Here is a 72,089-nt window from a genome sequence, read left to right as displayed (position 1 = left end):
TCTTTAATTTGAGGAGATTTTGACACACAGGAGCTGACAAAAAAGACTCAAGAAATTCACCAACAGAGGGTGCTAATGTACTGAAACAGCGGCAAAATCCTACTTGCAAGGCATCTAGCTATGATGTCGCAGTTCTGGAATCTCCAAAGGTGCGAGGGCGTGTGATTCAAACCGCAAAGAAGAGATTCAGGATTGTATTTAGTGATCAAACTGCTGTATACTATCTAATGACTTTGTAATGACCAGTCATGCCATGGATTAAAGAGGTTGTGAAGGTCTAAAGACGTTTCAATCTTTGCTCCCTTACCTTTAAATGTCGACATACTCGCATTGATTTCCAGTTGTTGTTGATGCACAGTAACACTCTATGCCAAATGACCACAGTGCAGTTTGGCATGTTTTTTTTTTTTTTTCCCAGAAATAATATTTTAAAGTTTTATCAGAATGTGCTTATTGGAATTTTTAACGGCAGCATTACACAGCTTTGTACTTGTTGCATGTGTCCAAATTACAGGGGAACAGTCAGTGTGTAAGTCTTTTCTCTTTTCATTGTGATTTGTCTTATATACTGTAGATATCATTGTTTTTGCAAAAGTTTAGTTTCGCTTCTGACAGCAAAGAAGCAAAATGTAAATTTGGAAAAGATGTATCATCTTCATGCCATTTCCGTTTCCGGAAAAGATTGGAAGTCAGTTTCAGTCGCAGGAATTAGCTGAAGCCCAGAAGAGGCAGCAATCATGTTGTTTAATTTCATATTAGATTAGCCAGGCTGGAGGTAGTTTCTCGACGAGCCCTGTGGTCCATGTGTCCAGAGATGGTGAAGATATTCAAAATCCTGTCCGCGAACCTTCGCCCATGCCGCGTTCTCTCCAGCAGGATGACCACAAGAGAGTAAATTCCAACGCCAAGAACAGCAGCCCCTCCTCCAGTCAGCAACACCACACCGGATATGTACATATCATTAAGTGCTTGGCCAGGTTTGGGCATATGGTTCACTAGGGCCACATGCAGTAGAACCCCTCCACAAATGAGCAGGGACATCCCGGCGATGAAAACCACAAGGAAATCTGACAATCCTCCACTTTTTAGCATGTCAATCTGCTGTCGGCTTCGAATGCAATTCATGTCCTGTACGGCCGAGCTGAGCAGTTGTTTGAGCAAAACCCCCAAGGCGAGCAGGCAAAGGGCCGTGCCGGCACCCAGACGCCATTCGCTTGAGACGCTGGTGGTGGTGGAGAGGAGGCCAACACCTCCCAGCCCGCAGCCCACGATCAGAAATACAGCGATGGTATAGCACAGCAGAGACTTTCCTGGTTCTCGGAACCACCACAGCTCCACTTGTTCCTCGAGGATGCCGTGCTGAATTTGAATTGGGTCAGCCGGACCATGGAGACCCATTTCAGGACCCCTCAGGGGGGGAACCTCGTCCAGTTCAGGCATTCTGATGTAACTCCCAGTCTGATGAATAAGGCCGCCACCACCACAGAGGAAAAAGAATCCACTTAAGAATCCTTTCAAGCCATGTCACCTTCACTGACAGCTATAGCCGCTGGGAGTTGCAAGTCCAGGTGTTTTAGCGGAAGGTCACTTCGGATGTTAAATTGGAGGTCTCCTAGGTCATGTGAGGCTTTTCCATGATAATCGGATGCAGTGCTGTGTATGTATAAGAGCACTTGCCAGAGTATTGTTGTTCTAGCCACAGCAGACCTTGAGAGTCAATTCAGGTCCCTTTGACCAAGACGGAGAAAAGAATGGATCCACGTTCACCTTCATACGTGCTGGAATAGAAATGTTCATCAGGCAGCAGGCATCACCTAAAAGAAAATGCAGACTGGTTTTATATATTGACATTCTAACCCTTTGGTTGAAGGTATTCTGAGACATCAAATGATCTTATTTGTGCAAACCGTTGGAAAAGTAACTCAGAGTTGCATGTATTTGTAAACTTCTACAGGATGACATTTTTGCTTCGCTTTAATCAAGTCGAAATTTGATAAAAGGCTCATTGAGAGTCGGCGCACATTTGCGACATTAAAAATGCATCCAATTAATTTTGAATGTGCAGAGTTACCTTCTATTTACAACTAAACAATTTGCTTGTTTTTAAAAACAACATTTTTGGTTTAATTATGTCTATGCTAAATTGAGTTTGCTACGCACACACTGCAACATCAGCTGACTCGAGAACGTACACACACACACGCACACACACACACACACACACACAGACACACACAAGATTCCATCATTTCGTGTGCATTTGAACAAAACAAGCTACATGCATATTAAAACATATTCACTTCTGATACTTATGATTTATCGGTATTTAAAATGAGAGCCGTGCAACAGCCATGAAAGTCATAGTAGTCAATTCAATTGTCATATCTACTGTAAAAGTCTATAATGGTTTTCTGTGCTGTATAAACAGCAATATAGTCTTCAGCATATTGCGTTCATGGATGTTTATAGCATTCAGAATTCACAAACTATTGCAGAGGGACCGGCAACAACTAAACACACACACACACACACACACACACAAAATAATATACAGGCATTGTACATACGTAAATGGAATGTTAGAAATGTTTCTAATGAAAGCTTGCTTGCCTTTTTTTGCCTATCAAGTGATATCGTAACTGTAAACCGGAGGTTGAACACGTCCCTTTTTGGCACAAACATTGTTTTATTTTACAACACACAGTGCATGGTGAGCAGACGCTAACTCTGTCCACAGCCCCTAACACTAACCCTTACCCCTTATCAGCCTGTCCTGTTATCACTGTATTGACTTTTATTTGAAGATTACTAAAATGTACATCAATGGGCCAACATTAAAACAACAGTTTTTCAACCATTCCTGGCTCTCTGTGATGCTCATTTCTTTCAATCATGCCACAGTATCATTTACCTCCCATGGTTTCAAACATGATCACAGATCCCATTGGAGAGTGAGTGTAAAGCTTTAGAGCATGCACACACGCTAACGAACATCCTCAAGGTTACGGCTGTCAGCAGCTTGCTTTTAAAAGCCTGGAAGCAGCTTCATTTCTATCAAAGTCAGCAATGTGTGGCACAAGCTCACACATCCCAACAAAAGCTGACAGAAGTTACACGTGTCCTCCCATTCTGTGGATGAAAACACAATTCAGCAAAATCAAATCTTAACACCCTGTATCCATACAAGCATATCAACTCATTTGAGATGATTTTAGGGGTAATGTGATTCATGATTTTAACATTAAAATTGAATTCTGTGATTTGGATATCCTGTGGATTCATGGTGACTTTGTTTGTTAATATCAACATTGTTCACCTTGTACAGAGATAGCAGCGACATAGGAAGTGGGCAGGGTGTGACATGACAAGAAAGGTAATTTCAGTAGAAAAGTGGGATAGCAATTCACATGCTGTGCCTGATGAGTAAGTGTTGCAAGTTGCACATGTTGTACTGTGTATCAAGATCCATCTTTTTCCATCATTTTCTACTACCCTTATCCTCTTCATTTGGGGTTTGCTGTAGCCTGTCCTAGCAGACTGTGGGCATAAGATAGAGTGCGCTTGTTACATGCTAATCGCAGGGCATAAATGGGCCACCTATTCACACTCACATTCAAACCTCTCGACAAATTTGAGTCTTTAGTTGCTGCATGTACCGGATGTTTGTGAAAGACTCCTATAACAGTTCAACCTCTCAAATGTGATTGCATTATGCCGCCGTATTAAAACAAAACGATATGAATGAATATGGGCCAGTGGGAGCGCTTAATCCCCTGATTCACACACTAAGAGCACACAGGAAGATTTTCTTTTATTGTGCATTGGTTTTAAGGCTACGTGGAATTAATCCCAACTGGTCTGAGCACAGTGTCAGGTGCCGCTAGAAAACCACATCATTGAGTCAGGTTTGTTCATGTCATATTCATCAACCTCGACTATACAGCACCAGGCTGTAGGTAATTGAGCCATCAATCAGGACTTATTCTATTTCTTAATAAGGTTGAGCTCCACATACTTGTTGGCACATACTGATTTGGCACACAAGGATTCATATAAATCAGATTTCATTTAGATTTGTCCACATTTTACAATGTTTTTTGTTGTTTTAATTTTGTTTTGTGGAAATTCCTGTAGAATTCTTAGCAGCCTTTTTTTTAGGGTTGTTCCCCACTCCATTACATTTCAACAAGAATTTGTTCTATTTTATATGATTTTAACTATTCATAGATTAGAGTTCCTGCAGGGCAAGTCATCAAAGCAAACACACTATATGACTAAGAAGTTGTGTCATGATAATCATCTAAAAATTCCTTGCTGCACATATATATATTTCATGTAACCCCCAACCGATACACCTGACTCAAGTAACCATGATTGAAACAGGCTGGATAGGGGCTCTCAAGGACTGGATTTGGGCACTCTTGATGTACCTTGCCTAGTGATGTACTTGATGCCTACGTGTCAAAGTTCAGTCCACGAGGGCCGCTATCCCGTACGCTTTTAAAATGTGTTTCCCAAACACACCCGATTCACATGATTAGGATGATTCTCAAGCTCCTGCAAAGCTTACTGATGAGCTACTCATTTGAATCAAGTGTTTTGGGGAGAGAAACCTCGAAAGGATCCAGCCCTCGAGGACCTAACACATACACATAGGTGTCGAACTCCAGCCTTCAAGGGCCACTATCCTGCATGTTTGCCAGTTTTTTTCTCACCAACACACCAAATGATTAGCTTATTAGCAAGCTCTGGAGGAGTTTAAAAATGATCACGATCATTTGAGTCAGATGTTTTTGAGAGAGCGGGTTCCAAAACATGCAGGATACTGGCCCTCGAGGCTTTGAGTTTGACACCTGTGGAATCGATTATACAAATAAATCAAAATAATCTCATAGAGAATATATTTTGGGGTCATTGCTTTTGAGCTTTGGGGCCAGCAGAGAAGGATTTGCAACTACTGTTTTTGATTTCAATTGACATTTCCTTCATTCCTTAATATTAACAATATTATCAAAATGAAATGGTGCTTTAACCAGTCGAATTCTGGGATGGACAAATAATTATTTTTGCTGTACTGTACATCTGTTTAACAGGGTAAAATAGGGTATCTTGCTAAATAACCAAATTCAGGGGTGTACAGGAGGTCTTCATCTATTGCATGCAGGTCATGCGGGAAAGATGGATGATGCTAATCCAAATTGGACCATTAGATGTCTGATCCCCGTGGCCATTGCAATAGCGAGTGGGGACAACTAACAAAAAATACAAAGAAGGCACTCAAGATAGTCACTATATAATGAAAAAAGTGGAAACCATAACAACTCAAGCACACTGACATTGAATTGTCACAATGTTATGACCTCAGAACATCTAAGCATTTCATAGAGTCTGAAAAAAATAAACCAGCAACCTATCCAAACATACATATTTTCTATTTTTATATTGAAGGTTCTAACCCCATTAGCACCTGGAATATAACAGCAAGATGCAACAAGAAACAAGCAGCAATAATGTTAGGTCAATAAAAAGTTAATGGGAGGATGGAAGCTCGCAGGAAAAGAAATAAGTTATTCATTGAAAAGTGACGATTGAACATGGAGATTTTCGTTTAAATCTGATGCTATTCATGACAAATATTCAAAATGAGTTTCTTTGTGACGGGAATTGTTAGCCTGGACACTCGGGTTAGCAGCAGAAAATGAAATGACTGGGAAGCTGCTGACAGTCTAAACATCCTTTGTTATGCAAATGACTTTACTGTAGAGTTATGATGAAAAACTGAAAGGATAATCATAAACCTCAAACATAAATCCCAATTTGTATCTCTCATTGTCTGCCTCTTGGAAGTGCTTAGCCTTACAAGGCCATAAGAGGAGCATTAAAACATACATACATAAAAAATAAATAAATACCACCATACTGCAATCCAATTACCTGGCTTTAGAACTTCAGTATTCCCTCCTGTTATGTTGCCCCTGAATTCATCCCAATGGCCATTAGTGTCTTATATTATTGTTGATTCTTTGTTCCTTCAAGATTGGCTGTCTGGCAATATGCTAATCAGATTAGCGGTCAGCAAAATAGGTTAAATGGTAACAGGAATACCCAGAGGCACTAAAAGAAGTACAGTAGACTCATTTTGTTAAATCTGCTGATGTGGAGCATTAACGCAAAGAGATTAAAAAATATGGAAAATAAGGATGCTGTTTTATATAAACAGGAAAAATAATGTTTCATTTAGTTTTTTCTAACAGGAAAGAACATATTGTTCTTTACTCGGAGGTGAGAGGACAATTACAGAAGCCGAGCACACTTTGTCACCTTGAGAACAGATGTCTTTTTTGGCATTAAACCCATCTTGTGATACTTGACTCAAACGTTCCCTCTATATTTAGAATGCTGTCAATGTTCACATTCTCGACTCATATTCTACATATTGCCAAATACAGAAAAATACTTCCAATAGTTTTGGAGGGAAAAGAATCTCCTGCTCTGTATGTTTCATCATAGGGCCTGGAACTGGGCTGAAGGGGAGTGCACGGGAGCCCAGGTGATGTGTTACTGTGGTGGCAAAGCAATACACTCCTCGGTTTCTTTCTGCTTCCCCTTTTTTTTACACTCACACAGCCTCATCTCCTCTAGTCAGGCATTGATTCTCTTGGCGTCCCTGCAGGCTAGGCGAGGGGTCAGGGTTGGCTCCATCTGTCTATGTGATGGACACTGGTGCCAAGTGCTACAGGGAGTGGAGAGAGAGCTTGTGTGGCATGGAAGGATAACGGCTGTTTGAAGATCCTGACTCAGGACAGTGCTGGGATTTTGGTGTCCTTCCTGGGCTTTTCAATGAGACTGGCTACTGCTTTTTTTTATTTATTTCTCTATTTTTCGAACAACAATCACAAGGCACAGCAGAGGCTGCCATCCGGCCACAAGGTGCAAGAAAGTAACTCCGGTCATATCAACTCTTAGGAAGAATTTAAAGCCCCTTTTCCACTCTATGGTACCCACTAACATCTCTAATTGTCTTGCTGTTGAAACATTGCCTTTGGCATGTACTGTACTGTACAGAATCAGATAACATGACTTACTTAACTGTTGGGTTAACCTGGGTTCCAAGAAAGAAAATGAACCCAATAGTTACCAACTCAATAGTTAAGCAGGTCATAGTTTAGTAACAACAAGTAACAAGTGGTCCATCTTACCAAAACATATCCACCTAGTTTCCAGAATTGTGATTCTAAAGATGGTTTCCCAAGATAGTTGCGGTCAGCTTACTTTTCGGAGAGCGGAGTTGAGCCAAAATAAGGACAAATTTGCTGGATCGTCCTTTTTGTGCATTATTTCTGTGATGAACAGGATGGAAGCCCAAAAGTGTTAAAATTACATAAAAAACATTTTGAAATGAATAAAATTTTGATGACTAACAAAAATGTATTTAATCTGCCAATATATTGTAAAACAAGGTGATACTAGAATGGAACATATTTAATTCATGATTATTTTGAAAAAATGAAACTTTTTCATAGAAAATATGTGGTTTTATCCATTTAAAAAAAAGACTGTTTTTTTAGTTGTTGTTTTTTTCTCCCCATGGGGACCAATTTGATAGAAGGAATGTAGAGTGGCAGTCTCTTGATGTTGTTTCAAATTTTAATTTCAGTAAAAATGCAGTTTTGACTCCTTCATTCACACCACTGGGATAGACTCCAGCGTGTTGCAATCCTCGTGAGGATTAGCACTTAAACCCAATCAGACATTTCACTTTCTGGTTAGAAATATCAGTACCAACTCATATTTTAAAAGACAATAAATTGCCAATGTGTCAAATGTAATTTATATGCATATATCTCACTCTGGAAAGTGGAAAAAAAATGCCATGACCTCGGTCCTTTAATTTTATCTTTCTTTCCGCAATGGTCTTTTTATTATAGAATGGCATTTTTCAGCACAATGACTTCTCTGGCCTTTTCCACAATGGCCTTTTTATTTCATAATAGCGTTTTTTCCAAAGAATAGCTTGGACTGTCAATCAAAGTTAGTGGGTTGGACCTTTGAGTGTCAGCATTAGCATTTGGTTAGCATGGATTCTTGAATGTTGAGTGAACCTCCAGAAACCACCTCATCAAAACTATCCTACTGCTGCTATCCTCTCTCAGGCTGAGGCCCAATCTTACAATCCAAAGTTTTACAACTTCACAAGTAACTCTGAAACTGCCTTCTCTCCCGCAGCCATTTTCATCATTATTGGTAACTCTCCACGCTTGAATTGATACTGCAAGTGTTGCTGCTCATGTCTGTGCAAAGAGGTCAGCCAATCACTTAACTGACTTCACCTCATGTGATTTGATTGACAAGACAAGTTATTCCCCTGCAAAATAACAGTATGCAATAAAAAGGCCATTGTTGAAAAGGAAATTATGGAATAAGCATTTAATGTACTATGTAAAAAAAAAATCTTTTTTTTTTCTTTTTAAAAAATCTTGGACATTTTTTCCATCCATTTTATAAAGCTGCTTATCCTAACAAGGGTCGCAGGCTTGCTGGTGCTTATCCCAGCTGATTTCGGGCAGTAGGCAGGGGACACCCTGAAATGGTTGTCAGCTAATCACAGGCCACAGAGGGACGAACAGCCATTCACGCACCCAATCACACCTAAGGACAATTTAAGTGTGTCCTATACACCTGCCATGCATGTTTTTGGAGTGTGGGAGGAAGCCCGAGTGCCTGGAGAGAACCCACATGGGCTTGGGGAGAACATGCAAACTCCACACAAGAAGGCCAGAGCCAGCTGGAATTTCAACTCAGAACCCATAACTGTGAGGTGGACGCGCTAGCCACTCTTCCACTGGAAATTCATTTATTTATTTATTTTTAAGATTTTTCAAAAAGTATGACATTTTTAAAATAACCATTATAAAATATATTTCATATTTAACAGTCACGTTATTTTTCAAAATTGTATGACGGTTTTTCAAAAGTGTTGTTTTTACGTATTGAATTTTGACACTTTCAAGTTTCCATACAGTATCAGCTGTGTGGAATTTTTAAACTGTGATGAATATCGTTGATTATGACACAATGTGTGAATGATGTAATCTAAATTATTATTAAGACTTTTTGGACGAGTCGACGTTTTTATTTCAGTGAGAACAGTATGTAGAAGGTCCTTTTCCAAGTGCACAAATTGAAGTACAATTCTTCAATGTTTGGTGAGGAAAAACTAGACGGACCTGATTAAACTCTCTGGAATATATTCTTACAAATGGTAAGTCATGACCCCCTCATTTTATGCTATTTTCTGTGTTATTCTGGATAAATAGGCACACATTCCCTGTGACTTCAAAAATATGAAAAATGTCTTCCCAGAAGCAAGGAAATTAATTAAACAACAAAACTAACATTTGCTTGTAATGTGTAGTGCTTATTGTCAAACATTAGATTAGCTGCATGCTGACTGGAGATGCATGACATCCTCATGCATCAGAGCCATGCCGTGTTAAAAAGCTTCTGGATGTAAACATGAAGTCCGTTATCATGGATGTCAATGGAGGCTTTAAACAGATCCATCCTATTTCATGCTCCCGCGTACTCCCTGGCCCCTATAAAATGGTTTAATTCCACTTTTTCTGCATGAGCTCATGTTTCAGTTTATAGCAGAGCATCACCTCAATCAGTCCAAGACCTCCACACATTCTCATCTTCATTTGTTTCCTGTGCTTATCTTGTCCGCCCTCCACACCTTTCATTCTTCTTTCAGCGTTACTCCTTACCCCCTCTGTTGCACCAGCAGTGCTCCTCATCTCGCTAACTTCTTATCTCTCCTGCCTGTTGAGGAGTTGTGCTATTGCAAGGAGAGACCTGTCTTCCTGTGCTTGAAGGTAATTCAGCATGACGCAAAGCCCTTTTGGCATTATACACGCACATAAAACACACACAGTGTGCTACGGCAATTTTAGTGTTGCATTACATTGTTTTTCCTGCAGCATTCTAGTATCGTGGTAATCAAACATGATTAACGAGAAAACACTCACAATCTGTTAGGTACAAAAAAAGTCACTTTTTAAAAAAAATATATAAATCTAGCTTTCTCCTTCATAAGCAGTAGTGTGGCCTTGCCTAGTGAGGTATTTCTTTAATCTACTGTAACTCAGCTCTTCTTCACACCCACTTCCAGACATCTTTCGTCTCATTTCCACAAAGCTTCGGAGCAGTAAACTGGGAGCTGACTTGTGTCTTACTGCAGCCTTTGCTGCAATATCCGCATCAGCTATGTAAATAGCGTGACATCATAACGGCGTGACACAGTGTAACTCACCCATGACAACAAAGAACAAAGAAACACAACATGACCACAAAGCAAAGAGAACAATAGCCGGCATCCTGTAAGTTAGCAGCTATTAGTTGAGTGGGCCAGTGGGCTAGTGGGCTAGTGGTCTCGTGACCAGCGTTGAGTCCATCCAATCCTCCACACCCCACAATAAAGACCCTTTATGTAAAGTTATCTCGACCTCTCGTGCTCCTTGTTTGGTGTTGCTGTGTGATGATCCCCATATTATAAGAACACATCAGGAAAAATTAACTGTGTATTAAACATATTTTTCAGCCTGCAGGTGACAAGACACTTTAGCGCATTGACTAACAGGCGAACGCTTCAGTGGACACGCCCAAGCAGTCCGAGGAAGCTTCCTTTTTAATGATTTTGGAGCAATATTTCAAGAATATTGGCAGTTTTTGGGTTTTTTTTGCATGTTTGTCAACAATACTTCTCTCCGGGTTTTGTCACAATTATCCAATATGCCACTTTTTACCTCTGAACCCACAAGAGGAGGCATTTAAAAAAATAATGCCTATTGGGAATAAAATTACATTTTCCCCAGGAGAGAAACAGATGGGTGCAGGCATTTTAAAATGTGATCTGATTAGCGTTTTAATTTTGCAGCTGTGCATGACCAAGTAAAGGGAGCAGCTGTCCGCAGGGGTTTCACAGCCACCCCTCCAACGTGGTGACCAATGAGTTTTAAATTCTGAGCCTTATGTGTGTCACTGAAATCAAGTCCTCACCAAATTGAAAATGGAAATTGTGGATTATTTGGCAGAGGCAGATAGTGCTCAGCTGTTTCATTTTGCTCTGACCGAAGCAGCAAAGCAATTGTGTTTGGTAGCATAGGTTTTCTATTTTTTTGTGGATTCGCTGTCAAAATTTGAGCAGTGTATCAAAATACCTGATTTACACTGTTCCATTTTATTAGATCCATTGTTTCCATGTCAACTGTAATATTCTGGTACCCAATGGGTACCTACGGGTTCAATGGCTATATGGTGACTTTGTATTTGAGAAGGGTGGCAATGACTAAAAACACTGTGACACCACTGTGATATAAAGAAGTGTACTTTTATTTTTTAATCTACATTTCCGCACCTGGTTCATTTGCCAATACTTATTACAGCTCTTGAATTTTCATCGTAGACTGTGTTATTTCTTAGGTTAGTCTATGTTAGGAGTACAGAATGGTTTGATTTGTGATTTCAACCCAGGACCTAGCTACTTGCTCCGTATTCGGTGTCTGGTATAGCACCACAGGGAAATAGTCTTAACAAAGTGTCCTGATTACTATTTGGTTCGAACTCTGTCCTCTGAATTAAGCAAAATCTGCCTGTTTCCAATCACGGCTCAGCTTGCAAACATCACATGACCAGACTCAGTTGGTTTTATTCTGTGACAAAATGGCTGCCACAGTGAGATGGAAAACAACAGGTTGATTTGGCCATTTTATTCTTATCCCACAAATATCAAAATAAATCAGAATGTTGGCAGTGCATGGAACACTCTACTGTTATAAAGACATTTTGGGGCTTGACTAACCCTTTAAATAAAATAATATAAAGAGGCTAAATTACAAATACAGTATACTATAAATTTATAGGCCCAGGAGTGGTTATGGCAGGCTACTACAAGATGGCTCATGGTTGCCCTAATGCAAGACCCTGAAATGGCTCAACACTCTCACTAGACACTCCCATATTCAATTGTTACCATTATTTGCAAGTTTTAACATGTATTTTCAAAAACAATTAATGCATTTTGTGTTAAATCATGAAAATGACTTTGCATCATTCTGTCTATTTACTCATCATAAAATTAAGCAATGTAATTTTCTACCACATCAGAAATGGCTGAATGGAAATGATTTTGCTTGCACTGTGGGTGGACATGTGTTACAGCCATGAACAAAGCTAGATCAAAAATGTCAAATATGTCAAAATACAACTGTGCAAAGTGATGGGACTGTTTATACCTGTTAACTAGGACAATAGATACCTCTCTTAGAGATACTTTAGATTCAGCCCTTGTCTCTTTTACACTCGCTGTTTCCAGTCACAAATATAAACACCTAACCAAGCGCCACCAATAAGAGCCCAGCCGCTTCATATGGGAATTTCTAGAATCAATCACCAGTACTGTTTTCCTCCAGCCCTTTCATCTAGTGCTTTGTGGCCACCGGAGGCTCCTCACTAATGAAGACTATCACATGCCGTTTTCAGCCTGACTTGCTTTCACGCCATAGACCAAATTTCATAAGATGATGATAAGTTTTCTTTTTTTTTTGTTTGAGCATAGTGACATTGACATTTCCGATGCATGAACTGTGTAGATGTGCTATTGACCTATACTGCATGAACACATTGACTTTAGGTTTCACGTTTGGGCACATTATTGACCAGTTCCTATCAGAATTACTTCCACTTTTAGTGGTTTATAGCAGTTCCATAATGCAGTAAAACGGTCCTCAGTGTATGTACAGCACGTGAGGAAGTACTCATCTGTGCCCTATAGTAGTGGACCATCCCACAAGTGCAAAGGTTAGATTTTGATGCAGTCTCAACATGTTTTATTTTCTTGAAATGTATGAAAACAAATCATGCAACAGGGTTAAAAAAATACTATAGCATTAACATAACTGAAAAACAAATTAAAAAACAAAAACACTAAAACATATTTTGTATACATCTAAATAGGCTAATATAACATTGTTTCAAAAACATAAGATTCATCTAATTGATAGCCTACATGAATGATATGTCAAATTATGTTCCGCCACCCCTTTTACCTAAAACTTAAAATAAAAGAAGTAATTTGTTTGTCAAACAATAAGTGTCCATGTTCGTCATTTGTCTTTCCATAATACAGTTGTATGCTTTCAGATGCATATTTGTTCAAATAAAATTCCCATTAAAAATGGAACAAAGATATATATATATATATATATATATATATATATATATATATATATATATATATATATATATATATATATATATATATATATATATATATATATATATATATGTATGTTTGCGTGTGTGTGTAAACTTTATACAAGTTGTCAAAATAATAATAATAATAATATCATCCTCTTTCTTACTGTGCACTCAGCTGACGCGTGTGCTGCGCTGGTCAAAACGTCCTTTCTATTCGAATTCCAGGTGTGTCTGAGGTCGTGAAGCGGCAGCAGGAGTCGGTACATGCATCCGTGCCTGTGTAAAACACCGAGTCTAATAGAAGCTCTAATTTCTGTCCCCGCGTTCTGTGCTGCTTCCTGGTCTGCACCAGCAACGGGTGGACTTCCCCCGGTCTGCTGCAGGAGTGGCAAAGCGAGGCGGCACGGGACGCGTGTGGGAGGGGACTCGGTCGGTAGATCGACCTCTGCACCGACGCGAGTTCTCGGTGGAGGAGAGAAGCCTGTGTCTAGGGATCGCACTGCACTTGTTCTCTGTGATAATCAATTTAATCAGCAGGCTATGTGCACGAGAAAACATTGCTCGCGGTCATCAGTTGCTATTTGATAGCATTATAACACTTAAACGCAATGGACCTTATTGTTCAAGCATTTGTTTTCTATTACTTACATTGCACATTGTCATTTGGAATGTCAATTAGTGACGGCAAACGGGTTATTTGACATGAGGGCCATTTAGAATTGGAGGACATTTGACGTCCCACCCATCACATTTTAAATCATCTACATACAAAATACTAAGACATGCCGTTTCTGAGTAAATTTATCCGTCTTGAGACAAAATCTTAAAAAGGAAAAAAAAAAATCTAAGAGAATATAATTATTTCCAATACACTAAATAAATCTGGGGCACCCCCTAAAATGTTATTTTCTCTTATCCCACACCCTGTAATGAGCAAATTTAATCTCGATTAAAACTGTTCAAATTGATTTTTTTATTCATTATTTGTTTCATTACTGTCTCTTGTAACTGTTAGAACATTTGTTTCAATAAACATAATATTTCAAATAATAATCATTATTCATGGAACGTGTGTCCCACAACATGCATGCAACTCTTTTACCATAACCTTTTTGGCATGGTAGAAGAAGAAGAAAACAGTGAATCCTATGATACGCTGGACTTGACATCATCAAACAGTTTTCCAAAAGAATAGCTAGAGCAAAGGTATGTCCTCTCTTCAATTATCCATATTTTTAAAAAATAGTTAGCCTTACTTGAATGTCTCACTCTACATCATGCAGTCATATTATGCATATTTTCGGAATTTGACAATGATTTTTCAAATGTTTTCTTTCTTATTTACATAAGTAAGATTGTACTCTTGGTCAAGCAGTAATAGCTAGCTAATCAGAAAAAAAGGGTAATATTTGCACTGATCTGCAACCGTGTTACTGTAATTAGAGTAAATGTATTTATTTATTTATGAAATCATGTAATAAAAAGCGTAGCAATGATCTGTCAGTTGTAAAAAATTAAGTCTATGATGGTTGATTACCTATTACTGATGAATATGTAGCAGAGGAAAAAATCTGAAAAGTGAAGGATGACTTTTGAAACCAAAATGTCCACCAATTCTGGAATGACCCATCTAAAATCTTGAAAAAACACTCGTAATTCTATTTTGTTTTTCTGTTGTTTGAAAAAATGACAGAGTTGCAGATTAATAAATGAAAGAAAGTATTGTCAAGAAATATTGACAAGCTTATTTGGTAAACATAGAATGTGAATCAAAATAAAATATGATTTATAATTGAAATTCTTCTAAGCAGGCAGCTTCTGCCAGGTAACAGCTTTGCACATGTGACACTATTTTCTCAGTCACTTTTATGAGTTGGATGATATTGTATGATTTGTGAATTTTCAAGGGCTGCAGATTTTCAAGAGTTAATATGTTGAATTTTCTGACCTCTTAATGGGTACGAGACCATTTGGGTAGTGCACAGTTACTTGATTAAATTTGAGTGGGCTGTCAGTTCTTGTTTCTATCAGAAGAATTCCGATCTGTTTTCTGTGGCCTATCTCCTGAATCAATCCCAATGTCATATTTTTATCTGGAAGGGGATAATTATCTGACAGTGTCGATTAAAACTGAGCATTATTGACTGTGTAAAGTCATGCTGTTTGATACAACTCTTGTATTGACAGTCATTCCATTTTCCAACTAATGCATTTTCAGCGACCATGCAATATGTGCTGAATTGCTCGTCTCAAGATTGATGAATGATATTCATACCATTTTAGTACCTTACATGATTTCCAAGCAAATGCTAAACATTTCAATAATATTCATTATATATGTGTTCAGTTATTGTAGAATAAACATAGACAAATCAATCGACCAATTAGGACTGAAAAAGAAAGAGTAAATTCTCAGGCTTGCTCTCTGTCGACCATAACTCTCACCTTCATGAGGTGAAGGTATGTGACCTTCATGAGGACAAGTGCTGTAGAAAAATGACTGGATTGATGAATGGATCAGCCAAATATCGACTAGACTTACCAACGACCACGGTGTAAGAGATAATACAGATGAATAAACAAACATCTTGCAAATACGGGATGTCAGTATATGAGTAATTTGTTTTTTAGTCTGGATCAAATTTAATATTGTCTCATCAGCAGGCTACCTCTTTGATTGTTTCTTCGCATTCAATACTTCCATCTCCAACAGGGCCACGTTCCAAATTTAGATCAAGTGTTTCATTCACAGCTAATCGTTTACTCATTGAAGTGTTACCGCAGGATGCCACGTGCGTAGACAAGTATTATTTATAGAACAAAACCTGAAGAGCTTGTGAGTGCGATTGTGTTGATTGGATGCAATATGTGAGAGATAAGTGTTAAGATCACTCATTTAACTCTCCATGTGTTCCAGTTTTGAGAGAAGAATGTAGCGTATGCAGTCAATTTCAGTCTTGAGTTTATCCCACCCTACATTGTGGGGAAAAAATTGATTTTAGGCACTTTAACAATCATTTTCTATATGATAACATGACTCCATGTGTCAGACACCCTTTAAGTTTGTATCTTGATTTGTGTGATTATTTATGATGGCTGTATGAGATTGATGGACAAGTATGTATTAACTTCATGTATCATATTAAAACATTGCTTTTCAAACAAAAATGTCTGATATTCATTTTAAGCTCTGCATTACAGAATGGATAAATGGATGAATGGTATGCATTGCTCCACAAAGGAGGTCAAAACAAAACAATGGGTACACAATATTGCACATTTGACAATTCACACAATTTAATTTTAGATGCAAGGTGAGAATAGAAATAGATTCTTGTGGGGATCAGTGCTAAACAACTTGTTCCCTTCATGCTTCATGCACGTATTGATTTTTGTGGCATTTGCGTACTGTGAATGAAGAAATTCTGGTCTAGTTCATTTAATTCATATTTACCCTGAGTCCTTTTTAAAATGTGTGCTATTTTAATGATGTCCCAGACTCCAGTTATCTGTTTCTAATAGTGACTTTGTAACAAGGACCACAACATATCCTGTGCAGAAAAAGTGATGAAATGATAGTATCACAGATATCAAGTTCTGATAGCCCACCGAGTACAATCACAGAACCTGAAATTAGATATATTTTTATTGACCTTTCACCGCAAAGAAAACTTGTGTTGGACATTGCAATGTTTTATCGGTGAAAAACTATTAAATAAGAAAAGGTCTGCCATGCGCAGTGATTCATTCTGACCACTTATTTGTCTCATGACAGACAGCTCCACCTCAGTTGGTACGTGTTGACCGTGATGTGTGGCTATGAGGAAGCAAGACCGAGATACTGTGATTTAGAAGCAGGGCCATTGTTCGTTACAGAAAAGTCAATAGCAACTGTCTTTTCTGACCAGGTGCAAACACATTCTTATGTGTGCGCAAGATATTTAAAATGTAAACCCCCAAAGTCAAACATAATAGTGTGAAACAGCAGCCATCCTAAACTATATTTGACAAGTAGAGGAGCTACGCTTTAGGCTTATTACACTTTTAGAAGTTTAATTATTTTTCCCAAAACAATGTGGTTATGAATGTTCAACCTCAGTGGCCTTCAGCAGGGTACACTACAAACATTTTTAACATTTTAGCCAACATTATTTCAAGTATGAAAGCAAGATAGAGTTGACCACATACAAAGGTTTCTGTAATAGGAAATATGTAAAAGGTTTAACATTTTTTATTTCTTTCTGAGGTTTTTTTCTGAGGTTTTGACTGGATACACAACTCACTATACCTGATATTGGTAAGGATAAAATTTCATAGATGTGCTTTGCTGAGCGGTGCAGAATTCTCAAATCCATCCCAATTATTAGCATATGTACCCAGCTTTAGTCTGGGTTTGGGGGGTATAGAAAATTCATAGGAAATGTACTGACTAGATATTCTAAACTGCAACACAATAAAAATAAAATAAAGCTACATTCGACTGCCTTTCACAACAGCACAGGTCGAAGTGACTTGTTTTTCATCGTGTTCCTGCTCTGAGACACCGTTCTTTTCTCTGGGCACTCCCTCCGGCAGCAGAGCTCCATCTGTGTTTATTACACCTCAAGCTCCATTCCCACAAAGAGGGAGCACTCTTTTGAACAGATGTACGGCAATCTGTTCATTCTGGTTGTGACACTGTAAAGGGGTTGAGAAATATGTACATTTACCCTTCTCAAACCTGACAGGTTTGAATGACACTTTAGTTGCAGCGGCTCGGGGGAGCAGTGGATAGCACTTCCAAAGTCAGCTGGGATAGGCAGCAGCAAGCCTGCGACTCTTGTGAGGATAAGCGGCGCTAGAAAATGAATCAAATGGATGGATCTTTAGTTGCAGATAAACCTGAACTTTTGGATTATTAGTTGGAGGGATGCATCAACATATTTTGGGCATACTGTAAGGGTCCATCCAGTGAATTATAGAACAGGCAAAAATCACTTCTCTTTCCGAACTAAATTTTTGCAAAAAACTAATCTTCAAATGCATTAATTTTACAAATTAGCCTACCAATTTGTCGGCATAAAAACTTGGGTATAGCTTGCTTGTTTGAAAACGAGACTCCAGCTAACTCATCCGTCATTCAGTGCAAAATGAGACCCATGATCAAATGAAAAAGAAATGTACTCTGGGGTGTTCAGATACATTCTAATTAGAGGGGCCACAAAATAGTCTAGCAACATAACAGCTGCTGCACTCCAAGCAAATTTGTATTCATGAATGTACAAATGCAAACGCACGCATGCATACACGAAGAGGCACGCACATACAGGCACACACACACACACACACGCACACACACATACAGCACACTACTATGACACGTGGACACAATCTCATCGCAAAATAAGGGGAAGCTACACTCAAGATATTTTCTCCTAAACACTCATTCATGACAATATTTATTATGCCTTAAAATGATGTAGCTTCAAGCTAACCCTCCAATAATAACAGCACCCAGAAAAAAAATGTGCCTATAGAAATGTATTTATTTATTTTTCTTATTTCATAAATCTAATCTTGTCCTAGAATGACAAATGAATAATAAGAACAGAACACTTCTGCTTCTGTACTTTACTAACACAGTGAGATGATGACAATGTATGTTTGTGTCATTGGAAACTCAAAAGTTGTTTGTTTTGCACGTCCTACCTTTAGGCAGTGTTCATTTGAAAATGCTATTGATTCTGTCTGAGCATGAGCATGCATGGTTATATAGTGTGTGCGGCAAAGGTAGAGAACAGCAGTGACACGTCAATAAGGTCCTGATTTCACCAATTCTCTGATGAAAACACCAGCTACTACCTAGCCTCCATAACACACAACCCTATGCAAAACAGTACAAAAAACATTGTTGCAAAGCATCGGACTTGTCTAAAACCTGTGATGAATGGGACAAGCTTGGGACAATATTGATGCAGAGTATTGAGCTGGTCTGCACAACCATGTTTCATTGCTGAAAGAGGCTGATTTAATGGACTTCATGATGCCATAATCAATTTGAACATTATCAAGGATACTTTTGTCCTCATTTTCACCCCTTTTGTTCACTTTTTGCATAATGCTTAGTTATGGAATGCATTCACTTGCTTGTAATATATTATCACTCAGAAGGTTAGGAACAGGCCAATTAGAATTGCAGAAAATTTTACAATGAATGTTTGCAGCTCGTGACCCTTGTGAGGATAAGCGGTTATGATGGATGGGTGGATGGATGGCCGGCTGGCTGGCTGGATGGATGGATGGATGGATGGATTCAACTACAACTGTCTACAACTCACTGAGCAGTGAAAACAAAGGAGAACAAGGAAAAAGTATTACGGGTAATTTAGAAAGGCTTGTGCAAATGTGATTGATGATTAGATGATTCAGCGAGATAGTCCAAGCGCTCTTTGCCATTCTTTTTCAAAGCATGACAGCTTGCATCCAAAGCAAATTGCTTTGACAGATGACAGAAAATGACACCATAATTACCATATCTCTGATTACTGCTCTTTTCATGAAAATGAGAAATAAAGAAAAACAACAGTCTCAACCTCCAACCGGCTCTCATTTATTTAAAGAGGAAGCCCCCACTAGCCTAAACCATGGCATTCTGAATAATATTGTGTTTGTGGAACATGAATTAAGCAGAAAAAGGCATCTGTTTTTATCAAGGTAGAATATCATATACTGGCTCTCATTTATTTAAAGAGGACACCCCCACTAGTCTAAACCGTGGCATTCTGAATAATATTGTGTTTATGGAATATGGAAAAGTCACCTGTTTTTATCAGGTTGGAATGTCATATTCAAGATTCAAGAGTTTTATCGTCATATGCATAGCAATACTACGCAATGGATTTCTTATTCCGTTCACTTCCCAGAGCAGACTATATTCCACAATCGAGGATATAATAAAGGAGGCAATAAAACAAAAACAAACAAAAAAAACTGTATCAGAGAAATGAGGGCAGTAATAATGAACTACTTATAAATGAATAGACTTACACACAAAGCATATTATGGTGTAGATAGAGTGGAAGAAACTGTACACAAATGAGGATGAGACTGAAAAATATCATGTAGGGCAAAAGATTATGTATTTAGCAGCTTTCCTGCACAGTGCACGATTCGTAAGGTGCATTTGTGCTTGTGGTAACGTGACTGATGATGAGACAGATTAGTGCGTGAGGGATATGTTCGTAATCCGGATGGCCTGTGGGTCGAAGCTGTTTGCCAGCCTGGCAGTCCTGGCCCTCGGGCTCCTGTAGCGTCTGCCTGATGGCAGCAGTTCAAACAGGTTGTCTTGTGGGTGAGTATTGTCCCTGATGAGGTTATGTGTCCTCCTCAGAACTCTAGTGTTGTAAATTTCCTGCAAAATGTCTTTACTCTCCTCAGAAAGTATAGTCTCTGTTGTGACTTCTTGATGATCTGTTGAGTGTTGAGGGACCAGGTGAGATCCTCGCCGATGTAGGTGCCAAGGAATTTGAAGGCTTTTACCCTCTGTACCTCTGTCCCATTGATGACTCGTGGGGATTTGCACGGTTCCATCTGCCGCTTTAGGTCAATGGTCAGTTCTTTGGTTTTGTCTGTGTTGAGGTGGAGATTATTGCTGAGACACCAGACCACAAGGTCTGCCACCTTTTTCCTATATTTTGTCTCGAGCCCACCGATGACTGTACTGTAGTGTCATCTGCATATTTAATTATGCTGGTGTTGTTTTGAGAGGCGACACAATCATAGGTGAAGAGTGTGTAAAGCAAGGGGCTCTGGAGTGTCCTTGTGTTTACAGTTCTGATGCTAGATAAGCGGTTGTGGACTCCTGTTGTGACTACTTGAGAAAGTTCAGCACCCAGTTGCAGAGGTGGGGTGCCAGACCAAGTGTAAGGAGTTTATCTGTCAGTTTGTCAGAAATGACTGTATTGAATGCTGAGCTGTAATCAACAAAGAGCATTCTAAAATATGTGTCTTTGCCCTCTAAATGCGTGAGCGCTGTGTGGATGGCGGCGTTGACTGCATCATCCGTGGACCGGTTTTTATGATATGCACACTGTAGAAGGTCCACGGTGTCTGGGATGTTCTTTTTGATATGAGACACAACAATCCTCTCAAAGCACTTCATTGTGATTGGGTGAGCGCTATGGGATGGTAGTCATTCAGGCAGGTCACTGTGCGTTGCCTGGGGACAGGCACTATTGTGGTGGAATTGAAGCAGGAGGGGACAGAGGCTTGTGCAAGGGACTGGTTAATGAGGTCTGCAAACACATCAGCTTGTTCTGACAAGCAAACCCTGAGTGCACAGCCGGGGATGTTATCTGGACCGGCTACGGGTTCGTTCTCCTCAGAACCTTGCGCACATCTCTTGGTGTCACCATGAGAGGAGGGTCCCGTGCACACTCCATGCCCACATCCTTCTCTGCTGATCAGGATTCTAAGCATCAAAGCGGGCGACGAACTCATTCAGCTCATCTGGCTTGGCTGGATGTGTCGGCGCTGCTCCTCCGTCGATAGTTTGTGATGTGTTGAAGTCCTTCCCACATCCGTCGAGGGTCAGTGGTGGAGTAATCATCCAGCTTCTGCCTGCACTGTCTCTTGGCCTCTCTGATGCCTCTATTCAGATCATATCTGGCCTTTTTGTAGTCCTCAGCAGTACCTGAAACAAAAGCAGATGCACATGCACAGTTTATCCAGGGAATATTTTGCATATATATATATATATATATATATATATATATATATATATATATATATATATATATATATATATATATATATATATATATATATATATATATATATATATATATATATGTTCATTTCAGGTTTTGGATAAGACAACAAAGATGAGTAAAAATGAGTGAATGGTATTGGTGGAATCATGTACAGTATTTAGACTACCATTTTAGTCAAACCAAACAAAGGTTGTGCAATGTCAAGTTGTGCCTTTGTCATTTATCTTTGAAGGCTGAAATGCATAGTTAGCTTCAATGAAGGCACCACTTTGACCTTGAAACTGATTATCACTATTTCACTCATTTTCTTATGGCGTAAACATATTAGAAAATATCCGTGAATTTTCTTTATTACATAATCTGGTTTGCTGTTGAGCTATATTGAAGCCCAACTGACACTGGGTGAGAGAAATGTATTGCCAATCATATGGGGCAAATACAAAAAAAGTTTTTCTCTTTTTTTTTTTAAGTGAACGCAATGAAGTCACTACACCGGTGGTAAGAATAGGACAGCTAAATTCTCATAATGATGCGTTGATGCACAATAGGTGAAGATTTGAAAACATCTTCAATAGAAAAAGCAGAAGAAGCTCAAAGGAGGTTCACCGAGATAGAGAAACACAATTTTCTGCCTGGTAATCATGAAGATAGGAAAAGAGAAGATAAATGACCGGACAACGTGTCAGTGAAGAAGGTAATTATTTAGAGGGGTGGACTGCAGGTGGGAGATAAAGGATGAAGAGCAGTGGCCATTGAGAGAACGACAGACTGAAACAATGATGCACATGACATGACGGGAGGTGCAAAACAATATGAATGGACCAAAGAGATGAAAAGTGATTAATGGAGGTCCAGGTAGAGTAAGGGTGTTCAACTAAATAAAATACAAAACAATCACATCATTGATCTCATTCATTACTCCCCAAAATAATACCACACATGACCCTGGTGTTGGTCATGTTTTATACTCAGTCCTTTAAGAAGTCTACCAAAAAAATTTATTAGGTATTCGGGGTGTGTAGAGCGATTTTTTTTTTCAAACAAAATGAATAAAATTAATGAGCTTCATGAGGTAGTTAGTCCAGCACAGAAAGCATTAGTGTGGCCTGATGGACTAATTAGCTGCTGCTGTTGTAATATAATTAGTAAAGCAGCTACTGAAGGAATATGAGGTCCTGAAAAAGCAGATAGTTAGATAATGGGAACTCAGGTTAACTCCTCAAGAGGTTTAAGAGAGAGAGAGACAGAAGTGTTGCTGTTTATGGAACTGATCTCAAACCCACAGCCTGTGGGCCATTTTTATTTTTTTATTTTTTTTCAAGAGGATATTTAGTGGCTTTTTATTTTGACATTGAAGTTACCTTTTTACTGTGCTCTTGCTTTGGGCACAGCATTTAGTGTGAATGTTTTTTTTTATTTAAATAACGTATTGACTTACCAGCTCAAGCTCGTGATAGTTTTTGGCAAAATGTAATTCCGATGTGAGATTATGTGGAAGATTGCTGTCACCCATTCCTAGTTTTTTTTTTTTTTTCAAAACCTGCCATGAAGAGAAAGGTTGGCTATGAGAACAACCACTTTCAAGAAAAACTGGCAAGTAAAAATTTGCACAGCTTTTTGTGCCAGGGTCAGTCTACTTTTTGGAGGAATCCGACTAACAATTGGTGGTTCTAACCCCATTGATAAAGCAAAAAAAAAAATCTCTAACTCTGGTAAGGCACACCTGTGAAGCGTGTGCCTTTCACGTAATTGGGCTGAGACCTAATTGTGTTTTGCAGAAGTCAGGTTAATCTATCTATCTATCTATCTATCTATCTATCTATCTATCTATCTATCTTATTTCTTTTTCACAGTTACGAGAAATATCTGCATTAAAATGATTGTTAAAAGATGTTTTGATCCGAACAAATTACTCCAAATAACTTAATTTGCAATTCAAAACATTCTTTTCAATTCCAAGTAGACAAAGCTTGACTTAAACAGTTCCACTGAAGATAGGTAGTCTTCTAATAGTGTTCATAAGCAAAGGGCTAAGTTATAGATGCAAAACATAATTGTTAAAATTCAAATTAACTACACTTGTTGTTTATAAAAATGGACAGGGAAGCCTCCAACCTCTTTTCCGCCTGTTCTGTTCTTTTTCTCCAGCACCCCCTCCACATTTCATTTCCTTCAAAAGGAGCTACTTAGACCAAATCCTCTCACCATTTCCAGCACTGATGTGAGTTGATGTCGCATTTCCCTTAGATATTTGATGAATGTCCTTTCCTCTGTCAGAGAAAGCTGGCAACCGTTCAATGCACTGCTTAATTTGCTTCTTCACTTCTAATCAGTGTCAGCATTTATATATTTTAAAAAAAGGGAACTGAGCATGGCAAAAAATATGAGGATGTGAATTTGCATATAACATTTAAAAGAACAAACAAACATGTACATCTTTGCATCGAATAATCTTCAATGACCAACCCCCCTTGCTATAAGCTTCATTTTTAGATAATGTATCAACTTCCAGGATTTTGCAACATATTTGACATTTAATTTGATAGGCCTGAAAATAATCTGTTTTCATTATTCTGTTACAGTATTTTCATTTCATCTACAAATATTATATGTTGCTCTATCATGTCAATTTTTGTTCAAAATGTAACCATCACATTTTGAGCTACTTCAATGTATTATGTATCATCATAAAGTGTGTAATAGATAGATAGATAGATAGATAGATAGATAGATAGATAGATAGATAGATAGATAGATAGATAGATAGATAGATAGATAGATAGATAGATAGATAGATAGATAGATAGATAGATAGATAGATAGATAGATAGATAGATGTTTGTACTTTAAGTACTGTAACATTGTCAGCATCTTAAAAAGGGAAAAACAATATTTTGAATTCACAATATTATGTTTTTTCAAGACTGTCGGTCTGATAGGTCAAATACCTGTAGTTAAATACTATAAGGGATACAACACACATCTGACATTCCCTAACCTTTCCCACAAGCTCAAAGTAGTTAATCAATTTTATATTTAATCAGTTGCCAGAAGAAGCCTGTCACTTTTTATGATGACAGTTGATTGAGAATTGACTACACTAGCGTAATCAAGTAGACGAGCTTAATTAAGGAAAATGACAAAAAATGTTCATTTGTTATTCTTTTGAATATTCCTCAGAGTGCAACTCTGACCTACCTTACAAGACTTGCTGAGGAAAAATACAAATCATAAATATTGACTGACAAAAACAGTGAAAATGACTCTCTTGGGGATTAGTCACTTTCTACTTTGAAGAGGATAAGCCACTGACAGAATGAAAATCTGTCTCCAACAAGCGTACTCAGGAAAAGTGGTTTACTTCTGTCTGCCTCGTATTAAAACATTTTACAGTCATAACCTTTTCCACATGTATGCAACATGGGAGAAATATTATGCTTCCTCATAAAATATCTGATACAATGAAGACATTCTGAAAGATTCTCAACCATAACTATACAATTTCAAGGAGAAAAACAGCAATTATATTTTACTTTTCCTGTAAAAAAAAAAAAATCTCATCCACATCTAAAGGCATCATGTTGTTGATGCTCTTGTTGGTTGTCAGTGCTCCTCTTGAAAATGTTTGATAGAAGTATTTTTTTTCACTTAAATTTCTGAGTAATTTCTGAGTTATCGTATTACTCCAGCCATTTCACTAGCATTCAATGCATCATTGCCTAAATTGCAAGCCATCTCCTTTTGACTGAAAACCTTCTTCTTCCTACAACATAAAATTACATGACTCACTTATCTGTGTGAATGTGAAATAATAGAATAGAATAGAATAGAATAGAATAGAATAGAATAGAATAGAATAGAATAGAATAGAAACATTTAAAATGATGAGGAAACTTTAAAATGTTTATGATAATCTGATCAAATCATTCCAAATAGGCTCACGAGCCATGGTAGTGAAATGAAAGGATTTTCAGATAATTACACAATCGTTTTCGTGAAAATATTATTTTCACACGGATTAAATTACGTTTTTATTTTTTAAAATTTGAATGTATGCCTGGTTAATATTTTTTTCCAGTTAAGGTTCCTCTAGGAACGTTTGTTATTCACGGTTTTCCACAGACGATCCTTTTTTGTAGTACCACGTACACAAGCCTGTTCCCACGTGAACTGTAGTTGACGGTTTATGTGTGAACCTAGACCACCACCGCTGCCCTTCATAACTGGGACTATTTGGTCATTTATCTGGATCATATGGTGATTGCAAGTAAGATCATGGAGTTAAGGGAGGAAGACGAGATGTTCAGCGACGATTCCGAAGACGAAAACAGCGAACTGTCAGACAATGCGGTGAGTACGAAACACAGACAGTAATCTGCTAATCGTTAGCAAATAGTTAGCAGTTGGTCACGCTGCGAGATTTTTTGTTCTTAATTAGAATGGTAAAAATGCATCACCCGTTTGATCCCTCTTAAGAAAACGCTAGTTTTGTCCTGCAGCACGTATTGCGCTCTCAAAGTGTCTTATTTTTAACGCAGTTTAAGATTTATCTGGCCAGTGTTAAATTCGTCGTAGGACAACATTTTTTACTCTGTGCGTTTGGGTTCATATGTTTACGTGTGTGCTTTTATTGAATCACATTCGGAATTATTTTTTACATCTCGTTTTTGTTGTTTGTTTAGCTCCAAGAAGCTTTCGCTAAAGGCTTATTGAAGCCTGGAATGAACGTGGTGGTGGATAAATCCAAAAAGTTCGTCAACGATGCGGTGAGTACATTTACGCGCCGATCAATTTGTTTGATAATTTTGATTATGAACTATGCACATGACTGATCCTTGTAACTTTATTGTTTAGGGAGGCCTGAAACTCTGTTTGGCTGATTTGAAGAAAGACCTTCCCTGGGTGGAGAGATTGGACCTCACCAACCTGCCCGTTGAGGATGTTCTCTCTAAGATGAAAGGGGATGTGCAAAATGGGAGCAATGGAGAAGTCAATGCAGATGATGATTTCCAAAGGGAGATGTTTTTGTGAGTGTCATTTTTTTTTTAATCAATTGGCTGATGATCAATCCATGGTGTACCACTCTCGTCTTGTGTCAGCTATGCAAGTGCACATACCCAACACTCAGCACAGGACATAGTATTAAAAAAAAAAAAAAAAGAGACGAACTCTCATTTTTTTAAATTTAGCTTTTCACCTCGCATAGTCCAAAAAGAACTAATTCAGAGTTATTAATTTGCCCACACTGTAAAGAGTTTAAATTCAAGTAAATAACAAAGATGGTAAGATAGAGAATATAACCACAGTTTTTACATTGAACACAGTAAGAGTGTTGATGGAAGTGTGAAATGTAAACAATCCATATAGTTTACTGTTTTTCTTATTGAAGTGACGTGTTAATGGAAAACAAGCAGTTTGTTTAACTCAATGTCGTCCTCATACTACTCCTACTATTACTACAACAATACTATGAGTATGTACATTTTGAGCCAGTAGCCCTTGTCACATTCTGTGACACTGAAAATGTAGTGCATGTTGTTGTTTTTTGTTTTTTTTAAACAATACTTAGTATTGTACACTTTACACGTTCACATTAGCATACACTACACAAGAGTAGCTCTGTCCAAAATGAGCTGCTCATTAGTATTGTGAACAGTCAACAGAAGTCCTTTTCCCAGCCTGCACTATAGCTCTATAATTTTCGGTTTAGTGAAGAGAATACAGAAGGAAATCATGTCAATATTTGTACCTATCACTTGATGATCTGAATTATCAATCAAGATTTGAATGGGAGAAAAATATGTGTCGCTTTCAGGGTGGTCTCATTTAATTTTGCTGTACATGTGTGAAAGGCTGTCTTACACGCCAATATGCTTGCATAAGATATCATCGATTCACTGTTGTTTTCACAGCTACCGTCAGGCACAAGCAACAGTTCTTGAGGCGCTGCCGCTCTTGAAAAAGAACAACATTTCCACCAAGAGGCCTGATGACTACTTTGCTGAGATGGCCAAGTCTGATCAACAGATGCAAAAGGTACTTTCATTACTCGACTCTCAAATTGCCATGGGTAATCATGTCTTTTGTTACCTTCAACCATTCAAAGTTGGACTCCCAATGAACAAATATGAACTCATAATCTTAATCGGGATCCACATTTATGTACACATTTCATTCTGTAGTTTCCTTTGAAATAGAGTCTCTGTACTGTTTAAGCGTTGCTGCAGCATTCGGACATTATTATTTTGTACAACGTAGTTGCACTGCTTTTGCACTGAGCTGGTCCAGATACAATATGAAGATAAGACTTGAGTGTGTTTTGCAGTTGTACATGCTCTGCTTTTTTTGTTCGGGGCTAAACTGCAATTTTGTCCTCCAGCTCAGGTCCATTTTAAAGGCTCAAGTCAAGTTTCTGAAGATGGCATTGTGGTGAATATTTGTGTAGGATGAATTAAGCAGCAAAATCCACCCATTTTTTAAATCTATCTCGGGTAGATATTTTGTTACTTGCTGTCGACCGAAAATGACATCACTGTAGCGCAGAGCTCAGGTGATGACGAATCAAGCCGCATCTTTTCGACTTGACATGACAAAGCTCAGTTAACAAGTGAGAATTCGGAGACTTTAAGCACTGTGATGTCAATTTCAGTTGGCATGTGCCAAAATGGCCGCTACCTGAGATGTATATAAACGAGTGGACTTTTCTGCTTAATTCATATTCCGCAAAAGCGATAATAATAATAATGCTGTGTTTCAACAAGTTTGGGGGGGCATAGAAAATATTTTAAGGAAAACATTTGACGTCACTTTTTGACCCCTTTTAAGAATTTTTGAGAATTTACTATACATGGCGTGCTTTATTGCATTGCCTAAAGTGACTTTGATTAATATTTTGCCACATTGATTGACTTGGCCACTGACTCTTGAACTCGATCAAGCTTCACAGTATAAGTGTGCACCCTCATCTTTTCCTGTCTATTCCATTTTACAGATCAGGAAGAAGCTGCTTGCAAAACAGGCGGTAATGGAGAGGTCAGAGAAGGCAAAGAAGTTACGGGAGCAAAGGAAATTTGGCAAAAAGGTTACTTTTAGTGCTCTCTTATTTTTGACATGGAGGAAATTTCCGTCTGATTCAGTAATGTCTAGTAACAGCATTTTGGTATGTTAGGTACAAGTAGAAGTAATCCAGAAGAGACAGAAGGAGAAGAAAGCAATGATGTCCGCTGTAAAGAAGTACCAAAAAGGTTGGTTTGCACAATTGTGCTTCCGACAACCATTTTACATATTGGATTTTGTTTTAAGTGCCAGATAGGCTTGACGGATGCAAAATGAAGCTCTTCTTTCCTCACTCATCTGTTGTGCGTGACAAGAAACTGTTGTATGATCCATCCACTTTCAGGGATGACTGACAAGTTGGATTTCCTGGAAGGAGACCAAAAGGCATCCAGAAACGATGCATCTCAGAGCTCAAAGAAGGCGTTGAACAAGAAGGGGTAAGCACCTGGCATTAACTATAGTAGTAGATCAGATCCTCTCCAACTCTAGTCTTTAATTGTGACTGAATCTTTATTAGTCCCAGTGCCAAGAGAAAATATAAGGATCAGAAGTTCGGCTTCGGAGGCAAGAAGAGTGGAAAGAAGTGGAACACGAAAGAAAGCCATAATGACGTTTCCAGTTTCCGCGCTAGTGTGGCTCATGCCAAGGGTGCGAAAGGAAATAGAAAAGGCAAAGGAGGAAAACAAAATGTAAGTCGTACAACCATTATGGAAAGCAAACATAAGGACATGTCTGGTTCTGCATGTGACTGATTGTTTTTCTTCCTATCGTCTTCTAGAAACGTCCTGGGAAGTCTGTGCGCAAGAAGATGAAGGCTCGCTCGTAAAGGCTGTGTTGTACAGTGGGACTTGAACTTTGCTACTAGGTGGATGGGAGAGGTTGATGTGGAACAAAGCATAATTATCAGGCCACACAGACTTTCTGCTGAGGAGGCTCTTTGGAGTACCCCCAACCTTTTATATTAAAGACTTTGGAGCACACCTGGGAGACTTCAATATCCCGCAGGTGTTACTAAACTTCTAGCTTGATATTTCAGACATTTTCAGCCATTGTGCTTTGAAATGCCACGCAAGATATTATGTTCCCGCTGGTGTGCCAATTTGATCCTGATTACATAAAAGTAACTACACTGACCCTCCCTAACGCTTTCTTTTGTGTATGTATGTATGTAGGTGTGTTTGTGTTTCTTTACCCCTTTCAGTTTGAAGCCCATGGATCTTGGCATTTTAAAACCTTTGTTTTTAAGAAGTTTTGTTCGTATAAAGTTATAAAATGGCCACACGATTATGGTTTGAGTCTGTGAGTTTCCTTATAAATGAATTAAAGAATGACTCCACTTAACTATAAAGATGTTAATTTATTGTTTGAAAAAAAACACTTCAAAGTTCATTTAAACATTGTCATGTTTAATTCACTATGTCCTAAATAAATTCACAAGATGGCAGCCTTATATTGAGTTACATCAAACACAAGATATTGCACACGCTCTCCGTTATAATACGTTGATGTGTTGACTAAAACCTCAAATTGAGGTACTGGTTCCACTAGTGTAAACACTTGTAAAAAGGGTTGTAGCTATGTTCACAATACGTTCAAATCTGGGTCGCATGGAACATTTTCGCACATTTTGGAGGTTTTAAGGGCGTTTTCGACATGTTTTAGAATGTTGCCACAAACGCGTGTAACTTCCTCAACATTGCGGTCAGCCTCAAGGCAGCCATCTTGACCAGCTTTTCTTCAATTTGTAGAGATGGCTGGTTTACGATATTTATTTTTCTCAATTTTTTCTTTTTTAACAATAAAAGATTTTTTTTCATGTGACATCCATGCCTCACGTATTTTTCTGCGTTTGGTCACATAATATTTGCAAGATCACCGTTGATTGATTGTAACCTGAGCTCTGCACGGCTGTCTGCACAAATGACTTTTGTACTGGGGTGTGTATATCCACTGTGCGTATATCACAACTCCTTTTTGGTGATTGCGTTTGTTGTTGGTTTATTTTGGAAGCGCAGGACAGACTCTTGGTGCTTGGTGATGTCTGAGCTGTGTCGGAAGAAATTAAATCTGTTGTCTTTGCGGTTTTCTGGAATCTGTGGACAAAACAAATTATGGGAGGGCGGTTTATTTCCGCAGGGAAGTCAATGCCAAAATGTACTTTTAACATCCTCACCAGGGCTGTTGACACCCATCCAATCTCCTGGCTTTCAGTCAGCGGCATTGCATATTTCTTCGTGGGCACCTGGCGAGCTTTGTGGAATGCTTCAATGAAATCCACTTTAGGGGAAAGGGCATGATCAGCAATTTTCTTGATGGAACAGTAGCTAAATCCCCTGAAGTAATAATTGTCATTTTCAAAAGCAGGGACAGCATTTTCCCACGGACAGCCCTTCCTGACCAGGTTAACGCACATTTCCAGCTGAAGACATACTTTACAGTCATCTATTTCATAAAAGCGGAATTACACACGATTCTTCTGAAATCAATCCACTTATTCAGATTTGCTGTGGCCAACAAATACAAACCCTTTAAGAGGCCAGTTAACTGTACACATTTTTTAAAGATTTTACGTAGCCAATTTAAATTACTGCTGACTTCAAGACTTGTGGAAATGAAAGGGAATGGTCCTTAAACTTACAGTTTTCTGGAATCTCTTCTTGGGGTTTTCTGCACATGGGTTTGTCGGGTAGGATGTGTACTGAAAGTCACCATGGGAGAGATTTCAGAGAAAACTCATATGACAAAAAAACGCACCTACAATCCTGTGTGTTTACAAAACGTATAACGCTATAGAACAATATAGTAAAAGTTGATTGACTTACACTTCCTGTGTGGGTTGATGCTAAACTCAGTGTGGAGTTTTTGATGTCTCTGTTCTTTCCGGATCATCTCGACGAGAATTGCATTCTGAAGGACCACGTCTATTTTCTTTGCTTCCATTTTACAAATTCAACTCAATAGATGGAATAAAAGTAACCCCGGATCCGTGAAGCTATTTGTGTCCGGCGTATGAGCCGTTGCCTAGCAACAGAAAACTCACCATCAATGTCGCAATAACAAATTTAGGCCACACGGTGAGGCTGCATGCTCAGAAATTAGCGTTGTGTTTGCCTGCGCTGATAGAGACGTCTGAATTTCATCACTTGGTGCTTCTGCCATACCTAAGGTATGTCATTTCGCATATTTTATCTCAAGTATCATCGGTGAATTCACGATTTTACTCAACCTGTAACCGGTAATAACTGCTGTAGGTATAATATGCACAGCCCATGGTAAGAAACGTTTACTTATTAACACCAAATTAGAGCAACCCATGGTGTTTCTTTTTTTAAGTGGCTTCGACAAAATGTCCGACTTGGCCTCATACTTAGATTCTCTGAACAAAAGCCACTGAAAAATTCACCTATTGTGCTACAAATCGTGGTTCGTAAATAAGTAAGCAAACTTGATTTATAAAGCATATTTAAACACAGTTCACCCAGACCCCAAGTGATGTACATAATGCTCTAAGAAAACTAATTAAGATAAAAGCAAATGTGTAGGTGGGATAGATGAATTTGAAATACTGCTTATTCTATAATTTAAAAGTATCTCACTCTTTTTCGTATTTCTGAGGTGTAATCTTAAACATTACGAGTCAAAAAGTTAGACATACCAGGAGAAAAAAAAAAATAAGACAAATTTAAAAATGGTTTTCATTGAAGGGTCATTTTATCCATTTATTTAATTTTTAATGTCGGAGGCAATGTGTTGCATAACAGAGCACGTATGTCTGGTATGTCTGTTTAAGGCACATTTTTGTAAAAAAAAAAAAAACCCAAAAACCTCTCTATCCTGTCCACATGCTTTTTCAGTAACCCTTGTCCGCATGATATTTGTGTGGAGTGAGGCTATGTTAGCTGTCCTTGGGTAACAGGCAAGGGTACGCCTCAATGTGCAATAATCATGCTCTTTAGCCAGTATTTTTAAGTGCATTACTCTCTATCTTATTACTAGTGCTCCCGAAAGTTGACACATTTTTGATTTGTGATATGCATGTTGTTTAAAAAGTTGAACTTCACTGATTGGGCCCCTTTAAAGCAAGCTTATAAAAGCTGGTGAATTTTGTTACTCAACATGCACCAGCCATACTTGCCTGCAGGGGGCGGAGACTTTATGCAAGCTTTGGGGTTAAAGTCATCTTGACTGGCTTTTGTCTTTCAACACATTTTCTACTACTGCTTTTTAGGGTCCCCTAGTGAGAATTATAAATAATATTAATCATAATTAATCAAAATCTAAGTGGGTTGAACTTGAGCCAGATGTGTGCTATGTGTAATTCTGAAAACAGATTTGGAGCTTTTAACCATGCCAGAATTTTAATTTCTCGCCCTAAACATGCCCAACGTGTTATATTCCTTCAACGATACATTTCTAGGCATTCCTTGCTTATTCCGTGCGCTCACAACGGCCCCATCCGAGAAGGTAAATATGAATAGAGAAAAGCTTATGACGACAGAAGAACTTGTACCTCCCCTACACCACCCCTGTACATGTTGCCCTTATCCATGTCTTTTAGTTTTGTTTTAGTTCTGGAGTTGAGATTTTGCACCTAGTCGGCCAAGAAAACAGCAGCATTTCATTTATTATTTACATCGTTTTACTGTAGAAAATGTCAAAGTGGTGAAAATGTGTGTTTGTGGGCACACATCTGGACATTCAATGTCAGTCACCTACGGGCGGAATTTTCGTTATAAAAAACAGATTCCCATGGGTACAGATTTTATAGGACTGTGTCAGTAAGTGTGATCTATAGACACTGTTTTGATTTTAATGTCAGTAAAACACCTGTTTTGGCTCCTTCATTCACTCCACGACCCTCGTGAAGATAAGCGGTCAAGATGATTGCTGGATCGACTAGCGGCACTGAATGACATCATAAAGGGGGCGTGACAGCCAAGGTGAGAAGCATAGCCTGCCAATGAAATGTTTTACTCAGAATTAGAAATGTCATTAGCATAAAACTCATATTTAATAAATTGCCAATGTGCCAAATGTAATTTATATGCATATATGTAACTGTGGAAAGCGTAAAATGATCATGATCTAGGTCCTTTAATACAACCAGTAAAACAAAAAACGTGTTTTAATAGTTTTTCTTCATAAACGATGAATATTTTTCCTTTCGGGCACTGAGGTACGCCTTTACACGTCATACTATTTGGCATGATATCATGAAGGCAGTAGTAATGATGTTTAATTGAAGCATCTTTGTTCTCCTATTTCCAGATGTGCTCACCACTCTGACTCCATTGGGCCAAAGTAACACATTTTAGGTGTTTCACAACTTTTACGCAATAGAATGAGTTTGGGTATGAATATAGGTTTTATGGTGAATGCTGTCATGAGGACAACAAGTTTGTTTTTGTCTGAGGACCTCCTGCTCTGCCTGTGACTCCCAGTCAGCTGTGACACTTATCACAAGAGCAGATTCCACCCATTTCCCACCTCTCTTTCTCCTCATATGCAGTGATAACATTATTTCTCAGCTTTTTATCTCAACTCTTCTTACACTAGTACTGCAGAAAGGGCTGCCGTGTTTTTGCATCTGATTATGGCGTAAATGCTTTCCTGGTAGCACAATATTTATGCAAGTGTATGTATGTTTAAGAGCCAATACAATACACCTGTATTCCTCAGTTGCTCAAGCTATTTATTTGGCCCTGCAAACACCAAGCGACTGTGTGTGACATGTGCAGGTCCTTGTACATACATACAAACCCACTTCTTATTCGTTGTTTGTTTTGATAGTCCTGTAGGTGCCTGGGCTCAATGGAGACACTGTGGTCGTGGGAAAGCTGTTACCATCAGATGGAAGTTATGTGTCACCATTGTTCTTATCTGTAATCTCCTGTTTTGTCTCGCTGACAGAGACTTTGTCAGTAAGGACAAACCTTTAGAGAGATTATGGGATGGACCCCATTGCAGGTAGTGCAGCCAGTGTTTAAAGTACATATTTCATTTAGGATTTTTTTTTTTTTTTTAAGAAATATGCTGTCCTGCTTCCTTCCTGCCTCGTTCCTTTCCTGTTTTCCTAGGGAAAACATAAAATCTTAAAGTTGAAACATTTGCAGTATCTCCTAAATGGCTTTTTCATCACCTAGTTGCATGCACTGCATGTCTGTGTTAGTGGTTATAGCAGGGTGTGAGTCAGATGTTCCTTGCTTCTAGCAAGCTTATTAGCTAATTTAAGATGGGTAAATGGCAGGTCATGACACCATTGGTCTGTATGTGTCTTGTTGTTCGTGTCATTGGTTTGTATGTGTCTTGATAATGCAGATAATACTGTATGTGCACTTACAGTATATACATGAAAAGAAACATCAGGGGTCACCAACCTTTTGAAACTGAGAGCTACTTCTTTGGTACTGAGTAATATGAAGGGCTACTATTTCATGTGAAGACACCGATCATGTACAACAATTGAGGAACAGCTGTAGTAAATATGTAAATCAAGTGTAATATGTAATGTAAATATTACACATGTATAATTGTGAAATTCATAGAAAATCACCAATTCTGTATCACTTGTAAGCTATTCAGGCTACTCATGTGATCTTTTGGGGCTACCTAGTGTCCGCAGGCATCAAGTTGCTGACCCCTGATATACATCAATGCAGCTCTATGGCGGGCACAAGCTAGTGCAAAATGTAGGCCAGTCCCAAGCCCAAATATGTGGAGAGTTGTATCAAAAAGGACATTCGCTTTGAAACTGCCTAACTACGGAAGTTCACTCCAAGTATTTCATACCTCATTGAGGGCAGCCTATTTTAACAATGCCTACCATCGGTGGTGTTCACCTAAGGGTGCCAGAGTGGAAGTTGTATGTGGGTTAATACACAAAAAGACATGAGCTGAATTCTAAGGTTTTTGACTGTTGAGACTATGACAGGAAAAGCATGGTAATTGGTTGAAAAGCTTTACCATGGTATACAGTAGATGGGAAGAGAATTGGAGTAGAGGTTATCTTTAAGGAAGAGTTAGGAATGTCAAATCAAGTGATGATGGTGAAACTTAATTGCAAGGCTGTGATTTAATGCAATTCTGGGTTATACCTTAAAGGTATGTTTTGACCCAGAAGAGAGAGAGGAATTCTGGAAGTAGCTACATGAAGTAGTTCTGAACATTCCAGGTGGTCAGAGGCTCTGGATCAATGCAGATTTTAAAGGTTATGTTGATGAAGAAGTTATTGGTAAATATGTCTAGATTACATCTTGTGCAGATGTATTCTGGCTTTTTTTAAATTATTATTATTAAGTAGTGAGTTGAGGTTGAGGATAGTATAGCTACACAGCATGGAATGGTGGTTTGCAAGACGACTCTGTTGAGGGTTTGGAAGATACAGAAGAAAAAGGTAGAGCAGTGAATTGTGCAGTAGAAGTTAAAAAGAAAAATGGCATGCGCCTTTCAAGAAAAGATGAGATAGACCTTCATTGGACAGAACGAGCTTCCAGAAGACTGGACCACTGCAGCCAAGGTGATCCCTGAGACAGCAAATAGAATACTTGCAATATCTTCTGGTAGTAAAAGAGCAAAAGCGACTTGGTGGAAGGACCGGAAAGTGCAGTAAAGCATATAAGGAAAGAAAAGAACTGAAAAGATGTGACACTGATTGGACTGAGGAGGAGACAAGAGATGTGACAATGAAAATGTGTTGATTGGTTGCCACTACAATGCTGGATTGCTGGAAAGGATACTTTGAGGATCTGATAAATGATGAAAACCAAAGGAGGAGTAGAGGAGGAAGTGATTGCTAAAGTAAGAAGTAATTGGTAAAGAAAGAAACACTAAAAAATTTGAAAAAGTATATGGTTGATGGTCCTGACGACCTACCGGTGAGGGTTTGCACGAGAGGTGGCTGTATGACTTTTGACCATAATATTCAATAGCATCTAGGAAGATGAGAAGATACCCTAGGAATGAAGAAAATGTGTGTTTTCAAGAACAAGCGTTATGTTTTGAGTTGCAGGAACTATCTAGGAATCAAGTTGATTAGACACAAAAAGGAGCTATAGAAAACATGTGGGAAAATAGACCTAGGACAGAAATGAGTATTTGTGAAGAAAATATGATTTCATGCCTCACAAGAGTACTACCGCAGTGGTAGTATGGCTTAGTTGTAGACTAGTCATCTCCCAACTGAGAGTTGCAGTTGAGAATTCCGACCATGGCGACCATTAGTGATGTGATGTGAGGTTCACAAAAGTATTGAGTCTTTTGAACAGTTCTTCACTACGTATGAATGATAGGAATTGAGTCTTGTCGAAATGAGGCAATCTTCGGCTCGATTAAATAAAAAAATACAAATTAACCTTTGAAAGAAAACACGACAAGTCACAGGGTGACAGACAGAGGAGTGGGGAGGAGGAGTAAACAACATCATATTGTCAGCAGCTCAAACTGGCGACCGAGGAGAAGTGAATGGCTGCAGGCTAGATTTGATAGATGTAATAGCTTTTTTTCCCCCAAACATCTCAGGTGCAGTCTACACGTGTGATGGGCAAGCCATGTAAAGTGTTCTTTATATTTGCTTTATTTTTTGTTTGATTTTAGACTTTTTCCATCTCAAATGAAGCAAAGCTTGGGACATTTACCAACATGGCTATACTACTTATGACATACATTCAGCCCACATGTTATTAAAACTTCTATTTAAGAAGGGAACTGTTTGTCCTACTGCTTAAACACTCAAACGTAGGCCATGAATTGCAATGTGTTACTAATCTTTTTTTATTTTATGCGCCGAGTTGCTCCTGATGCTGCATTATCAGTAGGTAAATGAGTGGCAAGGGTAAGATGCCGTATTTGCCTTTGATTTGTTGGTGGGAGTCACTGAGAAGGTGAGTCAGAAAACGCAGCATCGCGACTTGGTGGATCTCAAGAAAGCCTATGCCTGGTTACTCAGAGAAGAGCTGGGTTACTTCGTGAGGAAGTTTGGAGTGGCAGAGGCGTGTGTTTGAAAAGCGCAAGACATGTACAGTATGAGAAAAGCACAACAGTAGTGAGATGCGACAGAGGAGGACATCAGGCTACATAAGAAGTCCGCTCTAAGACCATTCCACCTTGAAATAGTGAAAGATAGACTGAGACTGACAGGTAAGGTTAGACTGGAATCCCCCTGGACCATGATGTTTGCAGATTGCATTGTCATCTGCGATGAAAACAAGAAGTGGGTGGAGGAAAACCCTCGCAAAACCCTCACCTCGAAGTACCTGTGTAGCTAGCCAAAGACCCTGGTCGCAACAAGGCGCTTAGAAGATTCCTGGTAGATACTTAGGGGAATCTCCAGATCCGGAACGTTTTTGGGTATGAACGGAAAGCGGAACTCAAGCTACCAGGGTACAGCGGAAGAGTTCCTGCAGTTTGAAATGGGCTAGTGGTACAGTGCCTTCTCTATGAACAAGATGCCTACAATTCTTCTCGCCAACCTCAGCTCACGCAGACATCTTTCCTTGCCCGAGTGATGTCTGTTTTGCGTGTGTGTGTTATGCATTGGAAGTAAAGAGCAGATTGAATTTTCTCTAAGTGTACTGCCCGAAGACTGCCGGGATAGGCTCCAGCATATCTATGGCCCTCGAAAGGATAAGCATGTCTGATAATGCTTGGATAGTACAGAATTAAAATGACTGAAAAAGAAGTAAAACTTGAGCAGCGAGCAGCTATTAACGACTCTCATTTTGGGTTATGCGGCTTGTTGGAATTTCACTTTTCTGGAAATGGCTCAATAAGCCTTTTTTTCTTTTACTAGCGGCAATTGAACGGGACCTAATAAAACGTTTAACTCAAAATAACAGGCTGGATCATCCTCAAAACTAAAATTAACCGTGAGGATGAACTCAAATGGTTGTGGGTTTTCCTATGTGCAGCTGCTCCAACTGTGAATCATAGTTGTAAACATATTCACAAAATTGGTTTTCTTAACATATCTTTAGCCATATTAAGGTATCTTTTGAGTAAACAAAGATGAAAAGAAACACACATGACCCCCCCATCTAGACACCTACCCTGGAAGGAATAAATACATCAACAGCTTCCACTCACCTGGGATGACTCAGAAGACAGGTCAAATGTCCCTAATGTTGTAAAAGCCTTGTGTCGCAATCTCTCTTGTAGAACTACAATCCAAGTGTTTGATGGTGTTGGGGTCAGGGCTCTCATATACTTCAACACCAAACTCATTAAGCAGCCTTTCTGAGTAAACAGCCATGTTGATCCAAAACATTTGTCATATTATGTGTTTGGTATTTTCCAGACCAGCCTGTTCTGTTCGTACAAGTTCAACGTTGAAGACAGAAAAATGAAACCGAGCGTGCCCTTGTCAACTGCCAGAACATAAATCAACTTGTGTTACTTGATCTGATGTTTGTTTGCTGATCATTGCTGTTAACAAACAAAAAAATACCATGAGGCACTTTTTTTCTTGGTCTGGTTTACAAAGATACAGAATCTCCTTGCAGCTTGGGCAAGTGTGGTTGCACGTATGAGTAATTGTAGTCTTTGTCTTTGTTTCAAAAAGGTGAATGTGGTTCAGAGGTTATTATTTGGATTTGCTTCACTCTACTATGTTTCACAGCCAAGGAGAAAAATCTACCGCAGGGTTTTTTCTCTGTGTGTGCAGCAGTGAGGGTCATCGTTTCTAGCTGTATTGTACTGCAAATGAAGCTTCTTTAATGATTGAACTGCGTTTTAATCGACTCATTTTCATTGTCTGGGAAATAACATCAGAGATGCCATCTGGACATTAAAAAGCTCTTCTTTTCTCCATGTATTTTGTCAGATAATCATTTGGAGATTATTGCTAAAATGCCTGAAATTTAGATAACTATTGGTTCCTAATTGCTGCATTTTTTAAACACCAACCTCTATAATGACAACCTTTTCTTTATGATCAGTAGAGGTGTTGTCAGAAAATGTGAAAAAGTCCCAGCTCCTCATAGTTAATCTGCTCTAGCCTTTCCATGGTTTAATGTCTGTCTTCTCCAAGCTGGATGTTTCATTCAGCATCCCCTTTCACAGATACCGAGGAGGAGTTTGTTCAGAGTTCATACTGGTTTTGTGTTTATCCTTTTTGCGTTCTTTAGAGCTTATTTTTCTGTTGCAAGATGTATGATATATGACTGAGACCAAGCTTTTTGGCAGAAGGTCAAATATTTTACTCTGTCAGCTAGTCTTGAGATTTCATTATACTGTACCTTCATTCAAGATATACTGTGCATAATATAATAGTATGTTGTTGTGCTCCATGATTGTATTTGCAAACATGTTCCAACGTATTGATAAAATGAAATCTAAATACTAAAAGCATTGCATTTTGTCCTATAATGCTCCAGGACATTGACTTGCACATGGCAAATCAATACCCTACGGCATTATGGGGAAGACATGTCAAACGAGAATCATTACCTCTAGATGGAAAAAAAAGTATAACAAACACTTAATTTCCTAACATTTTGATCAAATGTAGGTCAAATGCTAAAACTATATACATATAGTCCTGCTCACCATTATTTGCACCCTTTCATTTTTTAATAATCTATAATATCTTTGTAAATAAATGAAAATGTGCATTTATACAGTATCATCAGCATTTTTAATTTTACGTACAAATTACATTAACAAAGAAAACCGTTTTTCAACTTACATTTTGTTATTTAAAAATAATAAACACTAAACACAGCATGTCGAGCAATAAAAGCACCCTTTTTGAATATTTGGTTGACACCCTTTAGCAAACTTTCCTTGTAGCCATCTATAAGCTACTCCTCAGATGGTATATATATATATATATATATATATATATATATATATATATATATATATATATATATATATATATATATATATATATATATATATATATATTTTTTTTTTTTTTTTTTTTTTTTTTTTTTTTTTTTTTTTCTGCACTCTCGGCAAAAATATAAAACTCCTTAATGTTTGCTGGTTTCTTTTCGCCCTTTTGCAAACTTCAGTTCGTACCAGAGATTTTCAGTAGGATGGCGATCAGGACTAATGGATGAGGATTTTAAAGCAGTCCATTTTTTTGGGGTTCTTTGGTTCTTTGTCTTGCTGGACGACCCATGATCTTCGACTCAAACCATAATTTCTCACACTGGGAAGAGACATGTCACTCTAGAATGTCTTGATAAGTCTCAGATTTCACAACCCTGTGATACTATAAAGGCCTCCAGTACCATATGTAGCATAGCAGCCCCTAGGTTTTGTGAATACTGGTTTGCTTGACTGTTGATTTTTTTTTCCCTTCTTGGCTTCATTGCACCGTCTGTAAACAAACACTTGGTGTGCAGTCCCAAAAAGCAACATTTTTGGTTCATCTGTCCACAGCACATTTTCCCATAATGATAATGGTTTGCCCAGGTACTCCTTGTCACACTGGCGAAAAGACAAAAGCCAGCCCCCTTTATCAGAAATGATCACAAAAATGCTTTGAGAAGTAGGTTTTTGGAGATGTTCAAACTGTTTTTTTCCCATTGTCATAGGAAAAGAAGTCCAGGGGTCTGCTGGAGGCCCAGTGTGTTCAACACTATGAACAAAGACATGCGATGCATATTTCTGTCAGTGAAACGGCGACCCTTCAGTGAACCACTGAAAAAGTCCGACAGTGCTGTTCCGGTGCTGTTCCGGTTTGTGACGATTCTAGCGATTGAAAAACCTGCTTGCGTCTGTCACTTTTTCAAAGTTTCCTGTCATTCGATAGCAAAACGGACATTTGTCAGTGATGGGTTGGCGTACCTTCCTTCAGTAATGACAGAACGCCTACTTCTGATTCTGATACAGTTGTTGAACAAATGCTTTAACAATAAGCCTTTTATATTTTGAACAGTTTTACACACTGTTCTAAAAATTAGCAATGTGAGACACAGCAAGTAGGCCTTTTATTTCACATTCTCTTGTCAATACATCAAAAGTGCTCCCATTCAGTGATGTTTACAGCCTACTGCAGTGCGTCATTAACTTTGTGTAGCTCTTGGGCTAATAACATAAACCCCAGTGTCCATGGATCACATCCCCTGAATAGGGGGATCGTTAGGGAAGAGCAACAGGGTTATCACTCATGTCAAATTCCTTGCCAAAGTGGCCACTTTGTTTTGGAAAGAGATCTGGCTTTGTCACGCCTTGGCACTCACTCATTCCCCTCGAGTAAAAATAAAGAGCTCAAGACAGCAGAACGACACTTGCTGCTACCACAACACGGAGGACCGTGCCACCCCCCCCCCCCCCCCGTTTTCATAGAATATGTAATATTGCTACTTATTAATATAAGAGTGGTTAGAAGTCTTAGATTAATGCATTTACATTTGTGTTGAACCTTGGATTATATTTAAAACTTATTTGGTACTTGCAAAAATTTGAATTTTATGACTACTATCCTTCCATCCATCCATTTTCTTGTCCTCTTATCCTGGCTCGCTGGTGATTATCCCAGCCGTCTTTGGGCAGTACAAAGGGGACACCCAGGACTGCTTGCCAGCCAATCACAGGGCACACTCAGACAAACAACTATTCATTCACAGTCACACCTAAGGGTAATTTGGAGTGTACAATATACCTACTATGCATGTTTTTGGAATGTGGGGAGAGACTGGAAATTCTGAAGAAGACTCACGCGAGCATGGGGAGAACATGCAAACTCCACACGGGAAGGCTGAGGCGAGCTGGAATTGAATCCGAGACCTCTGAACTGTGAGACAAATGTGCGAACCGGTACCGCCCATTATTATTGTTGTTATTATTATTATTATCATTATTGTTATTTATATTGTAGAATGAATGACTGACTGTCTCATTAGATGGGAATATACATTAAAATGGTGACTTCTGCTGTGCATATTTTAATAAGATGCAAATACATGAATCACGTGCGACAAAAAAAATATTCAAATCTTTGTAACAGCAAGTTAATTTTGATTATAAATAACTATAAATGTACAAAACACGTACATCATTAATTGCAAACCGAATGTACTTGGGTTATAAGGGAAAAAAAAGACAAAAACAAATTTTGCTGCGACCTTTTAAGTACTCTGTGTGATATAACTAGAAGTAGTTGCTGTTTAAGTGACTAAATTGCAAAAGGGAATTGTCTTGCTCCAATCAAGTGGTCCTTTTCATCCCGTCCATTGCCAAAAGTCGGGTAAAAGTAAGTGTCTATCAACAACACCCACTTTACTCCGCCTGACTAAAGTGGGGTCAGGTTACTGCTGTTGACTAGTGCTTGCCAAAACTTTGACACGTGACAGTTAGGATTAGAGAGAATTTAGAATTTCAGCACCTATTATTCATACACAGTTTAGGAGGACAAAAGTTGGGTGAAATACAGTCTACATTTTCACTAAATGTTTGGCTTCCGGTATTCAATCTACCACCTTTCTTAATTATATTATTAGCGCAATTATTAGAAACAGCTCTCAAAATGATCCAGAGAAGTTCTATGAACCAAGTATAAGACTAGACTTCCATGCAGCCATTCTCTTAACTACTTATCTTCACAAAGATAGTTTGAAAAAAAATCAAATACATAATATAATTTTGGATAGCAATACGATGGACATGGCGTGATGTGTGAGTTGACGGATGAGTCTGGTAGGGTCACTTTACTAAGGTAAAGGTTAAGGTAGTCTGGTCCTTTTAAAATCAAGGGTGTGAATCAGGAGTAGTAGCGACCAGTTAAGTGTTTTCTTTTCCCTTTAAATAGCAACAAAATTAAAAGTAGGAGACAAAATGACAAAATAATCTGTTTACACATCCCTTCATTGGATCTGATAAGTGCCTCTAAAGTCAGGTTAATTGATGTATATACAGTACTTTAAGTGCAATGTTTTTGTACTAAACAGAGTATTTGGTATGAGAATGAATTGAATTAAACATATTTGTTAGTTTTATGTTTTTAAAGGTGCAAATATTTTTTTTAAAAAAGAGCACTGTTGGTTTTAAAGCGGTCAAAAAGGACCACTTTAAACACTTGGACATTTCAATCACTTGCATTACACTTGCTGTCACATTTATCAGTCATTATTTTTAAGAATGAGAACAGAACTCAGTTTTATGGCCAATAATTCAACCGTCTTCTTTCTTCATTTCCTCATTTGCTCTTCCATCTCTAAACTTCACCTTGTTATGAAGGTTATGATGATTTCTTCAAAAATGCATTATTCACACTACCTGTGTGAACACATTCCAACAGGACAACCTTGAGGATAAATTGTTTTCCGTAATGTCGTAATGTCGACATTAATTCCGTAATGTCACTTTAATTTATTTTTTCCTTATCAGTGTAGCATTGTTAGATAAAGGAGGTTATTTCTATTTTGTAATCTATTATGACTATGAATAGGTGGTTTATGGCATCATCAATTCCAAACACAGTCAGTAGGAGGCAGCTCACTAAAATGACAATGTTTGGGTGACATTTGATTTAGCACAAGATTTATTTGATCATTTGGCTGTTTTTTTTTTTAATTGTAAATTGTAAACCCACAATTGGAGTAAGTATACACAGAACAATATGCTGCATGTTGATGCTTTGTATGACAGTAAAACATGCCGCCAATACTTTAGAATAAAGCTTACCATACCAAATAGCATATGCACATGCACAATAATGCCTTCGAATGCTTTTATTTTGTAGTTGTTTTGAAAATGGCTGGAAAGTAGAATGCTGCTAAGCACTGTTTACTCTAAGTGTTGACCATGGAAACATGATAAAAGTTGGCCATGAACGGAAACCATTTTAAACATTGGAAAGTGTATGTTAGGCTTTATTTTATATTGCACATTTTGCAAAAATCTCAAGGAATCATCACATGGGATTTGTGTCTTCTCCTGTACTTACTCTCATTGAGCATGAATTTGAATTGGATTGACTACCGGATTTTTCCCAGTAAAACTCGAGTTTTATTTTTTTTTAACGACGTTAAGTCAACTCCGTTTTATTGCATAATTCAAAACCAGACCAAATTTCTCCAAACATCTGTGTTTGAACAATATTGATCCGATTGCGAAATATGTCATGTCATGTACATGCCGTAAAATGATTTTAAATACAAGGCCCACCTCTAATATTGCAAATTTGCACTTTTGTTGAGCGGCGCCACCTTGCTTGTTTATGGTCGAAGAAGAGGCTGCACAAAGGCAAAAAGGCAGAGACAAATTGTAAGTAAGGTGAGCGGGAGCCCCTGCATTCACTGTCAGTCAGGAACCGTATGTTGTGTAATATACGATGCAGGAATGCCTCTAATTGGACAGCCATGATATATGTAACCACTAAAATCAGGGATTTACTTGTTCTCTGTTTTGTTTTGTTTTTTTTGTAAAATTCACTTAAATTACAGTAAAACCAACTTGAATTGTATAATAATTTGGACAGGTTATAGGCCACATTAATGGTTCAGCATGTTAAATACTGAAATTATTTGTCCAACACTATTTCAATATTAAAATCACAAAAGCTTTGGTATTTGAACAGGAGAATGTGACTATGAATATCCACTGTATTGTATATTGTAACCCCACAAAGACTAGACACCTACTCTCTATTGGCGGGCTTACATGACTTTACACTCAGATCTGGTCTACAGCCAGATGCTACTGCCAATATCCCATCATCCCACATTTCACCTGGCAGTGTCTCAATACTCTATCGTTTGACAGTCATCCTGATGAAACGTGCCAATGTGTGAGTAGGTGTTAATGTGTGTATCTCTCTCTAATACGGTAAAATTGTAAGAAAATAAAATGCTGGCAAAATGATCTGAATGCAGCAAGGCATAAAAGAACATTAGACCATGTATTAAGCTTCATCTTTGTTTGCGCAACAAATGTGCTGCCAATGTTATACGTTGCCACACACTCATAATTGTGTTTCTTGATATGAGACATAACTTGATGCTGACTTAAGAAACAAATGACGATAAATGTTTAGACAATTATAAATAGAAAATAAACATAAATAAATGAAGACACTGTTGATGAAAATAAGCATAGCTTACTTTAATGTTCATGTAAAATATATTTATAATTGCTTTTACATCATTCAATATTAACTCATTCCCCGCTTTGGATGACGGGAAAATGCCTTACTATACTTGGCCCTTTTTGTTGTTGTTGCAAATTAAACAAAAAACAACAACAACAAAAATCAGGTTTTTATCAGGATTCTCCAAAGCATGCTGACGAGCTAATCATTAGAATCATGTGTGTTGGTAGAAGGGAAACATGGAAAACAACTGAATGAATTGTGGCACTCGAGGACCGGACTGGGTCACCCCTGGACTAAACTGAACCCGTAAGAAGCACACGCAAATACATGTGTATAGCCGTACGTTTAACACACAATAGTTAAATACAAATTTACTTGGCTTCATTTCTTTAGGTATGGTTTGGTAAAAGGTGTCTTACAAAACAAATACCTATTTTATCTAATCTCAATATTCATTTAAAAAAAATAACATGCTGCCTATTAGCACATTTAAAAAGATAATAAAGGCCAGTTGGCACTTATCTTTATTTGCCTGTGTGCTAATTTATCCCAAATGGGCTACCATGCTTTTCTTACTGCCATCCTGTAATGCTATCCAAAATGACAGATGCCACTCCTCTCAGTTCCAGAACAGTAGCTCACTTTCACACAAAAGCTACTGCACTCTTTCATTGATGGACTAGTAATAGATAAGGCTATTTTTGCTGTACGTCTCATTATTTCCTCATTGAGCTTGCTCAATGACTGACTTGTAGTAACTAGTTATGCCTATTTCATTGGCTTTTACACACTTTGTTTGTCATTTACATATATGCACCCACAAAGTCTCTGTGTAAGTGCGCCACTAAACACACTCACAACAATTCTATTGAATAAAAATGTCATGTCGTCACAAGGAAAGAAAAAAAAAGCACATTGTGGTTGAAAAAAAAAGCCACTCATGTATTTTCTTTCATAATATGGTAACATATAAAAATATATTAAATTTGTGGTTGTGACACATTTGGTTTGCAAGCACAATAATGCATGATGCCACAAGGACTAGTGAGTGGCTCTCTTGCAAATAGCTTTCTCCATTAGGCTCAAAACATTGCCCCTTGTTTTATTTTATTTTTTTTAATTTGTTTGTTTGGGGGAAAAGTAACTATTATAGAGTAATGGTTGTTTCTGAATTTGAGCCCTCTCTGGTCCCAGCAGAGACTACACTTAAACCGTTGTTATTTTTATTTAACATTTTGATTGTATTCATTAAACAGCAACTCTGTTACTGAATACTTTGAATATGTACCCACACTAAACTTATCTCCTTCATCCACCAGTGATGCGAGGAATCATAGCACTGCATGTGCAAGTGTAAACAAGATACTGAAGATGGGTTGATTGTATGTAACTGCATTTCAGGGGACAAAACAAGATGCTTGTTTTTCTTCTGCCATCTCTTTGAAAACTTACTGGCCACAAAATTACTAATTACTAACACCAATACATATCTACAGTATAATGATACGTGTAATACATTGTGCTCTTACAAATGTGGTAATAGAAATTAACTGCAGTTCAAATGTAATGTAGTCGTATCTGCAAATTATGATAAACACTAAAACATATTGTCAAATTAATACATCTATTTCAGTATCAGTTGAAAATATAGGTTGATAAAGATGGCCGTGTATGTTCCTTTGCTTGTTACCACGGTACTGTATATCACACAACATGCAGCAGCTTCAATGTAGAATATTCCTGACAATATCCTCAAAGATGATTTCAGACTGAATGGGAACATTCTGTAACGGTACACAAACTAAAACAGTATCTGGCACCAAACTGTGATGTGTCTGACAGGAAAGGGGGTAAATGATGGACAGATTGTGGGAGGACTGCGGAGAACATGTAGGAGAGGTGGAGGCGTCTACTCTGACACGTAGTCAGACAATCAGCAGCTTTGCTGTCTCCATTCTTCTTTGTTTCTATCTGCCAGTCTGCTGCCTTCCCTCTTGGGCTTTATTTTATACTTAAAAACATTAGGCCTCCTTCAAGGAACAGTTCATGAGAAGTTCAGATTTCTTATATTTTCCCCAAATTCTGGATAGCCGCAATTCCCCTGGTCTCGTCGCTGCACCTTTTATACCTGTCTTAGACTATGGTGATCTTTTTTCTGTGCATATCTTGGAACTGTTTTTCCATCAAATTGATACTGCCTAGCATGTATCCTTGATGTTTATAATGAATTGTAAAGCTCTTTTTCTCCATTGTGAGTTGTACTCTTGGGTAGGCTGGCTGGCGACGGCATCACACAATTCACTCAATGGGACGTCTTTATTTATTAGGGAATTCTTGGTCTGCTTCCCCAATAGCTTTGTGTTTAACAGAGAAGTACCTGGCAGTAAACTCTCTGTTCCAATTGCCTGGACAGAAACTTGGAGAAAGGTTTTGGGGTACGCTGTACTTTGCCTGTAGTACAACAAAACCTTAAATGTTTTTGAATTGAAAATCATGGAGTTGTTGGCTTCAGCCTTTCTGTGTGGGATTTGCATGTTCTCACGAATGTGTGGGTTTTCTCCAGGTACGGTTTGCTCCCAAATTCGCCCAAAGTATGCAATGTAGGTATACTGGACACTCCGGATTGCCTTTAGGTATGCTCGGGAGTGTAAATGGTCGTTGTGTCGATGTGTGCCCTGCTATTGGCTGGCCACCAGTTCACGGTGTATGTCCCCTGCCTGCTGCCCAAAACAGCTGGGATAGATTCCACGACGTTCAAGCCCCAATTGAGGAAGAACAGCCAAGTAAATGGATGGATGGATGGATGGATGGATGGATGGATGGATGGATGGATGGATGGATGAATGGATGGATGGATGGATGGATGGATGGATGGATGGATGGATGGATAGAGGGATGGATGGATGAAAATCATGGAAGCAGCTTAATTAAAATGTTAATGTTTTAGTTGAATAATTTCATTTTTAGCCACAACTCAGATTTGGCTTTGTCCAAAATGTTGTGCTTTGTAAGTTTCGCTTTCTCTCTTTGTGCATTTGTAACTTTTTTTTTTTTTTTTTTTGCTGCTGCCAACCACTTTTTATACAGGTATCTCATGAGAAAGAGGTTATTTGTGTCAATGGTACCCACCTGGTTAAAAATGTCTGAAAACAAACGGGAAAAAAATTTCATAACTCAAGATGCAGCGTAGTGAAAAATGAAAATGGAATAACAATATAGCAGTGAGAGACTAATAATGATGGATTATGCTGTATATTGAGCATGTTTGGAAGAGCCACTTAGGCTCTCCATGGATAAACCCCACCACCATACTGTACACCATTAGTTGAAAATGGCCTTTTGACCGAGGCACTTCACCTTATTCGTGTGTGAACCCTTACATTTGATCAAGACTTGTTAATGTCAGGCTTACTTTTGTCATCAATCCATCCACAAACTATAATACTCCCTCATTTTCTGAGAGGAAAGTAGAGCCATTTGTCAGCACTGTCTCGGCCGTGTTTTCTCATTTGTCCACCACTGATTCGCCTCGGTGAGTCAACGGCAACCCGATTCTCTGCATTTTTTTTTTTTGCATTCAGTCTTTCTCAGGTGTTTGGGACTCGCTATGGGGCAGTGATTGAGTACTATGGAAGTTAACTACTTGAAAGTCACGTATAAAAGGAAGGGCTTTCCCCACTTGTGTGTTGATTGATAAATGGTAGTCAGGCCCCCTCTGACTGTGAGCCTCTCTCCCCTGCTGCGGTAAGTGCTTTCACAGTGAGCAGAGGCACACGACTAAATCCCTCCACTGTTCTGTCCTGCCCTGCCTTTTTTGCTTCTGTGTTTCATTCCTCTCACTCCCAACAGTGTCACTTCTGTCTACAAATATACACCTGATATGTAGTGACTGAAATTGTCCTGTTCAAGACGAACACATTAGTATGATGGATTATTAGAAAACAGTTTTGACCACATGCTGTACTGTAATTCCAAGGTACTTTAAGTCACAATAAATTAACATCAATTGCATGTTCACAGCTGGAATACTTTGAGAACTGTGCAATATTTTATATGATATAAAGAAGCATTTGAATTTGGTACAGTGAATATATTTTGGAAGCAGTACTGTATTTAAAAATGGGCTTAGGTCATATAATTTCTGTGACTAAATGTTTGCAATTCAAAATGTGCATGATCAGTGTTGCCAATTACCTTGAAAAAGAAACTTAGTTACTTTACAGAATACAGTACTTGCTTGAAAACGTGACTTAGTTACTTTAATGATTACAAAATCATCTTACTTTTGCATGCAATGCAAAGATGAGCACTCTATCTTACAAAATAGAAAAAACGGTTAACAAGCGCATCGTTCCAAGATCCTGTCAGCTGCGATTCACATAGTGCTTGATAAAGGACTGAGCGTCCTTTACAGCCTTCCTCGTGCTTAGCAACAAATGTAGCACTACGCAGCAATTCTTATTTTTACAAGCAATGCGAAGATGAGCACTGCATCTTACAAGCTGAAGTGACCAGTGTCCATGCTTGCGCCAAATCGCTTGCTCATCGCTTCACTGACATCGTGGAACATTCGCGTTAGCATTAGCGTTCAGCTTTGTCATGACTCTACTCACCGCGGGTAAACTTGCTTTGAAAATATTCCCAATGGGCAGGGGTTGCTATATTCACCTTGGGTCTCTGTTGGAGCATAAAAATCATAAAAAAAAAAAAAAAAAATCTGTTATATTTCGTTTTAAATTAACTTTATTTAAAGCTCAGCTGTTAGCTGTATTTGACATGATGGCATGGCTTCTTCTACATTAGTTTTTTTGTTTTTTGTTTGTTTTTTTAAACAAACAATATTTCGTTGGTGAGACCCAGTGTCCAGAATGAGTCACGACAGCACCAGTTTATTCGGTTCCAAGTCTGCAGTTGTACAACCACAGATTTCGATTGGGGCATTTTACGTCCTCTGGGTATTTGTTTTGCCTTAGATTTAACTGTTTATTTATTTTATGTTATAAAATATTATACAATTATATTATTATTATTAATTACAATTATTATGTATAATTTTGTTATAAATGTTATAAAATATACACAATATATAACATTCAAAGAGTCTCTTATTCTATTTGGTATAGTTATTTTGTACAGTTATTTCTGCAGACACTTTAGTGAGTACTGTGTTCAAATTAGGAATTTTTAGTAACACATTAGATTTGTTACCAACATGATGGATTATATGATTATTATTATGCCATTAGGTTGCTAACAGTTGGTACAATAGAACTGAGGCTCAGGCAGCAATAGACTCTATTCTAAATCCCCATTTCTGACAGTCAAGGTGCACTTAAAGCTTTCTCACTGCAGGCTTCACCCCAACCATTTTCCTCCAGATAATACTTTTTTTCCATCTTAAGCTGTGATGTTATATAGAGCTGCTTGCAGCAGAGAGCACCTTGAGTAAGTGATTCATCACCTGTTTGGAAGAGAAGACAGCAAAATCACCAGAATACTCACATGAGACGTTAAGTGAGCATTTGGTGTAGCGAGTTATTTACGAATGATTAAGGTGATTAATTGCTCGGTGTCAAGTAAAAACACGTGACAGTTCAACTTGTCTTACAGAGCAAATATTTTGAAGTATGTGCAAGGTTTAGTTCAAGAATGCAGTGTGTGCCCTTTACTTCTGTTATTTTTGAAAGCAAGGAGAGAGAATGGGATCTGACAAGGTTGTCTGTCAAAATTTCAGAAGCAAACAGGATGAAGGTGACACGCTTTACATGATCTCATACCACCCTGGAAGAATGAAGTACATATACGCCTCAATATTTTTTTCTATACACAGTAAAAGGCATAACTCTATCCTCAGTTGAAAAATACACCACTTTGGACAAACTTTTTCAAAAGATAAACATTAAAATATGTTACTGACCACCCAGCATTTCTGTGTTTTTTTTTTCACTCTTAAGTTTGTACACTCGCCAGAAATTGTCTGCGAGGACAATCTTGCTTGACTAAAAAGTCAAATAAAATAGGGTGCTTAACTTGGCAAGATGAATCAGTTACATTTTGAACTGATCTCAAGAGTTCCACAGCTATCACTCTATCTCCAATTACCCACACTTTCTTTGAATGGATTTGACTCCTGTTCAGCACTTGTCTGTCTGAGCCAACTGTTATTCTTAGAGATCTGAGAACTTGACATCAAAACACAACCTTACATGTCATTAAACTATCCACTTCTACGACGACACTTTTTTTTTCTTTAATACAAACTTTTCCTGCACATAATAGTCACTTGGTGTTGCGTGCCGATGAAATCCATTCACCATTCAAGGACGTACAATCAGGAACCAAAATAACACATGGAGGGATTTGATTACCAGGAATCTAAATGTGGCCAAGAGACTTGTTTGAGTTTCTATGTGTAAATGTTTCAATAGAACACAAAGAAAACCAAGCTGGCCAAATAAAAGAGTTCTGATGAAATAGTTTGTCTTTCAAAACTGTGTTTTTATGGATGTTATTTTTGCCACACGGTGCCAATAAAGTTCACTTTAGAGTTTGTGGCATTAAGCATATAGTCATTATATAATAAAGATGGGGATAGAAATGATTGAATTGTGCCGAGGCTGCCTGTGCAGACTTAATTACAGTGAAAACTTTCCAAAGCTATAAAAGGAGGTGTTGACATTTTGAACCTTTGTTAGAAGGTCACTAACAGAATCTGAGAAAAGAGATCAGTTGGCTGCATCTGCCTCATCTTGTCACTACTTCCCGCATTTACACAGAACTCATTTCTCTACTTGCAGGCATGTTGAAGAAGAGCATCAACTCATTCTGCTCAGTTAATCTATGCAGAAAAAATATTGATTAGAGACAAATGCACACAAAAGTTTTGTTAAGGAAGAGTACAAACAGAACTCTGCTTTCAATAGACATTTTCTAAGGCTGTTGGAACACATCATGCAGTTTTAATTTGCCAGCATTGTGCAGCCATAATGGTTAAGACTCAAATGCATTTGCTAGTATGGTTGAAAAGGCAGTTTTAATGAATTCTATTAACCTTGCTGCTTTCACCTTATTTGGTTGCATTGATTATTGGTAATAAATTGAGCTGTGCTTTATTTGCCTGAAGAACATCACTACTCTAATAGTTGTCGAAAACCTTGATGCTGGAGACTTTGAAGACGCTCTTGAAGATTGCTTGAATCAAAATATATTAATCATTTAGTGGCCAATAATTCTAAGAGGACCGATTTCCATCATCTAGATCAGCAGTTCTCAAATGGGCGTACCCCCACGGGTACGTCAAGGCAAAATTGGGGGAATGTGAGATTTTAAGAGAGTGTCTCTATGTATCAACAAATTTTATTTAATGCTTTTTGATGCCATGTACAGTACATTTTTCTTTTCTAATTAAGACCGAATATTTTAGAAAATGAAGCATCGTATGATTTTATCTTTTTTTATCTTTTTTACATGTATGTTCATTGTTATTTGTAATGCAACTTTCCAGCAAATGATGTTACATGACCTGATTTTGTGGGGTGGTTGAATAATACATACATAAGGGATACCACTACAAATGTTGTTCCAAAAGTTTATTAAATCAGACCAAGATGGCACAGCACTCTGATTTTTGTTGTTTTGTTTTGGGGGTTTTTTCATCCCAAAATGCTTAGCTCTGGTTAAGAGGTACTTGGCTAAAAAAATCTAATATATATTTCACCGGGGCTACATCATAGAAAAAAGATAGAGAGTCACTGCTCTACACCATTGTGTTAAAGAAAGCTGGATTTCATTTGACTTTGGGTGATCGGCATTCTTTTAGGAAGAAGAAAACCAGGCCAAAGAGCACAGTGTACAGACAGAGGGGTCAAAGTTCAACTCTTAGCGCTCTTTTTATCCTGTTCTGCTTAATAAGGTGGAAAAAGACCTACCAAAGCAACTTGAAGCAGGACTACATCAGTCCACAGCACTTTGTGTGCAAGAAACCTGTGGTCACTTGGTCTATAAAAACACGTTCAAAAGACCTACCTATGATTTATTCTCAATTTGTCGGCTACTAGTTCTTTCCAAAAACATCATACTGCATCAAGGAAATATTTAAAGCTCACAGCAACTCTAGAAAATGGATGGATGGATGGATGGATAAGAACCAGGTTTGCTGTGATCACCAAATAAGTCAACATGTAAATGCTGTAAATCATTTTTATAATTCATCAAATATTTCTCAAGGGTGACAGGCCTAAACATCAAGCATTTCATTGTTTGGTAGAACAACGATGAATGTAATGTACCATCAGTGAAATGTTTCAAACTGTTGTGCTGGACTTCAAGGACTGAGGTCAGCCTCTTCAACTTTTAACACAATTTCCATAGGCACAGTGAGCACTTGTGAGAAAAAGAGCACTCTTGTGGTCTGCTTAGGTTTCTAATATTGCAGTGGTAGTTTTTTCAGTGGCCAAGCGGCATCATGCAATGGTAACTGGATCACAACACAGCTGCAACCACGGGGTACCTTGGTAGTCCCATAGGCTGCTGGAATGATGACAGGGCAGCTCCACACATATGCAAGCACACAGATGCTTCATACACACTCACAATACGGCGAATGTGGAAAAAAGTAAATATTACAGGATGGAGCTAAGTGGAGCGGTGGGGAATCGAACCCTCCCTTGACTGTTTCAATGATGTTTTTAAAGCTGTGAATTTTTAACTGCACCCACAGCAGGCTCTGTTAGACATAGGGCTGTCTTTTTAAATGAGAGTCCGTGTGTTTGTTATTTTTTCAAATGAAGGGTGGTAGTGGTCAGCCAGGAACCCAAATACAGAAAATTAGTTTCAGAGGGGGAGACCTGGCTAGGTGCTTTTTCTCCATTAGAAGCACGTTGCTCTTATTAGCTCTAGTGGCCCTAGCTGTCAATTTATCATGTTACTTCAAACTAACCACAACTTGAAATTTACAGTTAAAAGGCTCAAACCCTCCATGTTTTTTGTGCAATTATTAAACAAAAATGATGCGTCTGTCTTCAAGTCAAGTCTATGTCATTGTTTGGCACTCCCAAGGGTAATGGAATATCCTTTTGCTCTTAAATATATAAAATAGTTTATTAATATAGTTGATCACTGTCATGCAAATGATACATTTTCTGCGTGTATTGCATGCATATATGTCTCGACTGTCACTGTCAACTTTGGACATATCTGCACTTTGAATAAATTGCACAATCTGTGGAGGTAGTGTTTTTTTGACTAAAGCTTTGTATTTTGGACTGCAAAGCTTTCACGTAACACTGAAAAACATTCAGTTTCTGTTGATTTTTGTGGCTCTAATGAACAAAAGTTGTTGAATTTTGCCTGAAGGAAGACTATATTTCCCATAAGTACTAGCGCATAGCTTCATTAAATCCTGAACTCCCAGTTGCCTGCAATGGGACTGAATACCATTTCTGTTTCCAGTGGCTGAATAGCGATGAATAGCAGAGAGGTAATTAACCTATAGTGTTGAAACTATGTCAAACTTTCGAGTTTGGTGAGTTGAGATCATGTCAGTATCAACTGTGAACTACCAAGCTGATTGTCATATTGGGCTACTGAACAAATTTCAGAAAGCTAATAAAAAAATAAAATCGGCATTTTAATTTTGATTTTGCATGCAAAGCTACTTACTAGTTCATGGTATATGGTTGTTTTTGCAGCTTCTGCCATGACAGCAGTAATCATAGGAAGATTACATTAGTAGGTATATGTTTCATCAGAATAGTTATAAAAAAACATTCTATTTAAGTTGACAAGTTGCTTTAATACTAGTGAAGAAGCTCAAATTTGATATTTATCAGACAGTTTTGAAGTCACTTCAAAAGTCACAAAATTTTAAAAATTAAGTCACACTGTAGTGGATGCACAATTTACTTTTCTTGCCATCGTGAGAATGCCCGCATTGTAATTATATTTCTTTTTCATGGATTGAACAGCATTATGTTTATTCACGTTTATTTGAATAGCCCTGAATCACCACGGTCCCAAAGAGCTTCGCAGGTGGAAAGAGAAATCAGAGATAGCATCACACAGAGCATCACAAATACACGGCATCCCCTGAACAAAGCTTTTAAAAGAGGAAGGAAAAACTCAAAAACCCATTTGTGAAAAAGATGAAACCTTTAGAAGGGACAACTGGGAGGAGCCCCTTCCAGACTTCCAGGCTAGACCAAAATAAAACACACACACACACACACGCGCGCTCACACACACACATTGTGCCATATTAAGCAATAAGTGTCCAGTGCAAAGATGCCCTGATGTTAGGCGATCTTATTGGGTAAGATAGTCCTCACAATTTGGCTTCAGCGGATGTGGTCTAACTAAAAACTCGCACTGGTCGATTGGCGCAAGTCTACAGGGCAGCATTCAATTCATCTCTCACCCTTCCCAAAATTGGGGGAAGGGGGCAGAAAAGAAGACAACTGCAGTCAAACATAACAATTTGTAGTTACAAATGTTTTATTAGTCAGGATTTAAAGATTTCTACTGAGGTGGCTGTGCGAACTTGCATAAGTAGGGGAATCCAGAGAACTCGCACACCAATAGAAAAAGCCCAGCATCCAGCGAACTTTTTTGGCTTAACAAGTTTTGTGACAGAAGTTTTCAGGATAGAACATACGGTTATAATAAGTTGATGAGATAAGAAGTAGCTAAGCCATGTAAAATTTTAAAGGTATCGTGTTCCTTCAGGAAAACCCCCGCAGAAAGGGAAATCCGTGAAGCAGGATTGAAATCAAGTAATAATATTGATGAGGTGTTGGAATCCATGTCTAAAAGATGATCATTTGTCACTTTTACAAGGGCTGTCTCAATTGAGTGGTTGGCCCTAAATCCTGACTGGAGGAGTTCAAATTACGGGTAGCAGCCATTTAATCACTTGGTATGGATTTTTAAAGATTTGTCAATACAGTTAACAATTGCAGCAATAATCTTGTTGAGTTTTTGGGAGGTTCAGGGGAAGTATGTGCGGCTGAGAGTACATTATGAGGTTTAAGTTACAAAATTCAGACGTTTCCTCTTTAGTGGTATCTATGTGCCAAATCAGGATTCATAAGGACAAGGTCTCTAGTTGGGACAGATTCCACGGATAGTCCAGCTGGCTGCACAGCTAAATACACACAGCCGATTGGCGAAGAGGTAAGCAGACTTGGATGATTTAGTTCATTGACTAAAGTTCAGTGGCGCGGCACTTTGGAGTGACCGACGACAAAGACTCGTGACTCAAGCGAACCAAATCGCTTTAGCGACGGACTAGAGTAACCTGAGTTCAAAGAAATGAATTTACTACCAGCCTTTTCAAAACAACCGCAACGTCTTTTATGTAAAACATAAAATGAAAGCAATAAAATGTATTTTGAACATGTCTCATAGAAAATAAAAAAAAACAGTCTTCATTCATGAAAAAAATGTTTACAGTTAAAAAGCCTCATGTTTATCACGAAGAATACATGCGAACATGCATGCACACACACAAACACACACACAAATGCCTCTGTAGTGTAACTTTACACCAATGTCGCTCATTCAGGCTTGGCTAACAGATACCAAAAGGTATGCAGGCCTGTTGCACAGTTTGACACAGGAGAACCTAAAGTGCGTAACTAGCTGGCAGGCACATCAAACACTTTCTGCTGAACTTAGATACTCAATGTTGCAAATACTTTGTTGAAGTGATCAGAGGAAATACTGCCCGTAGTGTAATGATATCATCCATCAGCATGCCAACGACAGCTGTCTTCCAAAATGGGCTATGAATACTGTAACACTTTTTTTCAAGATATGAACAATATAGCTACAGACCAAGTGTTGTCAAAATATTCAATACCCATATAAGCTCAATATACAATGTGCTTTGATATATTCAAAGGAAAACAATCTCTATCCATCCATTTTCTTATCTTATTCAATCCTACAAACATCTGAACTTTGAAGAGTGTTTAGACAGAAAAATGCGAGGAGATATAAATGCCTGTTATATGTGGAATCATATTCAATAAACAACCAGGGGGAAAGTTGACCAAGGCGGGTCTGTTCATCACCTTCATCAGCATAGCAATGAAAACTAATGGCATGTTTAGCACCGTGGCTGCAGTCTTCTATTCAAGGAGGTGAAAATAATTTCAAATGTGTGGTTTTGTGTTACACATGTGACAGTAATTATCTACAATTAATTCTCTATAATCTACAGTACCCTAGATGTATCTAGGTACAATAATTCTAAATACTTGTCATACCATATTGGCATAGTTATTGAGTGAGCATGACACGAATAGGCTCTTTCTATTTCTAATATATTCTTTGCTAGTACTCGTTCATGACCAAGTTATAGTTAATGTAAATACATTATATGAAGCTTGGCAACAGAGTGATGCCAAAACAAAGCTTTTCCATCCTGGTCAGAGTGAAATCAATCCAAGTGAAGTGGAAATTAGTCCTTCGGCTACAGATAGAGAGCTGGGAAACGAGATGGTTTGAGTGTGAGAGTGTGGAGTTTCTGATCCAAAAACATGCTTCAACTTGATGAAAGTGCTTTGTCAGCACCACTGCCTTCACTCACCAAAGGACTCAGGTCCGTTCATCTCTTCCCCTTGGCCCACAAAAGAAAATATTATTACACAGATGAGTGCAGATGGAACTATTTCCAAAGAATGCAAAGCAATGAAGCTAATCTTTCTGTCCCTGGCACAGTTCTATCAAGAATGAATGAACGTGCTGTGCGTTTTAGTGAAGCGAAAATCTCTAATAAGATGCAGCGTATCCTCTCTCAGAACACATAGCAATGATACACTGGGGATGAATGAGCCTTGCCACTTGCTTTGCGGGAGGAAAAATTGATTTATATCCTGTGTTTCTTTGCACAAAAGTCATTATTGTCCCTTTGTGATGGATGCTTGTCTTTTAATCTTAGAAGATGAAAATGTGCGCTTTCACAGAAAAAAAGGTATGCTACTTTTCTGGATAAGTCTCTATTGATAGTATAAAATTCAGAGCGATTTCAAGTCTTCAAGTGCTTTCAGTCGTGGTCACATCTTTCTTCGTACACAGTCAGCCCTCATTTCATCTGTGAGGAGATAGAAAAGCATTCCGATGCAGATGGTAGATAGAAGCAAACAAAGAGAGCGCTATCGCCTGTGTTGACGCCACGAGGTCCAGAGTTGTTAGTCGTATCGGACCTCCATCTCAGCCAGATGACAGAGTAGCATAGAAAAAAAAAAAAAAAAAAACGTGCATAGAAAAAACTAAAAGCGGATATAGATCAAATCCATTTTTAAACAAACTACCTGTGTCACATTCAGCATACAAAACAAATGTTTCCTTGGCAACACTGACACTGTCTTTACCATCTGCTTTTAGGCAAATTTCCCATCTTGCTTCAGCAGTGTAGCTGCGTGGTTGATATGAGTCACAAAGATTGTACGAATTTAGAACTGGTATCGCATGATATATATAGTAAAAATGAAGTCAATATGAAATTGACTTTCATTATAGTTATTACAATTCATATAGTTTATTCTAGTTATGATAATAATGTCAGGTTATATTAGGCCAGCAGAGAAGGCCTTTCTGGTCCTGATCAATCAATAAAAGACCTGCACAATATTTGGCTCAATTTGACCAATATATATATATATATATATATATATATATATATATATATATATATATATATATATATATATATATATATATATATATATATATATATATATATATATATATATATAAAATATATATATATATATATATATATATATATATATATATATATATATATATATATATATATATATATATATATATATATATATATATATATATATATATATATGTAAAATGGTTGCGCTTTTTATTGCCATAGTACATATAAACAGCAGAAAGGACTACACCATTGCTTTTCAAGATTATTGCCTATAAGAAGTGTGTAAGGCTACCTAAACTTGCATTCTTTTGAAAATGAACAAAATGAAAATAACAATATACAGTAAATCATCTTTCAAGAACCGTTTATTATTTTTTACAGCATTTATATGGTTTACAGCTTAGTCTAAAGCAGAAAAAAAACAACAACAAGTGCATCAAAGTGTAGAAGTACTGGACTAGGCCAAGTCACATGTAAACAGTTGACTAGCAATATTCCAATAAGAATGACAAACTACAACATAATTTCTCCTGCCACATCTCTTACTGCTTTCCCTAAAGAAGCAAATACGCCGCAAGATCTCTTTGATGCACTGTAGACACACTGCGTAGTTGTCTGCCCCATGAAAAGTTCAAAGTTAGTCATTTGGGCTTGAAATATAGAAATACTTCATTTCTGTTTAACTCTTGTGTAGACTTTGCGATAAATAATTCTTAGCTTTTCTGCAAACAACCTTTTGGTTCACGATATACATTACAGACTACCTGTATTTGTGTGCTATAGTTCATTGCTTTTAAATATTAGAGATTTATACTTGGAGAAAATAATTTTCTTATTTTCTTATTTCATTGTAAGAAGTATTTAATTTTCATTTGCACATCATTAAAATGTGGTAAATGTCCACGTCAACTTTTTTAAAATAACCTCACATTTTTGTATTTGTGTGCAGTTATGTGCAACTAATGTACATGTTGAAGGAAGTCAATGTGTTTTATGGTTAATAATTTTTTTACAGCCAAATTTAGACCAAGCAGCTTTATTGAAATGTTTTATTCACTTGTGAAGACATGGTGGAGGAAACAGTCAGAAGCCCAAACACTCAACTTTTTGTTCAACTTTGTTTGGTGGATTAGTACTTATAGTACAGTACAGTGCAGTGCAGTACAGTCCAGTACAGCACAGTACAGTAAATTACCTTGAAGGGTTTTAAATAATTGATTGATTGATGAAACCAAACAGCATCACTGAGTGTATGTTTATTATATTTCCAACACTATTTACAATACAACAAAACAGAAAATATATATATGAAAAATATTTTTTGAATTTATAATGTTATTCTCCATATTCTGTTCTTTTCGTGTCATATTATATCCATTTGGTTATGCTCCTTCTAATGTTATAGTTTTAAGTTGGAGTTTTCAGCCAATCACAATTCATCTAACTTGTGTCGCCAGGCTGTATGTGATCTGCCTGCTCCCTGAGGTGCATTCACTTCAAAAGTTGCAGGCTTTTGTGCAAGCGCAGATGAATGTGTGAGCCGCCCATATAAATTAATAGACAGCTGCAATAGCCAATCAAGTCATAAGATCACCATCTAGAGGCCTCACGTTGAACGTGATCTTAGTGATTGCTAACTGCAGGGAGGCGGGGCAATGCTCAACAACCAAGCTATGTTGGCTTTCGCTGATAGTATCAAAGGCGTAGCGTAGCTATTAGCTTAGCTAGCAGGGGCGCTAAACCTGTCAAATAGTTCTGCTGGGAATGCCTTTTCTTTGCGAAGGATCGATTTGGTGTTTGGAGCTACACTGGATTTGAAAACTTCAATTGTTTGACCAAGGCAGCAATGAGACAACAAAGCACGAATGGGCACGCGCTACGGTGCTTTTAAAAATGTCTTGGGACACCAGAGTGGATACACTGTACATCTCAGTACAAAAAGGAAGAGAGCATGAAGAGGTGTAGAAAAATCGTGAGATACTGAAAAGACTGATGGACTGTGACTACCGTTTGTTTTGGTGAGTGCAAGCCTTTTCATTTAGTGTTTCATTTTTAATATGTTTGTGTTGTTTTAATTTATTCATATTCAATTAATAGCAAAGAAATGAAATGATGTTTATCTTATATTAAACTGTGATTTGTAATTTGGACTTCATAATATTTTGTGGATATTTATTTTAAATTATTTTATTTTTTTTAAGTTTTGACAATATCACGTATAACGACAAGTTTTAATGGCTGATGCGGGTTTATTTATGTTTAAAGTTCTGGAAACACTGACACATATATATATATATATATATATATATATATATATATATATATATATATATATATATATATATATATATATATATATATATATATTAAAATCTATACTTTTGGTCTATTCATACATTCTAATGTTAGTTTTACAAATATTTGACCAATCTGAAGTGTTGAAAATTGTTCTCCAAAATGTTAATGGTTGAACAAACATCATTTTTGGGGTTTCCTGAAACGTGACTGTTTTGGAGGTACAAGGCTTCATCCCAACACCCGCGATACTTATTGCAGATATCTGTAATGCAATTTTTAGTGAGCAGGTTTACATATGATGTACTCTTTTTTTTTTTTTTTATGAGACTGTGGGTTTTGGGAAAAGTAAAACACTTTACATTTCTGAACAGCTGTTTCAGATATGAATGTATTTTTTGCTGTTAAGCCTCGGTGGAGGTCTGCACCCTGCTTAGTGTGTAAATAGAAACCGGCTCCTGTCAGTGTAACATAACTAATTATTTCTGCACGTATAGTTCATATGTCAATGTGATCCCCGCACATAAACAAAGCCAAGTACTTTCCGTTGGCTCATCAGGCCCTTAGCAGAGCCTCCACTGAGAAAGGTAGTGGCTTCACAGCTGGAGTCCTGCCTGAGCTGCCAGGAAGGCTCTTGACAGCGTCTTCGCGAGGATGCGCCAGGGCGGCAGCAGTGTCGGCACACCGACCGCTAGCTGTCAGCGGCAACGGATCAAAGGTCCTGCTGGGTGCTCTGACATTTGGCAAGTCCAGGATCCCCTGATCTGATACAAAAATAGAGCGTGTGACATTTGAGTCTTGAATTTCTCTTGGTTTTGAGTGAGCTTTGATGAGGTCCCGACCCCACAAAGTGCTACCGTGGTGTTTGAGGGTTTGTCGTGGAGGCAAAGTTGTCAATTCGGATGTATCTTTTATCTCACAGCCTTTCCAGCCATTCTCAGCTTCATCCTCCTTATCTCTATTTTGTCCTGAGCTTTTACACAACCGAAAGTCACCGTAGTCACTTTTTATACATGATATGCTCTTAAAATGGAAGCAGCGATAGAAATGGAAGTCACAGTCTTGCACGGGCTGAAATCTGTTGCACACAGACGCAAAGCTGGATGTCCCTGCAGATGAAGAGTCTTTGTTGAATGACTTCAAGCTAGGTGTGTTGGCTAGAGGCACTGGATGAATAGCAGGGAGGAAGGTCGTGTAGGAAAAGGAAAGGTCATTGTGGAACGCTCGCTGTCTGAGCTCCCGCTCCAGCATCACCTTCTCCAGCTCCTTGTCAGCAAACGTCCGTCTCTTCCTCATGCGGGTACTCATTGTGGGGCTTGGGAAGTGTGTATGGTCACACTGTGTCTGCTTGAAACAACAGGAATTGTTGACCTCCTGTGGTGTCAGCCCTGCAGTTTCCACAGACACATGTAAATGTTATATTTGTATTCATTTAAGTCAGTTGGAAAGATGTAAATCATTACTAGAAATTGCACATTTATCTACTCTGTTTATTAAAGAGGTACCAAAAGTCAATTAGACTTTATGCCTGCGAATTTGACAAAATTAATGCGGGATAAAATTGAGGATAACTGCTGTTTACTTTTCCTGACTATTTCTAGTCACTATGGCAACAGCTAAATCATTCATTTAAACCAAATGACAAATGCAAGTGTTGGATTTGAATAAACTTCACCCTGCAGAAGGCTCTTGGTCTGCTGCATACTTGACTCTGCCATCCCTGTATGGCGCGGAAGCAAAGTTCTCTGTGAGTGATTGGCTTGGCACTTGATTTCTCGTTTACCCTGAAAGACATGACACAATGAGTTAGACAACTGGACATAGAAAAATATTGAGATAATCTATCACAGCTGAGAAGATTTAGTGCAACTAACTAGCTGGGCAAACTTTATATATCGCTGCCATCTGGGAAAATCCTCCCATGGGGAAAGTTAGCACTTTTCAGAAAAAACGAATAATGGCATGTTTGTTGAGCCAGACTGTCAATAATATAATTTCGTGAAAAAAGAAAAACCAAACAAACAAACAAAAAACACTAAACTGACCAAATTAGGACCTATAATTTCTAGCCAGGCCCTAGCAATATGTTGAAATTTCATATATTGTCAGATATGAGATCATTCTCCATTTTGTTTCTTGCATTCTTCATTTTGCCTCAACAAGGTGGCAAAGTTTATTGTGTCCCTTCCAAACAAGGGACAAGCAAGGATGTCTTGGGCTTACTAAAATAGCTTAATAGGAGTCAAAAGATACACACCCAAACAAATGTTCACTACAGTGGAAACAAATAAACAAGATGGATAAAACAAGTCTATTATAAATACATTTTGAATATTACTGTATTTTTTGTCTCATGCTTTATGATGAATTTGGCTTAACCTAAAGATTTTGCTTTGCTTAAAAGTTTGCTTTTCCTTTTTGTGGGTTCATTTCATCCTTTTCTCACTCGTGTGCACTTTTTGAGAGAATAAATCATTGCATTTCTATTTTATCGCCCCCTGTTGTATATGCACCCGCTTCCTGAAATGGAGCAACAATGCTTGTAACACATGTTCTCAAATAAAAATTCCAAATAAATGTCCATATGTTCCTTTGAGTATTCAATACAACTAATTACATGTAATTGATTTTTATGATTAATTCGTTTCTATCATAGTTATGTAATAAATGTGTTTAGTTATTAATAGAAGAGTGGAACGGTATCAATGATTATGATTAAAGTCGCAATCCTTGGATTAAGAGACATTCAACTTAATATCTGAGCCATACTGCACCAAAAGTTTGGACAAAGACAAAAAGTTATTGCATTAACCGTTCATAAACGTTTTTGTCAAGTATTATACAGTCTGGTGCATTGTAGGCTGTTAATATTTCAAACATGTTCCAACGTTAATACTGCTGACATTGTGTATAAACCTAATTCTGTAAATAACCAAATAATAATTGGCCTATTGTGGCTGGAGAAAACTGTGGGGAAAAAGTGAAAAGGTGAATATGTTATTCTTTTTCGACTAGTTGTGCCCCCACGAGTAGTCATTTTGTTGACTTTTCCCCCTGTGAAGGGCTCCCTGCCTCAGATTTGCCATGCTCGTCCCCTCACCTCAGCAGCCTGTTGCCTCCTCAGTGCGACTTGAGCAGCCATGACGCGCTGTCGCTGCACCACCAGCAGGCAGCAGGCACAGCCGCAGTCCCTCCAGCGGCACAGGCGTTTGTGACCTTTCAAGCACGAAACAACGCCGTGATTCCGGCAGCGCGCGCATTTGGGACTTCGGGTCATCTTGAACGGCTTCTCCTGCTCCAACGATTTATTCACTCCGCCGTTCCCGAAGGTCCGCCCCTGCCCGTCGTTCGCACTCAAGCATCCATCGGGACTTGTCAACATAACGAACTCCTCATATTTTGCAACATCAAGTTTTTCTTTTGTTTCCAGGTGCCGGCTCCCTTCCAACTGAGTGGACATTTGTGACAAGTATTGCGCAACCAGACCTCATTTATATGCCGAATTATTCCTACAACGCCAGATACCACTCACTTATACAAAAAAGGAAGAAAAGACAAAAAAAAAGGATTCCTAACGATTTATAATTACATTCTAAAAAAAATCAATATAAAACCTATTGTGCGTCTAATATCGTTATTCTAGGCACGCACCGCGTCTCCACCGTACGAAATCTAAATTGTCTGCGTGCAGCTAAACATAATAACTGTTGGAGAAAAAAAGTTTAAACTAAAAAAAAAAAAAAAATTCCCTTAACTCGGTTGACACATATACATGGTTCTTCCATACGAACTCATACTAAAGCCCAAGCACTGAGGTGTCTGATTGTCTGATACAGCCTGCAACTGTAACCGCTGTTTTAAGGTGGAAACTTTGCAGCTTACCGCCAGACGTCTGAAATGTGAAGCCCCTCTCAGCTGCTATCTGACGCGCATTCTAAAACAAGAGCCACAAATACTTCCAAGTCCTTGCGCAGCAACAAACATTTGGGGGAGCCCACCTTGTAGAAAGTCACTTTCCCTATTTAAGCTCCTTACCTGCCCTGCCCTAAAGTACTCTGCCCACCCAGGAAGTTAGCTCAACTTGCAGAGTTTGACGATAAGACACATCTTGGTGTTAAAAAAAGACTTCATATCAAAATAAAAGTTCAATAACGTTCATGTTTATAGCATCAGTCATACAAACTCATCTATACTGTACTGTCCATAGTTAACTTATGAATGCACATAATGTAGATCTTTCTGGCTTTTTATTATTTCTCCCTATTGTTTGGATGTCACTGTTGTCTTGCTTGGATGGATGGATGGATGGATGGACGGACGGACGGACGGATGGAAGGATAGATAGATAGATAGATAGATAGATAGATAGATAGATAGATAGATAGATAGATAGATAGATAGATAGATAGATAGATAGATAGATAGATAAGTACCATCTGTATTACCGCATCAAGTTTATTTACTGTACACTCAACTCATATTTCTTTACATCCTCTAAATATATTCTTGATAGACGAAGTTAGGACCGTGCGCATTACTGCATCAAATTTGTTTAAGATATAGATTTCTTCAGATCCAATAAATGCATTCTTTATAAGAATGGTTAGTTTAACATGCAGAAGAACTGTAACATGCGATCACAGACGGAGCATGTGAAAAGTGCGCTACCTACTGAGTGCTACGTGTAACTACATTCAGGGTAATTTCACGACTCAATGATCATTCAGAAAAATAGAAAAATTCCAACAAACTTCATAAATTCCAGTAATAAACAAAGTTTGTAACACAAGCACTTAAGTGCTTGTCATTAAAAACAGGTCCTCTTAGTAGATGCTTTAAACGATTTTGCGAGTTTCCATTCTTTTTTATTTTTGATGCTCTTAATTTTGCTATGCCCCCCTCCACACACACACACACACACACACGCACACACACACACACGCACACACACACACACGCACATACACACACACACACACACACACACACACACACACACACAAATACAGTATTATACTGCACATTTATTTTTATAAAAGTCAACTTATTATTTTTTAGGTTGTTTTGTGCAAATCAAACCAGAAAGTTGGATCAAATCGACCCTAATCTTGGTTCGATCTTTTTATTTTTACCCGTAATGATGTTCTTTTTAACCAACTTTATTGAGAATATAAATACTGTAAATATAATAAATGTACAGTAAAACTTCCAGTTAATGATTAAGGATTACATCTAGAAGAAGACAGGAAGGAACATACAGAATTGTTCCTACCAGCAGAATTAAAGACTATTGCATATGCTAACCAGTATGAAGTTAGAGCACGTAAGGGTAAAAAACTACAGTGCCCAATCTCTTCTGAGAACTTCTTGCAATGCTTGTCAAGATGCGTGAAGAACAGCTTTTAAAAAAACTGAACCAAACAAATAGAGTTGACCTTTTGCTGTGACAATTCCGGTCCCATGCTCGTGCCTTCCTCTCTCCTCTTCCGACTATGACCTGAGGTTGTGCCACTCAACAAACATATATGCTGCAAAGATGGAGTTTGACAGCATACCCCTCACCCCCGGTCCGTCTGCCTCTCCATCCATGCAAAGCACTCTCAATTATTTTTCAGTGTATCTCAAACTAAACAACAAAGACAGATAACCTGAAAGCTACCCTCAAGGGTGGCTACTCCAACTTTCTGCATTATGCTGACGTTTAGAAGAAGTAAACACAGGAGCTTGAGCTTGACTGGCTTTATTCAAACAAAATCCTGAGCTGAATTTTAAGGTTCTTCAAAGGAATGAGTAAAAACATTGGGCTGTGTTTCACAACGCCCTTGCACAAAGCTTTTAGCAGCTTGATCCACCACTTCTAAAGAGTAAAGAGAACACCTGAGGAGTTATCAGCACAAGGCAGATGCCAATAAGCTGACAGCTTGAGCAAGAGAGGTTTAACCTGTGCCGGCAAGAGTTGTGGGCTTTCAAGCTTGGTTAAGTCATGAATGTACAAACGCTACCAAAATAAATGTACCTTTAACCGCATCATATAAGACAGAGTGTGGCTGTTATTGTGATGTTCTCGCATGCTGTGCAAATAATGCAGGCGTTGGAGGCATTTTTTAGGGGATCAAACATCTATTTGGCCATTCTCAGCAGTAAGTATAATGTTTATTTTTATAATTAATTGAATGAAAATGATTTTTCACGTATTAATTTTACAGTTTTGCTTCATAAATCAGTTGTTGCATTTTTTGACCCCTCTAGTTGCTGGTTTAAAGAAAGCTTTTAAAAGCTGGCACGTCAGTATGCTTTCACCCCGATGTTGAACAGATAGTGCCATCTAGAGGAGTCAAAAAATACAATAACGTACATGAAGCATATAGAAGCGTCTTTCCCCCGACACTTGGTCAAGGCTCAGGAAATGAAAATCTTCTGTTTGCAAAACACCATGACCAAAACCTTCTGACAATGCATTAAACATTAATAACTTCAAATGTATAAATGATATGAGCTTCTAATCAAGATCTAAAGGCTGTAATAGATGAAGAAGAATGAGGAACATAATGAAATTAATTTGATATTTTACTTAATTACAATAAATGTTACAAGTAGTCTCATGTTTAAAATACCTAATTAAATGAGTAGGCATTGGTCTTTCATTCTCGTCATTGGTATGTCGATGAATCCAAACCTCCCTCTGCTATATATAAATATTAAAACATTTACTAGAAAAAATGGCGCACATTTCTGAGTGCAATTAGTCCCCTTTACAAGTGTTAAAAAAATCATAATAACATAATAATATCAATCATTTACAGACCCGCGCAGGATGCTGCTTGTGACATCATGGTCATATTCCCAAAGCCGATTGGCTGCCATGAAGCTCAAGTTCCTCATGCCCAACAGGATGAGGGAAATTAAAAAAAAAGAAAGAGAGAGTGGGATTTCAACCTACCAAAAATAAGGGTTGCACACAAAATGATTTATATGTAGATTTTAATGTATTTATCTTCAGGGGGAATATTGATTCAGACAGTGCAGCTTTCTTTATTGTCTCACACAACTTTTAATACAATAACGTGCTTGCTGATTGAAAATTCAAAGCCACGCTTTCCTCATTTTAATAAATCAGATAACATGACTGCAATAGCAGCAAAAACAAAACAAAAGTTTCCAAATACACCGGTAGTGGTCTTTCTACTATCCATATCAGATGACCCCCCCCCCCCCCCCCCCCCCACACACACACACACACACACACACACACACACACACATTCACTGCATACACACACATTCATACACTGCATTGTTATTGCTTCTTTGTTTTTTAGGTTGTCCCAAGACATGGAGCGAAAGGCTTTATGAATGAAATGCAATATCCTTTTAGACACATTGCAAAACACTCAGTTGGGGCATTGTTACCATAATTTTATGCATTCTGGTGGAGCTTCTAAACAGTGATTGATATGAAACAAAAAAATATTCAATAGGTTCCAAGCAAAATGTACTTTTCATTCCCATATGCAGGCTTCAGATACACAACTAGTCAAAAACACCTGCTCATTCACTAGCATGATATTTGATAGTCCAGTATTTTATGGATCTATATATTGTAATACTGTAAAATAAAATATACTGTAACTGTATATTATTTTACAGGGTGTCTAGTCAGACTCATGATGCTTGCTATTGCATAATGAAGCTACTTTTAATTAATTAGCTCATTTTAATTGTCCTGCGTGTTTAATAACCCTCTCTCTCAAACACACCTGATTTAAATTATTAGGATTGTTGAGTTAAAACTGAATAGTTGGAGGTCAAATGGTGCCACCACCACAAAACTACATCTCCCAGAATTCTCCAGCAAATAGGCTGCCGGTTGCTCATTATGGCACCTGAGTAAGAATGTTGGCTCTGTCTGCAGTCAAACAAAGAACAGAGCAAACAGCACGCACGCTTCACTTAGGAGTTTTACTCTGAAGACACCAATGGTTGGTGAATGTTCTTTTTTTTAATGTTCATTGCAATGCTTAATTTAAAGTTTGTACCTGCGCTGCTTCTTTTGTTTAACTAGAGTTATACTGTTTCCAACCCAACCATTGAATTCATTTTGTGTTTGGTAGGTTTTAATGTTAAATAAACTAAGAGGAAAAAGCTGATTGAGGCAATTCATTTAGGCAATTGAAGGCCTCTGCTTTCTGTGCTTTGAAGGTTATCAACCTGATAAAGATTCACATACAGATCAACATTAAGCCAACAAATCCTTAAATTGAAAAATAAAAGTTGGTCAAAGTGGATTCAAGAGTTGTCCCTGTGTGTCCTTTTGAAGTGAAACTTCAGTGGAACTTGACAAGGATCATTTTCAAAATCCTGCAGCGCTTGCTAATGAGCAAATCATTTGAATCAGTTGTGTTGGGAAGAGACAACCGGACACTGTTTTATTTGAAATTTTAATTTCATAATTTTACACTTTCAAAAGTAATCTAAAGTATAATTAAGTGAGGTGAAATATTACGCTCAGCCTTGGTTTTTGCCAAGCAGCTGAACAAAGGCCCTTATATGGGCATGTTTTTCATGCAGATGTTAACAGCACCGTAGCTCTCTGGAAGACATGCGTTTGATCATGTGACACACACTGATGACAGGCAATTGCCGGGTTTTCCAGCACGTTCTGCACGGCCCCTCTTTCAGCTACCAAAGTGTAACATTGTCTTGTCTCTGCTCCCCGCTGACTCCATGTGACAGCTGAGAGGAATGTATGGAGAACACGCGCCAGGGTACATTATCGATGCACTCATGCGCCACTGTTTCTTCCATTAAATGTATTCATGATTCAAATTAGCTGTCTCTGCTCAACTGTCATTGTGTTTCCAAGATTCTGCAAAGAAGTTGGCCCCGATAAATGCCGTGATGGTGGGATGAAATGGAGTTTTATATAAAAGAAAAAAATGACAGACTTTTCTTTTGGAGGGGGCAGTCTTATCACCATCTACTGCAACTGCTGGAAAACTCATTAGCATACAGAAAAGTGCTTTTCCACTTTATTGGGTCCTAATTGTCACTTTCTCCAACTAAATAGCTTCCTCCCCCAAGATAATGATGCAATACCCTCCTACATCCGCAGACAGTCAAACAGAGAGAAAGATATTGGCAGAAATCACTAGCTGTTCATTTACATGTTATTCGCCGCCTTTCTCCTGCCAGCCAACGTACTCAGGTTGCAGTGCACGAGGAGAGAAGAAATAGAATGAATAAGACTGAACAGCATCGCAGGTCTTCACTTTGAAGCAGAATTCCTTGAACCTCAAAGAAAAAGAAGAATGCGTCTGATAGGCGTCAAGTTGAACTATAGCAGTACTCATGAAAACACTTTAATGTATTTTTTAAACTCAGTGGTCAAAAGAAGTACTTTTCCTCTCTTTCTGAATATCATCATTCTTTTGATTCTGCTTGGAACTTGGAACTATGTTGTTGGCAATGTACCTTCCCTTTTTAAATGTGTTGTTTAATGATTATATAGCCTGTCTGACAAATAACTTATGTGATAGTATTAATGTTTTTACTTTTTCATTTTGCTGTTGGTTTCGTTCAGTTTTCTCATGTATAGTCTCTCTTGAGTCAGGTTCGTTCATTAAGAGTGTTAGAAAGCCCACATTGTTTATATGTTTGTAGTTTCGTTCGATGTGCTGTTTGTGTAAGGTGTTGTAATTTCCCATGCTGTGAGCATTCCGTGAACGCAACACGAGTCTAACTTGCTCCTCGTCCGCGACACCGTTCAGTCCGTGACATAACTTGTTAAAGATTTCTACAATCCCACAAAACAAAAATTTGACATTTCACCATTTTTCTTATTCCACAGTTTTGTTTGGTTTTCTTTTTTTGTCCTTCTACTGCTTCTACATATCCCAAAGAGGTTTCACCTTTGAACTTCAACACATTCCAACAATTCACAGGTGTGAATTATTAATAATTATTTAATATTTTCATCCCTCATTCCAAAATTTTTTTATTTAAAATGGTATTCTAGTCATCAA

At 38.0% G+C, this 72,089-nt stretch overlaps 4 protein-coding genes across 5 annotated transcripts in view; 1 reads left to right on the top strand and 3 right to left on the bottom strand.

Annotated features, from left to right (window-relative positions):
• Window positions 1-13,613, bottom strand: part of tmem125a (transmembrane protein 125a) — a 17,276-nt gene extending 3,663 nt beyond the window's left edge. Inside the window, exons 1-2 of the mRNA XM_088425620.1 lie at window positions 13,422-13,613; window positions 1-1,814 (exon numbers count right to left, since the gene is read on the bottom strand). The exon at window positions 1-1,814 is cut by the window's left edge and continues 3,663 nt beyond it. Coding sequence (XP_088281746.1) covers window positions 751-1,440 — 690 coding nt within the window. The 5' untranslated portion in view covers window positions 1,441-1,814; window positions 13,422-13,613 and the 3' untranslated portion in view covers window positions 1-750. The remainder of the gene's footprint in view (window positions 1,815-13,421) is intronic.
• Window positions 13,614-26,155: 12,542 nt separating this feature from the next.
• ebna1bp2 (EBNA1 binding protein 2) lies at window positions 26,156-30,347 on the top strand. Its single transcript, XM_088426687.1, has 9 exons — window positions 26,156-26,357; window positions 26,690-26,773; window positions 26,862-27,034; window positions 27,920-28,043; window positions 28,999-29,088; window positions 29,176-29,251; window positions 29,407-29,500; window positions 29,581-29,752; window positions 29,842-30,347. Exons 1-9 carry the CDS (start codon window positions 26,262-26,264, stop codon window positions 29,887-29,889), a joined length of 957 nt encoding a protein of 318 aa, XP_088282813.1. The 5' UTR covers window positions 26,156-26,261; the 3' UTR covers window positions 29,890-30,347.
• Window positions 30,348-30,465: 118 nt separating this feature from the next.
• cfap144 (cilia and flagella associated protein 144) lies at window positions 30,466-39,290 on the bottom strand. Of its 2 annotated transcripts, XM_088426688.1 has the most exons (6): window positions 39,144-39,290; window positions 33,891-34,017; window positions 31,886-32,084; window positions 31,702-31,761; window positions 31,237-31,340; window positions 30,466-31,156 (listed from the first exon to the last, which is right to left on the bottom strand). In XM_088426688.1, the coding sequence occupies exons 3-6, from the start codon at window positions 32,001-32,003 to the stop codon at window positions 31,025-31,027; spliced, it is 414 nt and encodes a 137-aa protein (XP_088282814.1). In that variant the 5' UTR covers window positions 32,004-32,084; window positions 33,891-34,017; window positions 39,144-39,290; the 3' UTR covers window positions 30,466-31,024. The 2 variants fall into 2 exon arrangements, with proteins under 2 accessions (XP_088282814.1, XP_088282815.1); XM_088426689.1 differs by lacking the exons at window positions 33,891-34,017; window positions 39,144-39,290 and having other exon boundaries at window positions 31,886-32,149.
• Window positions 39,291-62,150: 22,860 nt separating this feature from the next.
• Window positions 62,151-66,067, bottom strand: LOC148417248 (uncharacterized). The gene is made up of 3 exons (XM_088425929.1): window positions 65,169-66,067; window positions 63,744-63,852; window positions 62,151-63,456 (listed from the first exon to the last, which is right to left on the bottom strand). Exons 1-3 carry the CDS (start codon window positions 65,526-65,528, stop codon window positions 62,624-62,626), a joined length of 1,302 nt encoding a protein of 433 aa, XP_088282055.1. The 5' UTR covers window positions 65,529-66,067; the 3' UTR covers window positions 62,151-62,623.
• Between the last annotated feature and the right edge of the window lie 6,022 nt (window positions 66,068-72,089).

This window comes from Hippichthys cyanospilos, chromosome 10 (genome assembly GCF_059441005.1).
Source record: "Hippichthys cyanospilos isolate Australia breed blue-spotted pipefish chromosome 10, RoL_Hcya_1.0, whole genome shotgun sequence".
In the NCBI taxonomy this organism is placed as follows: Eukaryota; Metazoa; Chordata; class Actinopteri; order Syngnathiformes; family Syngnathidae; genus Hippichthys; species Hippichthys cyanospilos.
Note: the sequence above shows the minus strand (reverse complement) of the source record. Positions and strands in the feature narration are given on the sequence as shown.

Coding starts and splice junctions, on each gene's coding strand:
- ebna1bp2 (XM_088426687.1), top strand. CDS start 26,262: ATGGTGATTGCAAGTAAGATCATGGAGTTAAGGGAGGAAGACGAGATG. Junction 26,774..26,861: donor AAAAGTTCGTCAACGATGCG/GTGAGTACATTT, acceptor TTTATTGTTTAG/GGAGGCCTGAAACTCTGTTT. Junction 29,252..29,406: donor TGTAAAGAAGTACCAAAAAG/GTTGGTTTGCAC, acceptor ATCCACTTTCAG/GGATGACTGACAAGTTGGAT.
- cfap144 (XM_088426688.1), bottom strand. CDS start 32,003: ATGGAAGCAAAGAAAATAGACGTGGTCCTTCAGAATGCAATTCTCGTC. Junction 31,341..31,701: donor AGAAGAGATTCCAGAAAACT/GTAAGTTTAAGG, acceptor TTTCCCCTAAAG/TGGATTTCATTGAAGCATTC. Junction 31,157..31,236: donor GATGGGTGTCAACAGCCCTG/GTGAGGATGTTA, acceptor TTTTGTCCACAG/ATTCCAGAAAACCGCAAAGA.
- LOC148417248 (XM_088425929.1), bottom strand. CDS start 65,528: ATGTCCACTCAGTTGGAAGGGAGCCGGCACCTGGAAACAAAAGAAAAA. Junction 63,853..65,168: donor GGAGGCAACAGGCTGCTGAG/GTGAGGGGACGA, acceptor CATGTCTTTCAG/GGTAAACGAGAAATCAAGTG. Junction 63,457..63,743: donor GACCAAGAGCCTTCTGCAGG/GTGAAGTTTATT, acceptor TGGAAACTGCAG/GGCTGACACCACAGGAGGTC.